Source organism: Phyllostomus discolor, chromosome 5 (genome assembly GCF_004126475.2).
Source record: "Phyllostomus discolor isolate MPI-MPIP mPhyDis1 chromosome 5, mPhyDis1.pri.v3, whole genome shotgun sequence".
Lineage (NCBI taxonomy): Eukaryota > Metazoa > Chordata > Mammalia > Chiroptera > Phyllostomidae > Phyllostomus > Phyllostomus discolor.
This window is the reverse complement of record NC_040907.2, coordinates 75,322-138,935: the sequence shown is the minus strand read 5'-3', so window position 1 is coordinate 138,935 and position 63,614 is coordinate 75,322. Positions and strand designations below refer to the sequence as shown.

At 68.2% G+C, this 63,614-nt stretch overlaps 5 protein-coding genes across 14 annotated transcripts; 2 read left to right on the top strand and 3 right to left on the bottom strand.

Annotated features, from left to right (window-relative positions):
- Nucleotides 1-7,004: 7,004 nt before the first annotated feature.
- On the top strand, nucleotides 7,005-10,830 carry PERM1 (PPARGC1 and ESRR induced regulator, muscle 1). The gene is made up of 3 exons (XM_028512548.2): nucleotides 7,005-9,379; nucleotides 10,072-10,197; nucleotides 10,401-10,830. Exons 1-3 carry the CDS (start codon nucleotides 7,423-7,425, stop codon nucleotides 10,538-10,540), a joined length of 2,223 nt encoding a protein of 740 aa, XP_028368349.2. The 5' UTR covers nucleotides 7,005-7,422; the 3' UTR covers nucleotides 10,541-10,830.
- Nucleotides 10,831-11,688: 858 nt separating this feature from the next.
- On the bottom strand, nucleotides 11,689-18,567 carry PLEKHN1 (pleckstrin homology domain containing N1). The gene is made up of 16 exons (XM_028513922.2): nucleotides 18,347-18,567; nucleotides 18,152-18,248; nucleotides 15,881-16,027; nucleotides 15,719-15,799; nucleotides 15,529-15,601; nucleotides 15,122-15,249; nucleotides 14,915-15,046; nucleotides 14,721-14,801; nucleotides 14,090-14,165; nucleotides 13,838-13,986; nucleotides 13,583-13,732; nucleotides 13,275-13,415; nucleotides 12,963-13,103; nucleotides 12,583-12,792; nucleotides 12,417-12,465; nucleotides 11,689-12,320 (listed from the first exon to the last, which is right to left on the bottom strand). Exons 1-16 carry the CDS (start codon nucleotides 18,427-18,429, stop codon nucleotides 12,205-12,207), a joined length of 1,854 nt encoding a protein of 617 aa, XP_028369723.1. The 5' UTR covers nucleotides 18,430-18,567; the 3' UTR covers nucleotides 11,689-12,204.
- A 683-nt stretch (nucleotides 18,568-19,250) lies between these two features.
- KLHL17 (kelch like family member 17) lies at nucleotides 19,251-24,741 on the bottom strand. Of its 3 annotated transcripts, XM_028513956.2 has the most exons (12): nucleotides 24,495-24,735; nucleotides 23,439-23,698; nucleotides 23,240-23,361; nucleotides 22,911-23,132; nucleotides 22,401-22,517; nucleotides 21,979-22,192; nucleotides 21,565-21,709; nucleotides 21,313-21,480; nucleotides 20,993-21,081; nucleotides 20,820-20,893; nucleotides 20,436-20,617; nucleotides 19,251-20,122 (listed from the first exon to the last, which is right to left on the bottom strand). In XM_028513956.2, the coding sequence occupies exons 1-12, from the start codon at nucleotides 24,599-24,601 to the stop codon at nucleotides 19,894-19,896; spliced, it is 1,929 nt and encodes a 642-aa protein (XP_028369757.1). In that variant the 5' UTR covers nucleotides 24,602-24,735; the 3' UTR covers nucleotides 19,251-19,893. The 3 variants fall into 3 exon arrangements, with proteins under 3 accessions (XP_028369757.1, XP_035881027.1, XP_035881026.1); XM_036025134.1 differs by lacking the exon at nucleotides 21,313-21,480 and having other exon boundaries at nucleotides 24,495-24,741; XM_036025133.1 differs by lacking the exon at nucleotides 20,993-21,081 and having other exon boundaries at nucleotides 24,495-24,739.
- A 1,062-nt stretch (nucleotides 24,742-25,803) lies between these two features.
- NOC2L (NOC2 like nucleolar associated transcriptional repressor) lies at nucleotides 25,804-35,907 on the top strand. Of its 3 annotated transcripts, none has more exons than XM_036025132.1 (19): nucleotides 25,804-25,970; nucleotides 26,092-26,247; nucleotides 27,181-27,359; nucleotides 27,461-27,583; nucleotides 28,139-28,259; nucleotides 28,345-28,435; nucleotides 28,793-28,871; nucleotides 28,980-29,090; nucleotides 29,292-29,405; nucleotides 30,009-30,197; nucleotides 30,400-30,539; nucleotides 31,219-31,330; nucleotides 32,925-33,038; nucleotides 33,386-33,487; nucleotides 34,246-34,389; nucleotides 34,476-34,589; nucleotides 34,920-35,052; nucleotides 35,338-35,433; nucleotides 35,648-35,907. In XM_036025132.1, the coding sequence occupies exons 2-19, from the start codon at nucleotides 26,115-26,117 to the stop codon at nucleotides 35,755-35,757; spliced, it is 2,205 nt and encodes a 734-aa protein (XP_035881025.1). In that variant the 5' UTR covers nucleotides 25,804-25,970; nucleotides 26,092-26,114; the 3' UTR covers nucleotides 35,758-35,907. The 3 variants fall into 3 exon arrangements, with proteins under 3 accessions (XP_035881025.1, XP_035881024.1, XP_028369654.1); XM_036025131.1 differs by having other exon boundaries at nucleotides 35,317-35,433; XM_028513853.2 differs by having other exon boundaries at nucleotides 25,930-25,970; nucleotides 27,185-27,359.
- SAMD11 (sterile alpha motif domain containing 11) lies at nucleotides 35,859-53,932 on the bottom strand. Of its 6 annotated transcripts, none has more exons than XM_036025129.1 (14): nucleotides 53,026-53,932; nucleotides 51,808-51,899; nucleotides 48,443-48,624; nucleotides 47,092-47,142; nucleotides 43,796-43,920; nucleotides 41,578-41,667; nucleotides 41,303-41,440; nucleotides 39,421-39,583; nucleotides 38,229-38,344; nucleotides 37,953-38,031; nucleotides 37,361-37,872; nucleotides 37,042-37,166; nucleotides 36,655-36,765; nucleotides 35,859-36,573 (listed from the first exon to the last, which is right to left on the bottom strand). In XM_036025129.1, exons 1-14 carry the CDS (start codon nucleotides 53,540-53,542, stop codon nucleotides 36,376-36,378), a joined length of 2,499 nt encoding a protein of 832 aa, XP_035881022.1. In that variant the 5' UTR covers nucleotides 53,543-53,932; the 3' UTR covers nucleotides 35,859-36,375. The 6 variants fall into 6 exon arrangements, with proteins under 6 accessions (XP_035881022.1, XP_035881020.1, XP_035881021.1 ...); XM_036025127.1 differs by having other exon boundaries at nucleotides 35,859-36,557; nucleotides 41,578-41,670; nucleotides 43,820-43,920; nucleotides 53,026-53,930; XM_036025128.1 differs by having other exon boundaries at nucleotides 35,859-36,557; nucleotides 43,796-43,887; nucleotides 53,026-53,929.
- Nucleotides 53,933-63,614: the final 9,682 nt, after the last annotated feature.

The window sequence follows — 63,614 nt, the reverse complement described above, 5'->3', positions numbered from 1 at the left end:
TCGCAGGCCGTGGCCGTGACTGTGTGGCCAGGCTGTGGGTGTCCTGGCTGCTGTCATCACCAGTCCCAGTGCACCGTTCTCTCGGGTCCATGACGTGGTGTTGGGGGAAGTGTGGGCTCCCAGGAACCGTCCCACCCAAAGCTAGGCTCACCTGGGCAGGTAAGTGAGGGGGACACACATGCAGGCACACACGGAGCTGGACAGAGAGAGGCCCCACCGAGACCCTCAGACTCCGTGTGCTCGCCCACCCGCCCTGGCCTCCCCCGGCCTGCTCTGTCTGGGAAGCCTGCAGACCCGTCTCCTGCGCCCCCCTGCCTCGCAGCCTCCCCGAGGCGTGGAGCAGTCCGGAAGGCGCCCTGTGCCGCCTGCAGCTGCGTTCCACATGTGCCGTCACTCAGCCGCATGGCCCTGGGCGAGTCTCTCGTCTCCAGTGCAGAGTGGGATCCGTCAGAGCACCTGCCTCCGCGCCGGGTGGTTGGGAGCATCAGGTAAGGTGCGTGACCTGCGTTATGACCGTCCTTTCCGGCCAAGATGGAGTAGCTGGGACCAGATTTTCTTTCCTGCCTTCATCAGCTGAAACGCTGGACATGTGAAAGACGGTTGTCCCTGAGAAGGACCAATGGGGTGAGCCCCATTGCCCCGGCTGACTACCCGAAGAGCGTTTCCGGGCCAGGTGCCAGGTGGAACCCGGCAGCCCGCCGGACTCGAGGGGAGGGAGGCGTCAGTTGGGGGGACCCGTACAACCAGAGCTCAGAGGATGAAAAGGGGTTCCGTGGAAAGGAACCTCGCAGGGTCATCTGGTCATAAATCGCTAAATGGGCAGGTCCTGGAGGGGAGTCACACCCCAGCTTATAACTTTCAGTGAAAAGTTTCTCTTTGCCTAACAAGTTCGTAAACAAGGCCTAAAAGCTTCCAAGTAATTCAGCTGCACCCAGAGCAAAACTCAAGAGTATTCACAAGAGCACAAAGATACCCAGCCCCCGACACGTTGAATTCACAAGGTCTGGCACCCGTAAAAATTACAGGCTCACAAAAGAGCAGAGATGTGACTCATAAGGAGGGGAAAAATGAAGCAATGGACAGCGGCCCGGAAATGTCACAGAAGAGAGAATTAGTGCACGAGGACACTGCGACAGCTCCCACAGCAGCACTGACTGTGCTCGGGGAGCCGGAGGAGAGTCTGAATCTTGCCAGAGACGCGGGAGGCGTGGAAACCCACGGAGGGGAGCAGCACAGTGCCTGAGGGACAACTGCCCTGGACGGGACAGCCGGCAGGTCAGACGTTGCAGAGGGAGGGAGCAGCGAACTGCAGACGTGAAAGCTATTCGCAATAAAACGGGTTGAAAAGCAAACAAACAGAGAAAAAGACAGGGAGAGCGTCAGCGAGCTGGGGGACAGCGTCGAGGGGCCTGATCCACATGGAATCAGGGTCCCAGAAGGAGGGGAGAAATAACAACGTTTGAAGAAATAACGACTGGAATATTTCCAATCTTTCCTTTGTAGATTTCGTTTATTTACTTTTGTTTTTTTATTTCATTTTTGATGTTTTCTTGTTTGTGCTATTACAGATGTCTCATTCCCCCCTCCCCCCTCCCCCCTCCCCGCCCAGGGCACCCCCCACTTCCACAGTCAGTCCCCACACCGTCGTCCGTGTCCACGGGCCTCATGTGAGCTCTTTGGCTGGTCCCTTCACCTTCTTTCAACCAGTCCCCTCTCCCCCTCCGGACAGCTAGCTGCCAGTCTGTCCCACGATGCCACGCCTCTGGTGCCCTTTTGCTCATTAGTTTATTTTGTTCACTGGATTCCTCGTATAAGTGAGACAATATAATATATTTGTCTTTCGCCAACTGGCCTCTTTCACTTAGTGCAGTAGTTTCCAGCTCCACCCACGCTGTCGCAAAGGGGAGGAGCTCCTTCTTTCTCTCTGCTGCATAGAATCCCACTGTGTAACTGGACCACAGTTTTCTGATCCACTCGTTTACTGATGGGCACCTAGGTTGCCTCCAGCACTTGGCTACTGTAAATTGTGCTGCTATGAACATCGGGGTGCAAAGGTTCTTTTGGGTTGGTGTTTCAGGGTTCTTAGGATAGAGTCCCAGCAGTGGAATTGGTGGCTCAAAAGGCAGATCCATTTTTAGTTTTCTGAGGAAGTTCCATACTGCTTTCCACAGTGGCTGCACCAGTCTGCAGTGCCACCAACAGTGCACTAGGTCATTGTCATTTTAATTTGCATCTCTCTGATGGCTAGCAATGCTGAGCATCCTTTCACGTGTCTCTGGACCATCTGTATGTCCTCCTTGGAGAAGTGTCTGTTCAGGTCCTTTGCCCACTTTAAATTGGATTGTTTGTATTCCCAGTGTTGAGTTGTATGAGTTTTTTATTTATTTTTAGGGAGGGGAAGAGAGGGAGAAAGAGAGGGAGGGCGACATCAGTATGTGGTTGCCCCTCACATGCCCCTCCCCACTAGGGATCTGGCCCACAACCCAGGCACGTACCCTGACTGGGAACTGAACCAGCCACCTTTCAGTTTGCAGGGCACCACTTAATCCACTGAACCACGTCAGCCCGGGGAATAGTCTGGCAGTTTCTTAGAAAGTTAAAGGTATTCCCGCCCTGTGGCCCAGCCATCCCACCCCAAGAGAAATGAAAACGCACGTCCACACCGAGACCAGGAGACAAATGCTCGCAGCAGCTTCATATAGAATGGATAGACCAACCGACTGTGCATCCAACAGCAGAACACTCCACATTTAAAAGCAAAAAAAAAAAAAAAAAGAACTATTGATATGCACAGTGGTGTGGGTGCTGAGTGGCAGACACCAGACACACTGTCCTGTCATCCTCATCTGTTTGTATAAATTCCAAGCAACGCCACCTAACTGCCACCCAGTGACGAAGCCAGTTACCGTCCCCTGGGAGCAGGGAGGGGGCATTTCCCCGGGCGGGGGAACCTTCAGGGACGACAGGCATGTTCGCTCTCTGGACCGTGGTGATGGCTTCCTGCGTGTGTACCTGTCGAGACTTAGCGAATTTTACACTTGAAGTACGTGCAGTTTGTTGAGTGTACGTAATACCTCATTAGAACGATTTGTAAAAAAGTGAAAAGCCAGTAATCCGTGGAAAACGTTTAAGACTGCCTGGCATGTAACAGCTGCTCGTTGAAAGCTGGCACTTTCTGATAGCTCCCTGTCTCAAGGCCCAGGGTTCAAGGAGCCGCAAGACTTCAGGAAAGGCGTCCTGGCACCCCCAGAAGTGTCCAGAGGGACCTGGCTCTGTTGGCTTCCAGTGGGGTCCTGGTGCCCTCTGGTGGCTACTAGGGGTACAGCAGGTCGTGAGGCCGTCCACCCACTCTGCGCTACTGTCTGGGCACCCCCTGCGTGGGGGGTGCGCCCTCCCGCGGGAGTGTTCTCGCCCCTAGTCGCACCCCCACCCAGGAGCTGGTTTCCGCAGACTCTGCGCCTCCACCCGCCGAGGGTCTGGGCTAGGGTCCCGTGGGCCTGCGGTGGAGCCCTGCCTGGTTTCCTTGCTGGGCCCCAGGCGTCCCGGGCCGCCCTGACGGTCGTGATTGGGGTGGGTATTAACTCCTGCCACAGCTGGTCTTCCCAAGGCCGTCCAGGTCCTTACAGGGCCCCACCGTCTTCCACCCCACCCCCGCAGCCTCAGAGCCAGCCTCCCCCTGCCCTCCCCGTGTGCTCGAGAAAGGCCGATCTGGGGCTGCCCTTCGAGACCCTGGGGCTGCCCTTCGAGACCCCGGGGCGGGCGCGGGGTGCCAGGGAAGGGCACACGTGGTAACCGAAAAGGAAACTGTTGACAGCGTGGACTATGATGCAATTTAAATTTTATCGATTCAAGCTTCTGTTCACACAAAGGCACCGTGAAGAGAGTGAAAAGGGGAGACAGAGGGAGAACATACTCAAGGTCCAAACATTCAGTAAGATTCACATCCAGAGAGTGTGGAAACTCCCCCAAATCAGTAAGAAAAAGGCCTAAAAACTGGCCAAAGCCCTGAGAAGTTGCGAATGGCCAGTAGTCTCTCTGTTGCCAGGGACGAGGCCGTGGACACCCAGTGTCCGGCCGTGGAGGGGACACACGCCCACTGCAGCCTACGACCCAACCGCTCTCCAAAACTGCAGGCGTGTTTGCCAGAAGAATGTTCCAGAAGGCTCTCAGCATCGCTGTTCATTAGAGCTGCAAGTGGAAAACGACCCGAGTCCCAGCTCCTGGGGACCCTGCAGGTGGGCACACGCAGGGACGCGGAGGGCCCAGCCCCCCAGCGCAGCTGCAGCCTGGTGCAGGAAGGGGTGACCGAGAGGTGACGCGACCTGCACAGGCTGGGCCGCCCCGCTCCTGGCACCCGGCTCCGGCTCCGGAGGCCCTTGTTCTAATGAGGCGGGTCCCGAGGGCTCCTGCGAAGGGTCTGGTTGCCAGAAACGCCAAACCACGGTTGGACACTCAGGGATTTTAGCTCCACACCCCACTCTCACGAGGAGGGACGGCTGAGGCCAGGGCGAAGGACGGGTCACTCCGCGGAGTGCAGAAGCGCCACAGAACCCCGGGGCCTGGGGGCCTGGGGGCTTCCGGGAGAGTGGGCAGGGCAGCCGGGGCGGGGGCCCAGAGGCCGCAGATGCTCTGCCACATCCACCTGCCTTGCTGACCACGTCTCTCCTATCCAGGGGCTCCTCCGTGTCCTTTGTCACGTCCTTTTGTCACCAGCTGGTAAAAGTAAAGCCTTTCCCTCGGTTCTGTGAGCTGCTCCAGCAGATGAATCCAAGGGGCAGCGACCAGGGAATTGTCCAACCTGACAATTCGTGTCAGGCTGGACAGATGTCGTGGGACCAGGCGTCAGAGGGGCGGCGGTCTCATGGGTCCGAGCCCTCACCCTGGGATCTGAGGCTCCGCCCGGGTGGATGACGTGAGCATCGGCTGAAGTGGGTGTCGCAGAACCGCCTGGTGTGCGAGCCCCTGCGTCTGGGCCCCAGAGGAGTGTTCGGTGTGGCCAGGAGAGCCCTCGCAGGAGACACCAGAGTGAGGACGGAGAAAGGCTCCCAGGGCGAACGTCGCCCCAGCGCAGGCCTCCCCCTTCCCGAGTGGTGTCCGGCGGGAGCCACTCGGCACGCTCCCCTGCCACTGGTCTCCTTGGGCCCTTCCTGCACTCTAGTCACACAGAATGGCTCATCGAGGCTCAGCTGCCCGTGCCGGGCTCTTTCCTGCGACACCTCCCCTGTCACCCTCACAGCCGGGCCCTGCTGTCCCCGCCACTGAGGCTTGTCCCTCGGACTCTCATGACTTTCGTCCCAGGCTCTCTGCCTCCTCCTTGCGATGTGGTGCCGTTGGGAACCCCTCTGTCTCCCCATGTGTCCAGCCCACTACTCTTCCCTTGTGTCCCCTGCCGGAGGCCAGAGGAGTGTGTGTCCCAGGGACCTGCCCAGGGAGAGGCAGTGTCGCCCCCCGGGGTCAGGCTGGGATGGCCTGGGGCACCGCCGAGAGCAGGGGCGCGGGGACCCGACTCCCTCTCGCTGGCTGTGGGGCTGGCACAGGCCACTCACCCTCTGTGCTTCCCACAGCCCAGCTGGGACAGAGGGTCCTCCTGGCACCCCCCAGGGTGGATGGTTCTGGGAAGGGGCTCAGGGGGTCCCGGAGGGGCTGCCACTCTCCAGCCCCTGTCAGAGGCACGTCACTGCCGCCCTCTCTCTGGTGACTGGCGCACCCGGGGGTTGGCAGCCCCCTTGGGTCCTGTCCCCAGGAGCCGTGTGGGGAGATGCCAGTGGGGAGCGCATCACTCTCCTCCTCGGCCCCTTCCAACCCTTTCCAGAGGCCCGGGGGCCATGCCCACGCGGGGCGCCCTCCACAGAGAGCCTTTAATGCCCCATGGGCCCCCGAGCCCCAGCAGGGTAGACAGTGCTGCCAGGGAGGGGCCGGTGTACCCCTTGAGTCCAGACGAGGGAGGCACAAGCCCTGCCCTCGAGTCTGCAAGCAGCACACCTGCAAAGGACCTCGAGGAACATTCTGGAATCCATCCGTTCCTGGCTTGTCATTCTAACTCCCTCCATTCCCCACAGGCGTTGGGGTCAAGCCCGGAGACCCAGAGGGCCCAAGCTAGCCATGGGGGGGGGGGGGGCTGCTGGCAGTGAGGCAGCGGGAGGGGTTCTGAGGCCTCACAGCCACGGGGCCCCTTTAAGAGGAAGCAGCGGGTGGCAGCCAGGCGCAGGGCGGCGGCAGGTGCTGAGTGCCGGTCAGCGTTCTCTGGCCGGCGTCCCACCTGCCCAGGAAGGTGTCCCTCACGTAGCTGGAGGCCCCTCAAATGCCATCTATTTGTGGCCTGGACCCTGAGAGCTGGCAGCAGACATGTGACCCCCGGTCGGTATTTTTGGCCGTGGGGGTGGGGCCTACACGGCGAGCCCAGCACCAAGCCGCCCCGGGAAAGGCAGCTCGGACGCCCCGCTCTGCTGCCCGGCTGGCCACGGGGTCCCAGGTACGACTCCAGCGGCCCCTCATTCCGATCCTGAGGGGTCCCAAAGGCAGCCAGACCCCACAGGGACCTTCCCTAGGCCTGGAAAGGAGGGCAAAGTTCAGTGGTCAGGGAGCCACAGTTCCCCAGTGTCCAGGTGTCTGCGTCCCAGGACTGGGCTGGCAAAGGCCAGGGCAGCCCCCACAGGGGCCTGAGAGTTGGAGGCTCTCCAGCTAGGGTCGCCACAGGTCGCCGAGATGGGGCAGACAGAGGAGCTTCTGCCGGCTGGGCAAGTCTGGGTCAGGGGCCCCACTGACCCTCCGGGGGACCTGACCCGGGGAGCCACTGGGGGTCAGGAGCCTCACTTCTGGTCTGTGACCTCCTGCCTAGGTCCTCCTGATGACCGAGTGCACCCTGACCTTGGGGAGCTGGAGGGAGCCCAGCAGCCAGTCTCAGCCAAGGCTCCTGGAAGGTCATCACCAAAGGCTGGTCACCTGCTGGCCACCGTGGCCCTGCCCCCATGGCCAGCTGCCACCTGGGGTATGCTGGGATAGGCCAGGGCTGGCCCTCGTGAGGTGGGCTTTGCCGTGTGAAGTCGGCCTGTTTGAGGGAAGGCTGCAGGGGAGGCTGACCCGGCTGAGCAAACGACGCTTGAAGATGTGAAGGAAAGGGAAGGAAAGCCGCTTCCCGGGCCGAAAACCCGGACACGAGGGTCCCGTCTCTCAGTGCGCCTCGGCGGTCCGGAGCCGTGTTCCGCGGGAGGAGCGTGACAACGGGCCGACGTCGCCACCCGGGGTCAGTTTGGCAGCAGGGACCGTGGGGCTGCGGACACTCGGCCACCGGAGGCAGCGGCCAGCTTGCCCCTGCACCCGGCTGGGCCTCTGTGCAGGACGGAGATGCTGGCGCAGCGCCCAGCCAGGGCGGGGCTGTGAGGACCCTGAGCTCGGCCACGCACCTGCCCCTGCTGACCCGAAATGGACAACTTCCAGTACAGCGTCCAGCTGAGCGACCAGGACTGGGCTGAGTTCTCGGCCGCCGCCGAGGAGTGCGGCCTCCTGCAGGCCGGCCTGGCCTCTGGGGATGAGCTTCTGTCCAGTGACATTGACCAAGGGGACAGCAGTGGCAGCAGTCCCCCTGGGCCCCAGCCCCTCCTTGGGGAGAGTGGCTGGCGTGGCTTCAAGGAGGAGGACCAGGCAGCCCCGCGGCAGCTGGTCAGCAGGTCTTGGCAAGAGCCCGTCCTGGCCCCAGGGGCCGGTCAGCAGATGCCCGGCACGTCAGCGAGGTCAGAAGCCCGGCCGTCCCTCAGCTCTGGCGCTGCCCCTCCTGGCCAGAGCACGTCCCTCCAAGGGCCAGAATCTTCCGGAGACGAGATGCAGAGGCTTCTGCAGGGGCCGGCCCCCCGGGACCCTCCCCCTAAGCCCCCCGGGGAGCCTCCCCCGAGCCCTGAGCCACCCGGCCACGGCTCTGCACCGCAGAGGCCTCCCGGCAGCCCCGGAGCCCCGCCCCGCAGCCCCAGCCGAAAGAAGAGACGTGCTGCGGGTGCCAAGGGGGGTGGGCGCTCAGGGGCCGCGGGCCCCGCATCCCCCCGGCTGGCCTCCCGGCTGCCCACGGAGGCCAGGCCCGAGGAGGACCTCGGCCCAGCCGGGACCACGGGGAAGGGACCCTCGGCTGGGACAGCGGCCCAGATGACGGGCGCCCAGCAGGACAGGCTGGGGCCAGAGACGGCGGCGGGAGCCGCTGAGCCGGTGGCCAGGCCTGGGCCGGGGCTGGACCTGCCCACGCCCCTCCCCACTGCCGAGCGAGCTGCGGACCCCCTCAGGACGGCCCCCGGAGCTGACCCACGCCCTGTGTCCACCCCGGCCCAGGGGCCTTGCCCAGACGTCTCCACAGCCGAGCCCGACACCGCTCTGTCCGGAACGGCCTCCGGGCTCCATCCCGGCGCGACTGCGTCTGTGCCTGCCTGCGAGCCTCGGCTGGACGCGCGCCGGCCCGCGTCGGGCCCAGAGGCCATGCCGGGGGTGGACTCGTGCGCACCCGTCCGAAGGGCGCAGCCTGAAGTGGACGTGGACGTGGACGTGCCTGCGGCCGCCCCCATTCCCCAGGCCGGGCCTGACCTGGAGGGGGCAGGGGCCGCCCCGCCGGCCAAGCTGCCCTTGGGCTCTGCTGAGTCTTCAGGGGGGCACCAAGAGAAGCCCCCGGGGGAGCCCTCGGCAGACGCCCCGGGACTCCCCTCGGAGGAGCCCTCCCCGGGGCCCGCCCAAGCTGCCAAGAAGAAGAAAGTGCGGTTCTCAGTGGCTGTGCCCGGCCCCGAGGAGCCGGGCTCAGGAGAGGACCTGAGACCCCTCTCACCACCCCCAGCCTGGTCCTCAGGCCCCCGGACGGCTGCGGGGGGCCGTGGGGGGCCCGGAGCTTGGGACGCAGTGGCGGTGGGGCCCCGGTCCCCGCAGTCTCGGATCCTGAAGCACCTGCCCCCCGCCGCCCCCTCGGCCTCTGAGGGCCTCGGGTACAGGAGCTGCTTTGCGGTGACCGTCCCAGAAGCCTATGAGTTCTTCTTCTGTGACACTATCGAGGAGGAGGATGAAGATGCTGAGGAGGCAGCAGAGGCCGGCAAGTTCCCCGCCCAAGCCCAGTGGCCGGAAGTGTGTGAGTTCTTCTTCCGGGACAGCCAAGCCCCGGGGTCTAGGCACCGGCGGAGCCAGTCCCTGGCCCCAGCCCCGCAAGCCACGCCCGGACCAGCCCCTCTGCCTGGAGACCCCATGCCCATCTCCATCCCTGAGGTCTATGAACACTTCCTTGGGGAGGACACGTCGGGGGGCGTGCCGGGGCTGGCCGCTCCTCTCCAACTGCAGGACGCAGAGGCCCCCACGTCGGCGCCCCCGGGAGCAGAGCCGGCCGCAGCAGAGCAGCTCGACCTGGTGCTCAGGCCAGCAGGTGCGTGTCGTGGGGGCCCCGTGGCCAGTGTGCATCCTGGGAACATGCTGTCCAGGGGTGTCAGCCAGGACGGCCACTGGGGAGGGGCAGGCCAGGACCCCGGTGGGGAGCTGGGGGCAGACCTCGAGGCCTGCCCCCCGCTGGAAGGAGGAACCCGTTCCTGGCCACCCCAGGGCACAGGCCAGGTGGGGCAGCCCAGGCCGGGTCACGCAGGGACTTGGCTGTGCACCGACCGTCACCCTGAGTGCAGGCCCAGATGACACCCGAGCCCCCAGCTGCTGGCAGGGCGGGCGCCTGACGGGCTTCATCTCACGCCCCCTCTGCGGGCTCCCGTGGGAGCCAGGGAGGGCGCCCCAGGGCCTCGCGCCCACGCTGACCCGACTCGACTGTGCCGCACGCGGCCCTGGGTCTCGGGACAGAGGCATCACGGGGCAGATGTGACTCAGAAAGTGTGTCCCAGGGCAGACGTGTCCCCAGGGCAGACGTGTCCCACACAGACGTGTCCCAGGGAAGACGTGTTCCCACGCAGACGTGTCCCCACGCAGACGTGTCCCCACACAGACGTGTCCCAGGGCAGACATGTTCCCAGACAGACATGTCCCCAGGGCAGGCGTGTCCCAGGGCAGACGTGTCCCCACGCAGACGTGTCCCAGTGGAGCTGCTGGAGCTCAGAACATGCTTTTCTTTCCCAGAAAAGCCCCAGGGACCCCTCACCTCGCTGACCTTCAGCCAGAACGACATGTGCCTGGTGTTCGTGGCCTTTGCCACCTGGGCTGTGAGGACGTCAGACCTGCACACCCCCGACGCCTGGAAAACAGGTTTGGGGTCCCTGGGGTGGGGGGGCCGGTGCCGAGAAGTCAGTGGACCCGCTGGGGTGCCGTCTCCCGTTCTGGGGCCGCAGGGATGAGGGGAGGCACAGGTTTCCCCCTGACCCACTGCCCGCCCCACCCTCCTGCCCTTGGAGGGCCAGGCCCCGCGGGCGCCAGGTGGCGACTCAGGCAGCCTCCTGCTTCCCTTGCAGTCTTGCTGGCCAACATCGGCACCATCTCCGCCATCCGCTACTTCCGCCGGCAGGCGCGGCGCGGGCGCCACGGCCCCAGGCCCAGCCCCAGCCCCAGCCCCAGCCCCAGCCCCAGTCCCAGCCCCAGCCCCAGCTCCTAGGACCCACGCTCGGCAGGACAAGGAAGTGGCCACAGGCGCTCAGGACGAGGCGCTGCCCTCTGACCCTTGCACCCTTCGGCGGCATCTAGGAAGGGGCCCGTGTCTTCAGTCCTGGCTTCCGTGGACTCCACCCCTGGCTCAGGCCAGTGGCCCAAGCCCGGTCTGTGCTCCATGCCTGGGGGGGAGGTTTGGCAGGTGGGGTGGCTGGGGCTGCGCAGGGAGCTGGTTAGGGAGGTGGGCATAGTTGCAGATAAAGACAGGGCATCCGGCAGAAGCGGAATTTGAGACAGGCGGTGCCGGAGACGTGCAGTCGTACTTCGGCACACGGCGGACCCTGAATGCGTCAAATTTTGGGGAGCAAAGCACGTTTTGGCGCTTGGCTCCTGCCCGGGACTCGTCGCATTGCTAGAACCTGTGGGAGTCGAGACGCCCCCCCGCCAGGGGAGACGCTGCATCTCCCGGCATTGCTTGGTCTCGGCGCTCACCCGGGCCCCGGAGCACATTGACCATGAGTACCAAGGTACCACTGTGCTCACACCAGGAAACAGTTTGTGGTTTATCTGAAGTCGAATGTAACTGGGCGTCTGTTTTGCCTGGTGGTCTGTGAGGGAGCAAGTGGCAGGACAGAGCATCGGGATGAGAGGATGCCAGAGCGGCGGTGGTGGCAGGGCCCCACCCGGAGATCTGGGCAGGGGGTGGGGCGAGGGGGCAGGGTGGTCTGGGGACTCTGGGGGCAGGGCCTCCCAGGGACCTCTGCCCTGTTCTCAAGAGGGCTGGGCCGGTGGGGCCCCCGAGGCCTCTTTGGGCCCTGAGCCCAAGGGCCTGTGGCCAAGGGCCCCCAGGGTCCTGCCGGAGACAGTGAGCAGGCACCTACGGGGGCCGTAGGAAGGCAACCCCAGCGCCCCTGCAGGGTGGGGGTCCCTGCTCAGGGGAGCCCTGGACAAGGGGCGCAGCCGCGTTCGGTGGTATCAGGTGGAGGGACGGGACACCTGGGGTTGTGCCGGGGCTGAGGGGAGCCAGAGAGGGGACAGGAAGGTGGGCAGGGGGCGGGGAGGCGCTGGAGGGCACTGGGCCAGGGGCAGCAGGCGCGGGTCCCACGCAGCAGGACCTCCTGGCTGCCGAGGGAAGAACGTGTGCACACGGATGAATAAAGTTTCCTTCTCTTCCTTCTTGTTTCATCTCTCGTTCCTTTCTCCTGGGCATCACCGCCCCACCCACACGTGCTCAGGCAACCGCCCTACCTCGGACCTCGCCACCTCTGACCTCGCGACCTCACGTACTCCGACCCTCGCTAACCCAACTTTCTTGGCCCTCTGACCTCACCCCTGCTCTGTTCTCCCATTCCCAGGTGAAGCCCCCAGCAAGCCCCCTCCCTCACTCTGTCCCTGGGCATGGGCCAGGCTTCGGCCGCTCTGGGTGTCCCGCTCGGGTCTGCGGTCCCGCTGCACCGGTTTGGGCGTCCTCAGGGCGAGGGCGTCCTCTCAGCCCCCCCAGAGCCTAGAAGACTCAGGGGTCCGACACCCTCTCCACCCCCGGGGTCAGACCCTGACTGGGTGTTGGGCAGGGGGTGGTCGGCTGATGGCTCCATAGCAACCAGGCCTTGCTGGAGACCCCCCAGGGCTGGCACGGGCAGGTAGTCCTGAGAAACGGCTGCCCGGGGCCCATCAGATCCACTGCGGGAGCCCCCCCTCGGCCTCGGTGGCTCCATGGGGCCGCTGCTGGTGGGGGGGGGACAGAGCCTTGTCCCAGACGTTGTCATAGCTCCTGGGGGGCTCGCCGTCTGGTGGGAGAGGCAGGGGGCGTGTGTCTTCAGGAAGCGACACCCAGAGGCCCCCCCTGACCCCTGCCCCCAACAGAGGCAGGGTCCCTCACTCACCTGGGGGCCGCGGCAGGGTCTTGGGAGAACCTCCCCTGGGAGGGGCGACCTGCAGGCCGGATACAAGCGTGAGAGCCCAGCCCTGGGGGAGGGGCTCCAAGAACAGCCCGCAAACCCCCACACTCCCTGTCCCCGTCCCCCTGCCCAGGGTGGGGCTGCTACTCACGAGCTGCGGGGAGTCGGGGGGCCGGGGCTCTCGGCCCTTGGGGGAGCCCCGGTGCCGCTGGGAGGCTCGGCCCTGCAGGGCGCCCTTCCTGGAGAGTGGGCGGGGGCCGGAGGCCGCAGCGCTGGGGTCGGGGACCGGCACGGTCACGGGGACGGCGGGGAACCGGCTTGGGGGCTCAGGGCTGCGGGAGCTCCTCACGGCGGCGAGGAACTGCCGGCACAGCGTCCGTGACTCGGGGCCCCGCCCACGGGCCCCTGGGCCTCTTGGGCCCCCGCAGACCGCAGGCTCCCTCTGACCCTTAGGCAGTGGCGGCCCCGTCGCTGGGGGGGGCACCTGACCCCAAACGGCCCGGCCCTTTCCACCTCCAGCAGAGAACTGACCTCGTCCAGGCCCCGGACGTCTCGGACTTTGTGGTGGGAGGTGGCAGGCGGCGTGTAGGGGTCAGCGTACAGCGGGGAGTGTGGCGTCTCCAGTGAGTGGTCTGCGGCCTCTGGGTCGCCCTCCAGGCTCAGCCTGGTCACCTGCAGGCAGGAGGCAGCAGAGATGGGTTTCCCGGAGCTGGACACAGCCCGGTCCTCCTCCTCCAGAGGGTTTTGGGTGGCTCAAGGACCTCCTGAATTAGAGAGACAGGACAGGGGGCAGAGGGCAGAGGGAGAGCCGGGCCCAGAGCTGGGGTCAACGGCTGGGCCCACCTTGGTCAGGTCCAGGTGCAGCGGGGAGGCTAAGCCGGGCCCTTCGCCCCTGGCCTTGCTTCTGGGTAAGCGACTGCTGCCGCCCCGTCTGAGCTCCGCCTTCTGCCCACTGGTGCTGGTGCAGCCAGGGCCGGCCTGGTCCTGTGGGAAACAGGGTCTTCCAGGGGATTCTCGGGGCCCTCTCCCACACCACCCCTGAGCAACTGGCATCCTGTGAGGAATGGGGTGCCACAGGGGCCCAGCCTGCCCACCACAAACTCGCCTCATGCCCCCTACCGCGCCCCCCCCCCACTGGCCCCCGTACTCACAGGTGCAGGCAAGGCGGGGCAGCCGGCTGTGGGCGGTGCTGAGCACTCGGGGAGGGAACGGCTGGTGCGGGTGGAGGGGGCTGCCGGGCACCCTGAGTCCCAGCTGGTCTGTCCATCCGAGGAGAGCGAGCCTCGGCCACTGCCCAGGACCTGGTGATGGGGGGCGGGGGGGTCAGGCCCTCTCCTCGCTGGCCCACGCCCAGCCCCACCCTCCGCCCCCGTTCCCATCGTGCCCAGGGCCCGCGGACCCCTCACCTGGGCGGGCGCCCGCAGCCCCGGGAGGCTCTCGGGGCCGGGCAGGAGGGGCGCCCCCTCCCTGCAGGAGACGGTCTGCAGGCAGAGCAGCCAGTGGCTGTAGTCCTCGTAGCTGGCACACAGCACGCGGATGGTGTTGATGAGGCGGCCTGGCACGCGGCACACAGACACCGTGAGGCGCCCCCAGGCCCCGCTGAGGAGCCGGCCGCCACGGGGCTCACGCCCACCCTCCCAGGCCTGGCCACAGCCCACCTTCGATCAGGAAGGAGCGGATCTGCTTCCCCTTCTCCTCCAGGTTGATGTGGACGGCGCTGAGCGGCAGCTCCCCCTGCAGGGACAGCCGGGGGGGGGGGCGGTGGGGCCTCTGCCTGGGCCGGTCACTCCGATGGCCCCTCAGAGCTGGGGACACTAGGCAGGTGAGGCGGGGCCTGGGCTGACAGCCCTGAGGGAGCCAGGTGCTCCCCACCTGCCCTGGGGGCATCTTTACGCCCCTCCGCCTGCCTTTGGGCGGGGCCTTCCTCAACCAATGGCAGGCGGACACACAGCCGATGCTTATGGGGACAGGTCCCCTCCCCCACTGCCAAGACTGGGGGTGGGGGGACGCTGGGGGGACTGCAGTCGCCTGCGTGTTCCTCAGCACCTGGAAGCCGCCAGCCCCTCTGGGGCAACGTGGGTGCCCGGGCAGGGCCCCTCTTGCCCACATCAGAGCCGAGACCAGACTGACCAGGGCAGCCAGCTGGGTGGGTGGGGCCAGGCTGCTCTGTCCCGACTGGCCCCGAAAGACAGGTTTCTCCTGAGCCACTGCCCCCTTCCACCCCCACGCACAGGGCTCCACCCTGGGGTGGCACCCACCCTGGGGTGGGTCGCCGTGGGGAGGACCCACCTTAAAGCCCAGCCCGTCGGCCTCCTCAGAGAAAATGGCCAGGGACGTGGGGTACAGGACCAGGAGGCGGTCCCACTGCTCCTGTCAGTGGTCAAAGGGCAGCGTGGGGTCTCCGTGGACAAACAGCAAGGGCCTGGTCCCCACTGGCCGCCTCCACCCCTCCCCCGCCCTCTCCCCCCATGCCCCCCACCCACCTGTGATGGCAGGTGCTGCAGCTTGACCCTCGAGGCGCAGATGGCACTGCCCACCGCCGGGCGCCCCCACGCCGTCCGCAGCTGGGTCAGCCTGTGCTGCAGGCTCCAGGGGAGCCCGTCCTCAGGGGCGCCCTGGGAAAGAGGGGTCAGGGCAGGCAAGGCGGGGGGCTTGGGCCTGGAGGGGGGTGCGGGGCTCCCGGCACTGACCTGTGGGGGCGCCGAGTGGCAGCGCTGCGGCCCTCCCAGGAGCGCCGTCTGCTTCTCCAGGTGGAAGAGCCAGAGCCCCAGCTCGGCCGCGCTGGGGCAGACCACCACCAGGGGGGCGGGCAGCGGGCCTGAGGGAGGAGCAGCGGGGGAGGCCGGGCTAGCAGCCCACAGGAGAGGGCCCTCCCTGGGACCCCCCCAGACCCCAGGGCTGCAGCTGGGAGGAGCCCAAGGCGCTGCTGCTCTGGGCCTGCTGCCTCCCACCCCAGCGTGGCACACGGCTGTGTGTCCACTGGAGGGGAGGTCGGCAACCTGAACATGGTCAAGACACCTGGCCACAGGCCGAGGCCCCTGAGCAGCCCTAGCCCTCGGGGCCTCTGGGAGCTGGGACCGACCACGCCCCCTCACACCTGTGATCTGGAAGGCGTGCTCCCTGGACCCCTCCAGCGGGCAGATGCTCAGCTCCACCAGCGGTAGCAGCCCCTGCCAGAGCACAGCGGGAGGGGAGAGCTGGGGGCACCACGGGGGTGGCCACCGGCTCCCAGGCAGCTTTCGCCCCGTCCCGCTAGCCTCCTCCGCCTGCCCACTTCCCTCCCTCACCTGGAAAGTGAGTCCCTCTGAACCATGGGCCTGGAAGTACAGGTGGGAAGGGAAGAGCTCCAGGTAGCAGTCGCTGACATCCTGGGGGGGCAGGGCCACGGGCTGAGTGCCGGGGGCAGGCTGCAGGCTGGGCCCCGAGTGCCCACCTGGCCCGGCCCCCACCTGGCTGTGCTGGAACCTCAGCTGGACCTTGGCGTAGTGCACGACCTTGCCCAGGTTCCTCACGGGCACCTTGCGCCGCCCCTTCTTGAAGACGCTCAGCAGGGGCTGGTCCAGGTGCTCCCGCTGGCTCTCCAGGCCCGGGAGGTCCTGCGGGGAGCGGCGCTCAGGGGAGGGCCCGAGCCCGGGCACACAAGCGCTGGGCCCACCACGAGTCCTGGGGCGTGTGTGGGGTCCCGTGGCGGAGACGGTGACGGCTGGGCTCAGGCCGTGTCCTTACTTTGGTTCCTCAGCCCCCCCAAGACGCGCTGGCCACAGTCTCAGTGTCTGAGGGGGACGATGCTCAACACCCCCCATCCCCCGCCCCGGAGGCTCCGGTTGGCTGGGAGATGTTTGGCACCTCGTTCTAAAGTGGTTCCGAGACGATCCGCAGCCTTGGCCAGCCCCCCCACAGCCCGCTCCGAGCTGCCGGTGTGGCGTCTGCGGGTGTGGGGCCGGGAGAGAGGGTGCGCGCCCCCGACCCCTGATGTCACCTGGTGGAGGCCAGGCCTCGGCCCGGGGGTGCTCTGGGGCCTGCTCCCGCCCCAGCCCTCCCGCTCTTCCCACACGCCAGGTGCATGCCTGGCTTGGGCCGTGGGGTTGGCTGCTCCCTCTGCCTGTGCCATCTTCTCCCCTCCCTCAGGGTGGGCTCGCTCGCTGCCCCCGGGCCCGGCCAGACCGTCTGGTGCCCTCTGGGCCCCAGTCCCTGGGCCCCTGTGCCAACCACGCCTCACTGGTCCTGTCTTTCGCTGGCCGGTCAGGTCAGAGCTCTCTGTCACAGGGGCAGAGACACCCCGAGAACAGGGCTCCTGTGCCTTGCACCCACAGCTGCATCGCCAGGGCCTCCTGGGATGTGCTGGGGGCTCGGGGCCCACCTGCCGGCACCCACAAACACGCAGCCAATTCTGGGGCACAGAGAGGCCTCCCTCCGCATGTGGGGTCGATCGCCCGAGTGGGGTCAGGCAGGGCTGAGTGCTGACCCGGGACGGGGGCGGGGAGGGGGGCTGCACTGTGCAGGGGCCACGCCCCTCCAGGACCCGCAGGGGCTGCCCCACCGGCCGCGGCGCCCCACGGACAAGCCAGGAATGTGCACGGACAGACTCGCAGCTTCCCGGCCTCCTGCCTCTGGGTGGGGCCTGCTGCACCCACACCCAGTTTGGGGAGCGACACCGGGATGGGACCGTGAAAAATAGGCCAAGGAGCAGGCAGGGCTGTGAAGAGGGCCGTGTGGCCTGGGGAGGGGTCAGCTCAGAGCCACCCAGGCAGGACCCGGGGGAGCTGGCTTCTCCCCGGCCCCATCTGCCGTGGTGCAACACGCCCAGTCCCCTCTCCGGCCACCAGTCCTGGCAAAAGAGGACCACCACACCCCGAGGGACTCCACCGGGGTCCTGTGATGTGTCCTGGGCCCAGGCAGCAGGAGCTGAGGTCTGAGATGCGGCCACGTGGAAGGACCCGGAAGGACCCTGTGCCTCCGAGGGACCTGGTTTCTGGAGCCCGTACTCGCCCTCAGGGAGCCCCGGAAGCCCAGGCCAAGGGGACTGGCAGAGCAGGGCGGAGCCCTGGCCCAAACCCCCTCACGACCTCTCAGCCCCAGAGGAGCCCGGTGGGGGAGGGGTGGTCTTCAGCGCGGCAGGGCTTGGTGGCCAGCCTTGCTGTGTGGCCCTGGGGGGGGGACACGGGCGTTGCTCTGGGAGGAGGCATGGTGGATGCTGGAAGACACCTTGGAAGAAGTGGGGGCCAGACTGGGCAAGAGGCCCCCTCCCCGGTCACCCAAGCCCCCTCCCCCAAGTAGAGAGGGCAGGGGGTGGGATTCTCGTCCACACCAGGAACACGACATCCAAGCCCACACGACAACAGCTCAGAGATACGTGGGTCGGGTCCCACCCGGGCGTGGCTGGACACGCTCTCTATCCAGCCCTGGGCCGGGCAGGCGGGACACCAGGGCTCACCAGCCGGCCGGCGGCAGCGCCCCCTGCGAGGCGGCCCGAGGCCCCGCCCCCAGCGCCCTGCCGTGCGCTCACCCACTGACTCAGAGCTCGTCCCGGTTTCGCTCTCCGCTCAGACTTTCGGCTGGAGGAGCTGCTGGGGCGGGGCTGTTCCTACTTCCTCACCCCGTTCTGGATTTGACACCCCCGCCCCCCTCCCCCGCCGACCCGCGGGACCCCCAGCCGAGCAGACACGGGCGCCGCCGCACCGCGGGAGGCCGGCCGGGGCCGGGACACGCCCGCCGCTCACCGTCCCAGGGATGTAGAAGAACTTGTCGGCCGTGGCGTCCCCCTCGGCACGGGCCTCGGCGCCAAACAGGCCAGCCAGCTTCCTCGTGCCATCCTCTCTGGGGACAAGGGACGGGAGGGGGGCTCACAGCCTGTCCCTCCAGGCAGGCTGAGGGTGACCCCGTGACCCAGTGCCGAGGCCACGCCCGCCTCTCACCTACTGCCCTTCAGCGAGGGCTTTCTGGAGAAGGAGGCCCGGAGCCTTCTGGGGGCCTGAGGGACGCAGTGGCTGTTCCCCATGGGCAGCGGTGGCAGCTGGGCGACTGGCCCCAGCAAGCTGGTCGACGCGTCTGGGTCCCGAGTCCTGAGCCGCCTGCCCCCACCCCCGGGAGGCGGGCCGTCAACGTTCAGCCCAGTTCCCAGGGCTGGGCGAGGGCGGAGCCTCTCCCAGAGGGACTGGCCCTACCTGGGCCGGGCCTCTCAGCCCTCTGAGCTGTGTCTTCCCTGCCGGCGGGCCAGCCCGGGGAGGTGTGGGGTGAGGCCCCCAGGCTCAGCCAAGGGCCTGTGGTCTGAATGGGCCGGGCCCCTGAGCACGTGGCCTGCCGGAACCTAGGCTGGGACATCTGGGCTGGAGTTTGGAAGGCCTGGGGGCCCCTCTCAGGGCACCCCCCCCACACCCCCCATGAGCACACACCCGTTCCCACCTCCCCGCCGACTTGAGTCGCCAGGGACTGTGAGGGGTGTGCACGCCCGCCTGAAGCAGGAGCTTGCAGCTCGGGGGAGGCGGGCAGGGTGTGCCTGGACCCTCCCCCACCTTTTCCCCTTCCCTGGCCCATCCCTCTCTCCCTGCCAAGGGGCCAAGGTCAGGGCCCATGGGCTCAGCCAGAGTCCACAGAGGTGACCGTCACGGCGAGCCCGGGGTGAGGTGGGCCACGGGGGCCCCCGAAGCACCAGACTGGCAGGGGCACCGCTCGGGCCCCCGTGCCCCCGTGCAGGACATCACAGTCCTGCCGCAGCGGGACGTGGTGGTGCCACCTCCAGGCCCCAGAGGCCAGCCCGGCAGCACCTCTGCCCAGCTGCGTCTTTACCCCCAGGCAGGACCCCGAAAGGCAGAGATGCACGCTCAGACTCAGGCCTGGAGCCCAAGAAACAAGTTTATTGTCCGAGTCGGCTCGTATTGCTGGCAGCGGCCCGTGGTCGCCAGGGGAGACACCCCTGCCCCCAGGCAGGAAGCCCCTCTGTGCCCGTCTGGGGGCGTGCCTTGCCCCGTGAGGCAAGGGTGGTGTGCGAAGCAAAGGCTGGGGGGTCTGCCCGGCTCGGAGGCCGCCCCCCTCCCCTCGCCCAGCTGCTCTGCATCTACCATCCACCTCTTGGTCCCTCTAGGTCTGCAGAGTCTGGGCTGGCCTTGACCCACGGGTGAGGAATGTCCACCCCCACACTCCCTGGTGCCCCCAGCAGGGCGGGAGGGCACCCGGGTCGGCAGCTTGGTCCCGGGACACAGGACCCCTCCCAGAGTAAACGTAGGAGCAGCAGCTGCAGCACTGCTCGCCGATCAATAAATACTGAATAAATAGACAGACGAGTGGAGACACTGCACACATGAGGACGACGCCGAGGACCGGACACAGGAACAGGGACGGCGGGGCTGGCTGTCCCTGGAGCAGGTGAGGGGACCCAACCCCGACACACGGCCGGGGCGGGGTGGGGGAGGCTCTGGTGCCCCCTGTGGGGCTTAAGGCATGTGGGAGGCCACAGCCCCCCGGGTCAGAGGCTGGTGGAGGACACAGACAGCGTGGGCGACGACGGCGGCGGGAAGTTGAGCAGCTCGAGCACCGCCACGCCCACGCTGCTGCGCCGGGTGAACATGCAGGATGCCGCCACCCACTTGTTGGTCCTCGGGTTGTACTTCTCGATGGAGTTGAGGCTGGAGCTGCCATCGTTGCCCCCCACGGCGTACAGCCAGCCATCCATGGCCACCAGGTCGTGGGTGCTCCTGGGGGCAGGGCAGGGCAGGTGGGTGAGGGGGTGGGGAGGAGCCACTGGGCCCCACCCCTCTCCCTGGGGGAGGAGCCACGGGCCCCCACCCCTCTCCCTGGGGGAGGAACCACTGGGCCACACCCCTCTCCCTGGGGGAGGAGCCACTGGGCCACACCCCTCTCCCGGGGGGTGGAGCCCCGGCCCCTGCCTGGGAGGGAGAGTGGATATACTAGTGATACACGTTGCTCAGGCTCAGTCTCTGAAGGGGACGACCCGCTGCGGCGGTGACAGGGTGACGCACCCCGCCCATGGGCGGTGGCACCGCGCACCTTCGGATGTTCATGGGCGCCACACTCTCCCAGGCCCCGGCCTTGGGGCTGTATCTCTCCACAGAGTTGAGGCAGCTGGTGCCATCGTTGCCGCCGGCCACATAGAGGGCGCCCTCCAGCACCGCCACGCCGGCCGAGCTGCGCCGGCTCAGCATGGAGGCCACCGGCGCCCACGTGTTCACCTGTGGTCGAGAGGTCCCGCTGGGGGCAGACCCGCCACCAGCCTCCCTCCACCTCCCCAGCGCAGGCCCCACTCCAGGGCAGTGTCTGTGGGACGCCGGGGGGCAGGGCAGATGGACCTAAAGGGCTGATGCCCTGGGGGGCGCGGGGGCTAAAGAGACGGCCCTCGGGGAGGGGAGCACCTGGGAAGGGGGCGCTGCGCACCTGGGGCTCGTACTTCTCCACGGTGGCCAGGTGGGACGAGCTGTCGTAACCGCCCACTGCGTACAGGTTGCCATCTGCGGGGAGTCAACATGCCCGTGGCGTGCCTGCTGGGGGGTCTCCGGGGCGCGGGCGGGCAGAGGCGGGTACTGCGGCCGGCAAGCCCCGGCACCCACCGAGCATGGCCACACGGACGTAGCGCCTGCGGGTGCTCATGGCGGCGACGGACGTCCACGTTCCGGTCAGGGGGTCGTAGCGCTCGGCACTGCGGACAACAGGGCCGCCGCTGACCCGGGGGGGGGGGGTCACGGGGATGGGCCTGGGTCCCCCTGCAGCAGGACGCTGGCCTGGTGCGTGCACACGGGCCCCTGGCGAGGAGCCCGGGTCAGGCAGGGTCCCCCTCCGCTCTCCTCAGGGTGGCCTCTGCAGGCCTGCTGCCGCCCCCCCGCTGTGGAGCTGGCCCCGCAAGGCCGCCCTCCCGGACCCGGGCTGCTACCTGTTGAGGCAGGAGGCCCCGTCGTAGCCGCCGGCCGCGTACAGGAGTCCGTGCAGCGCCGCCACGCCCAGGCAGCTGCGCCTCGTGCCCATGGACACCTCGGGCTGCCAGGTGTTGGTCACAGGGTCGTAGGACTCCACCGTGGCCAGGTCGGAAGTCCCATCGTAACTAGAAGAGGGGCCCACCGCCGTCGGGGCTGGCCCAGTGGGCTCTCCCACTCAGCCCCTGACCGAGAGCAGCCGCCACACTCACCCGCCCACCGCGTACAGTCGGTTCCCAACCGCTGCCACGCCCACTCGGGCTCGGCGTGTGGACATGGAGGCCACCACGTGCCAGCGGTCAGTGCGTGTGTCGTAGGCTTCACAGTCCCCGTGGATGGCGAACAGGCTCCCACCGCCTGGGGAGGGGAGGGGCTGGGGCAGCCTGAGGGGCCCAGGGAGGCAGCGGGCTGCAGGCTTGGGCACAGCTCAAGGTGGAGGGACAGGGGCTCCAAGGGAGGCAATCTGTGAGTGGGTCACACCACACGGGTTCCTCCACAGGTGGAGGGAGGGGTGGGCGCAGGATGTGACCAACACAGGGTGGGGGCGGCTGGTGCTGGGCTTGTGAACCCAAGATGCAGGACAGAGATGTAAAGGGGGAGGGAGGGGACGGGACAGGGGGCCGTACCCACAGCGAAGAGCACCGGGCCGGCCCCCTCACAGCGTCGAGGCCGAGTGCGGCTGGTGCCTAGGACGCCCCTCTGCTCTGGCAGCAGGTGGAACTTGAGGGCCTCGATGAGCAGGTCCTTACAGTCCGGGTGGTGCCTCACCAGGCTCTCTGCGTCCACGTGGCCCAGCAGGAAGTCCCGGCTCAGCAGCGGCAGACGCACGCACTTCATCAGCTGGGGTGCGGGGCGCCACGGTCAGGACGCGGGCAGGACCCGTGAGCACACTCTGTCCCCGCAGCGAGTGCCCCTCGGACACCTGTCTGCCCGTACGCCGGGCACTTCCCGAGACAGGTGCCTGCGTCGCCCGGGTGTCCCTGGACACGGACACATGCCGGCACCACACCCCCTCACGGACACCGCGGGCCCCGGGGGCCGGCCTCACCCGCGGGACATGCTGCCTCCGAGCGTCCACGTCATGCTTGACCCAGCTCAGCACGGCGCGGTAGACGTCCTCCTCGGAAGGCACATTCAGGCTGTCGCTGGAGACCAGTTCCAGCACCTGGGGGTGGGGACCCTCAGGCCTGAGCTCTGGGGAGGGCCTTGGGGCCCACGGAGCCCTGGTGGTGCCTGGGAAGGTGCCAACGGGGGGCCCAGTGTTCCCATGAGGAGGGTCAGGAGCCGCAGATCCGGTTCCCGGGGGCCCTGGCATTCCTGGGGACGTGGGGCCAGGGACCGGGGTTGCGGGTGGGGATGTGGTCAGAGACCGCAGGAGAAGACTTGGGTGGGGCCTGAAGACGGGGACAAGGAAGTGGTGGGGGGCGGGCGGGGGGCTGGAACACAGGCCAGAGACTGGGAACGGGGAGCAGGCGCCCAGGTCCTAAGGGCCCGGGCGACGGGGCCAGGGGCCAGGGGCTGGGCCACGGGCCAGGCTGCGCCCCAGCTGGCACGTTACCTGCTTCAGCGGCAACAGCATGAACTCCTCGGTCTTGGCCACGTCCACGAAGTGCTGCAGCACGTACCTGTGCGCCGCCTTGAGCAGGTCGCTGCACGAGTGCGTGTCGGCGAAGCCCCGGATGCCCAGGCAGTTGGAGGGGTCGAGCTGACTCAGCAGGAACTTGCAGCAGGCGTCCCGGACGCCATTCAGCTGCAGAAGGCTGGCGGCTGGGAGCAGAGTCTGTGGGTGAGGGCCGGGGGGCCCCGGGGAGAGCGAGAGACAGGTGAGAGGAGAGGTGAGGCCAGAGAACAGGTGGGGGATGGGCGGAAGGGGCAAGGCAGCCTCACCTGCACGTTGCCTTCTCCCACCACGATCTCGGCCGTGTAGGCAAACTGCACCAGCTGGTCCAAGGCCTGAGGGTCAATGTCGTGCAGCGTCACGTGGGTCTGGCGGCTCTCACTCATCTCGTCTGTGGGGACAGCGGGTCAGGCAGGCCAGCCCCGTCCGCAGAGCCCCCGAGTGCCCAGCAGGTGGGGTGGTACTTGCTTGTGAACATGGCATGGAAGTAGGGGCTGCAGGAGGCCAGCACCACCTTGTGCGCCCGGATCTCCTTGGCGGCCACGTGCAGGACAATGTCACACAGGAGGCCCCTCTGCCGCATGCGGCTCATGGCCACGAAGGCGTCGTGGTAGTGCCGCTTGGAGTTGTGGGACACGGTGTGGCCCTCTCGGCTCAGCAGCTGCATGGCGCCCTCCATGGGGGCCGTGGGCCGGGCCGGCCGGGTCCTCGCGCGCTCGGCCTCAGGGCTGCGATGGGCGGTGCCAGGTCAGGGTGCCAGGTCAGGGTGCCAGGTCAGGGAGCCAGATCAGGCCAGGGCGCCCAGGGGGCCACTGGTCCCCTCAGGGCCCACACCTGGCGTCCATCAGGGACCTCGACTGCGGCCTCAGCTCCCCCCACTCTGCTCTCACTTCCGAGGAGCCTCCCCACCTTCCCCCACGAGGTCGGAGTGTGGAACCTGTACAGCTTTCTCTGTCCCCTCCCACAAGCACCATACTTCTTGCTGCCCAGGTGCCTGGGTCAGAACCGGGCTTTCCTCTGCCCATCGCTGGCCACCCTTCCCGGCCCCGCTCGGAGCCGGGTGTCCACAGACCCGGCTGGCACGAAGTGAAACTGGTCAGTGGAAGCAGGCGGCTCTGGAGCGGACCCTGCACCCCCCAACCCCAGCAGGCGTGACCTCTTTTGACCCTCCGGAGCAGCCCCGCCTGCCCACCGCCCCCCTCCCCGGCCACCCCGCACCCCAGCCATTCTGCAGACAAGCCGCCTGAGTCTCCGAGCAGCGCAACCAGGCAGGATTCAAGGGCTGCGGGAGAGGACAGAGCTTCTGGGCGCAGCTGCCCCTGAACGCCCGGCCCCGCGTCCGCTGCGTGTGCGGAGCAGGTTGGACCCATCCCAGGCAAGCGGAGCCTGCGGGGCGCCAAGGCTGCCCCCTCCCGGCAGCCTGCCAGGGTCAGCGCGCGCCTCTCCCTTTCTCCTTCCAGGACCCGTTTAGCCCCTGGCCCGGCCCCGGTCCCGGTCCCAGTCCCAGAACCCCGGCCCACTCACGCCGGCGGCTGCGGCGGAGGCGGCGGCGGCGCCTCGGGCCCGGGCCCCGGGCTGCCGTGCTCAGGGCTTTGTGTCCTGCCGGCCGGGCGCTCGCTGCGCGGCTGCATGGGCTCGGCCACCGTGCCCGCCGCCGATCCGCGGAGGACGCCCAGATTCACGGATGCACAGACCGCTGGAGGGCTGCTCGGCGGCGGCGGCCGGTTCAGCGTCTCTGGCTCCCGCCGCTTGTCCGCAGCCGCTGTTTCTCGGCGCCGCCCGCCCCGCCTCCCGCGCGCCCCCCATCGGCTTCGGACGCACAGCGTCGGACGCGAATCCTCTCAACATCCTGGCGCCACGCCTGCCTCCTCCTCCAGGAAGCCCCCCGGGCCCCACCTGCCGCTCCTGTCCAAGAAGCTTCGCGGGCCTACCGCCCCCTCTAACTCATTCAAGAAGCCCCCCTCCCTATCCCCTTTTACGAATACCAGGCCTTGAGCTGAGCGCTACCTTAGGCGGGAGTGGGCGGGAAGGAGGGCACAGGCTGGCTTCTGCTCCTTGCTCCGTAAGGCAACCTTCTAGCCTCTGGGCCTTTGCGCCCGCGGGGTCTTCCCACAGACAGCACGGGAACAGTGGCCGTCCCTGCACGAGTGGACTTGGGCGAAGGCGTTCACGGGCGAATTCCCACCGGAGGGAGAGTAGCTGGAGTGAAGTATTGGGCATAGTACTTTCAGGTGGATCTGGCCGAGTGGCTTCCATAAAGATGCCTCCCCCCACCATCTTCCTCGCCAGGGACCGTGGGACAGCCCGGGGAAATGGAAATGTTCTCAGGGCTCGGATCCTCCTTTGGTCTGGCGGCGCCGGCTCGGCCAGTGGCGTGTCGCTTATCTTTTGGCGAACCTGCCCATCTATAGCATCACCATTTCTGTTTTGCTTGTTTTTCCTATCAGAGTGTTGGGTTTTTGTCGTTTATTTGTAAGAGCCGACCGTATAGGGTACACTGTTGATGCATTTTGTCCGTTGTCGATGCAAGGACACCCTCACGGGCACGCGTTTAGGGACCCCTAGGGAGGCTGGAGCCAGGCTGGGGGAGGGCGCCCGGGCCCCCAGTGGGCCCCAGGCCCCGTCTTCCCCCAAGGCCGGTAGTGTTATCACTGCCTCTGACGGAGAAGGACACTGATCGTGAGCAGCACGTCCAGCCGGCGCTCCAGCGGATGCGTGCGGGAGCCGTGACCGAACCGGGCCTGCGCCGGGCGCCCGCATCCCGCCCACTAACCAGCAGCCCGGGCTCGCCCGCAGCCCAGTAGCTGTGAACACGCCCTCCCGCGCGCGGGCCGCGGGACCAAGGCCGGAGAACCGGAGAGCCAGCGCGGCGGGGCGGGGCCGGGGGCGGGGCCGACCGCGGGCGGAGCGCCGGGCGCAAGGCATCGTGGGACCGGAAGTGGGGCTCACGCGGCGGCGTGGCGGCCTGGCAGCTATGGCAGCGGCGCGGGGCCGCAAGCGGTGCGTCGAGGGGCTGGGGACCGGTGCCCGTATCCGCGGGGGTCCCTCCGTGCGCCACGGCAGCGGGGCCGGGGCACCCCGGGTTGGCGGGGAGTCGTGACCCCGGTGTCGTGGCCCGCAGGCGCCTGGCGGAGCTGACGGTGGATGAGTTCCTGGCCTCGGGCTTTGATTCCGAGTCTGAGTCGGAGCCCGAAGGAGCCGCGGAAGCTGAGGCGCGGGTGGCGCGCGGAGCCTCCGGGATCCCGGGTGGGCCGGCGGGGAGCGCACGGAGCCTCGGGTGAGTCGGGAGGCGTAGGGGCCGTGGGCAGGAGGGGAAACAGCGGAGCCGGGGCGCCCGTGGCCGTGTTAAGGGGAGGGGAGAAGCTCCTTTAAGGAGCTGCACGTGGGGCAAAGCCCTGAGAGGGGCCAGGCCTGGCGCGGCAGTGAGTGGGGCTCTGGCTGGCAGGAGGCAGGAGGGGCGGCGGCGGCGGCGGCGGGGCGGGGGACGACGACGACCTGGAGAGGTGGTGCTGGGGCCCTGGCCGCGCGGCTCGGTCGGTTGAGTTTGTGGGTAGGGAGCGCAGCGGCCGCAGGTTTGAACTCCGGTCGGGGCGCGGGTCCAGGCAGTGGGTTCAGTCCCCCGTCGGGTGCGTGCGGGAGACAACCGACCGATGTGTCTCTCTGGCATCGGTGGCTCTCCGCCCCCTGCTCTCTCCGAAAAAACAACAAAGAAATGCCCTTGGGGAGGATTCAGAGGGAAGGATGTGCTAGTGGAATGGGAAGCCACTGCCGGGGTTTGAGCAGCGAAGCGAGAACTGGTGACGGGTAACGGGAGGGTTGCCGGGGGAGCTGTGTTAGGAACAGGCTGCGGGTGACAAGCACGGGGGGGGGGGGGGGGGTAGTGACAGCCGAGAGGCGGTGCTAGTTTGAGAGGAGGCCACGCTTACCCCCCCGCCTGGGGTCTGGGGAGGCGGCGCTCCCCACCACGGAGAGTCTGCGCCCCCCCCGGGTGCAGTGTTGCCTCGGTGGGCCGTGGTGAGCGGCGGGCGCAGAGAGCGGAGGCTGGTGGCGAGGGGGTCTGCCGAGAACCTGCCCCGCCCTCGCTGGCAGCAGCGGCTGTGGAGGGAACAGGTGAAGCCCCCGTCTTCCCAGAGGAGGCCATCAAGCCCTGCCCGCCCCGGCATGCATGGCTCTGCCTGCCTGTCCGACCTGATAGCTGACCCCCACCTTCTCAGCCGGCGCAAAGGCCGCGCGTCTGAGCACAAGGACCAGCTTTCTCGGCTGAAGGACAAAGACCCCGAGTTCTACAAGTTCCTGCAGGAGAACGACCAGAGCCTGCTCAACTTCAGCGACTCGGACAGCTCCGAGGGGGAGGAGCCGCAGCTCCACCGCCCACCAGATGCCCTGGAGGTGCGGCCGGCCTGGGTGGAGCCAGCGGGGCAGGGGGCCAGGGCTCGCTAGCTCCTGGGCTCTGCCTCCTGCTCAGGCCTGGCCCTCTGTGTCTGCTGCAGGAAGCGAGCGAGGAGGAAGGGGAGGAGGACGAGGACGGGGTCTCCGGAGGACCGAGGGGGAAGAAGAGGCACTCTCTCCCTGTGACCCTCGCCATGGTGGAGAGATGGAAGCAGGCCGCAAAAGTGAGACTCGGCCCGGGATGAGCCCCAGGGCACGCTCCCCCGTCACCCCTCTCGCTGGCCGGGGCCGTGCCGACTGCAGGACCCTCCTCGGAGCAGCGGCACTGGAGTCCTGTCGGCACGAAGAGCCTCGCTCGGCTCTCCCTCGCGCCGGGGGGCCCTGGGCTTCTGCGTCCGCTCCTTCCCTCGGAGCCAGCAGGGCTCTCTTGGTCCTTCGCCCCCGGCCCCCTTTCCGGCTTCTTGCTCCTCGAAGTCTTGTGGGGAGGGTGTGACCTCTGTGCCTTCTCCCGGGCGTCTTGCCATGGTGTCTGTCCGGGGGAAGGCGGGACAGAGAGCACCCTGGACCCTCAGCTTTTCTCCCATGGCCTTTGAGCGGGCTCCATGCCCACTCAGGAGGACCCTGTCTTTTTATTCCCGGCACCTGGCAAGGGGTGCCCTCCTCTCTCTCCTAGGGCCGGCTCTGGGGGCCCTGGTCTACCCCCCCCCCCCCCCCCCCCGCCGCCCCATCTAGCACAGTGGGCGGCCCCCACAGCACTCTGGGTTCTGTCGCCCCTGCAGCAGCGCCTCACTCCCAAGCTGTTCCATGAGGTCGTGCAGGCGTTCCGGGCAGCTGTGGCCACCACCCAGGGCGACCAGGACGGGGCTGAGGCCAGCAAATTCCAGGTCACAGACAGTGCTGGTGAGCTGGGGCCAGGGGAGCAGGGGCACAGTCTCCCGGTCCCACGTCCTGGCCTGAGAGCGGCACCTGCGGCCCCTCGTTGCAGTGTTCAACATGCTGGTCACCTTCTGCGTCAGAGACCTCTTGGGCTGTCTCCAGAAGCTTCTCTTTGGAAAAGCTCCCAAGGACAGCAGCAGGTGAGAGGGGCTGGGGCTGGGGCTGGGAGGGGGCTGGGGGCACCGCAGTGGGGCAGGCAGAGGCCCTTAAGGCTTGTGTGGGCCGAGGGAAGCCTGGCTGCAGGGGCGGTTAGCGGCGTCCGGGGGAGACGTCGGGCCCCCCGGGGCTGCCGCAGCCGTGCGTGCTCTCCGGCCCGCTGTGGTGCCTGCTCCGCCTCAGGCGTCGGGCTGGGCCACTCCTGAGAGGGTCTTCCCACAGGGCCACGCTCCCGTGTGCCATGTGCGTGGATGGAGCGTGCCTCGGGGCACACGCGTGTGTAAGCTGGGGGTGTCTGAACTTCGGGTCTCATGAGGGTGGGGCGTGTGTGGTCCCTGCAGGTTGCCGCAGCCGTCCAGTAGCCCGCTGTGGGGGAAGCTCCGGCTGGATGTCAAGGCTTACCTGAGCTCAGTCACACAGGTGTGGTTCCGGTGGGAGAGGGCCTGCCGGGTCGCCGGGGCCTGGCCACGTGCAGTTTCTCGGGGTGAGTAGGTTCAGCCACGCTGACTGGCTCTCTGGCTTCCGCAGCTGGTGGCCTGCGTGGCGGAGGCGACGGTGGCGGCGGCCCTTCTGCAGCACGTTGGCAGCTCCGTGCCCTACTTCCTGACCTTCCCCAAGCAGTGCCGCATGCTGCTCAAGGTGGGCAGGGCACCCGGAGGGGTGGTTGGGTTCTCAGGCTCACCCTCAGATGCCCCATCCTGCTGGTGTCTTTCCCAGGCAGCGTGGCCCAGTCCCGTGAGAATAGGCTCTAAGCTGGGGCTGCTTCCCAGCAGTTCCCACAGGAGCCTCTGGCTGGACCGGGGGAGGCCACGGCTGGCCTTGACCTCTCGCTCTCTGCAGCGGATGGTGGTCCTGTGGAGCACAGGTGAAGAGACCCTTCGAGTGCTGGCCTTCCTGGTCCTCGTCCGAGTCTGCCGGCACAAGAAAGACACCTTCCTGAGCCCCGTCCTGAAGGTAGTGTGGGCCGGCAGCTGCCACCTGTGCTGCCCAGCACATGTCCACCGGGGGCGGGGTGGACGCCTCAGCCTGAGGGCCGGCAGGCTGCCTTGGCGGCCAGCACACCCTCCGCGCCCCACCAGGATGGGACTGCAGGCAGACCCAGGCCCTTGTCACGGGTCCCTCCCTGAGGAGTGGGGCACGGCGCACTCCTCATGGACTGCAGCACACAGCTGTCCCCGCAGGGGGTGAGGACCGGGACCCTGGTGCCCGGCTCCAAACTGTGGGTGGCCTGAGCTGGGTGGGACCTTCTGGCTTCCAGGCCTGCGGCAGAGCCTCCGCCTTCCCAGTCCCTCCGCGGTCCCTGCTGGTTCCCGAAGGTGTTCGTGCCGGAGCTTGCCCTCCCCCTCAGCTCCAGGCCCTCCCTCTGGCCACGGGCTCGGCCCGAGAGGTTGGTGGGCGCACCACCACGGGGAGGCCGAGCCGCAGCTGGCCCGGGCCAGGGTGTGCAGCGGGTGTGGCCAGGCTGTGGTTCCGAGAGGCCTGAGCGGCTCCCGGGGAAGGGCCCGTGCCTGGCAGCGGGGCCTCGGGGCTTAGGCAGCAGCAACTGTGTCCCGGCAGCAAATGTACATCACCTACGTGAGGAACTGCAAGTTCACCTCGCCCAGCACCCTGCCCCTCATCAGCTTCATGCAGCGGACGCTGACCGAGCTGCTGGCCCTGGACCCCGGTGTCGCCTACCAGCACGCCTTCCTCTACATCCGCCAGCTCGCCATCCACCTGCGCAACGCCATGACCACTCGCAAGAAGGTGTGTGGCGGGGCGGGGGGCCGAGCAGCCCAGGAGCCCGAACCAAGGGCCTGGGGCCTCCTGGAAGAGACAGCCCAGCACCTCGGTGGGGTCGGAGTCCTCGCTGGGGGCCCAGGAGGGGCCCGGTGCTGCTGCCCGCCAGCACCTGTGCGTCGGGGGAGGGCCCCTGGGGAGCGGGGCTGACCCGGGCGACCCTGTGCAGGAGACGTACCAGTCCGTGTACAACTGGCAGTTCGTGCACTGCCTGCAGCTGTGGTGCCGCGTCCTCAGCACCATCTGCCCCAGCGACGCCCTCCAGCCCCTGGTCTACCCCCTCGCCCAGGTTGTCCTCGGCTGCATCAAGTGAGTGGGGGCGGAGCTGACAGGGCGGGGCTCCACGGTCGGCCGGGGGCGGTTGCAGCGCTGTTCTGGAGGGCCTGGGGCGTGGGCTCCTTCTCCGGGTGGCAGGGCCTCCAGCCGGAGGCCGAGGTTGTGCCTTGGTGACGCGGTGATGTCTGAGGTTGCAGTGGCCTCGTGCCCCCTGGGGTGGTGGGTGGAGGGGCGAGTGTGGTGCGGAGGGCATTTGGCTTTCCTCACGGGGTCCTGGGGCAGAGCAGGTCCCGTCTGGGGCGGGGCCGGCTGTGGCTGCCTCAGCCTCAGCGGGGAGTGGAGGAGCCGCCTGCAGCCGGCAGCTGTTGGCCAGCAGGGGGCAGCCCTGTCCCCTGGAGGGTGGGCCCCGAGAGCAGGGGCCCCCCACACAGACAGCATAAATGAACCCAGGTTAAAGCTGCTGGGTCTCCCCCGAGCCCCGCAGCTGAGCAAGGAGGCGGGTCCTGAAGGCCTGGTGTCCTGCCCTGTTCTCGGGAACCTGGTGGGGCAGGCACGGCCTCGGGCCCCAAGACAGGAGGGGGGGGTGTGGCTGCGGAGGCCAGGGCTCCACGGAGAGGGGAGGGCAACAGCAGGAGGGTGAAGCAGGTGCGCGGGGTCCCTGAGGCTGGGCCTGCTCTCCCTCCGCCGTCTCACCCCACCCTCCCGCCCCCAGGCTGGTCCCCACTGCGCGCTTCTACCCGCTGCGCATGCACTGCGTGCGCGCCCTGACGCTGCTCGCCGAGGGCACCGGCACCTTCATCCCCGTGCTGCCCTTCATCCTCGAGGTGAGCGGTGGGCCTGGGGGGCGGGGCTCCACCCACACCACGTGGGGGTGTGAGGCTGCCCCGGCCGGTGGCTCGCCTTGGTTGGTGGGAGCGGCGGTGAGGGCCAGGAAGCCGTCCCGTAACGTACGTCACCTACGTGAGGAGGCGGGCCTGGGGCGCAGGTCTGGGGCGTCTGCGCAGGGCGAGGGCGAGCGGGAGGTGGGGCCAGAGTTCCAGGGCTGAGTCCGAGGCTGCGTCCGCCCTCGGCACGTCCCCGTGCGCGCGCACCCGTGTGCGTCTGTGTGTTCTCACGCTCACACAGCTCGGGTGGGGGGAGAAGGGCTATGGTCCGAAATGCAGAGACCCACTGACAGGCCCGACCCAGGAAACTCAGGGGAACCCCCCCCCCCCCCGCGCCGCAGCAGAGGCACCTTTGTGCTGCCCACCAGGCAGCTCAGAGCTGTGCCGCAGGCAGCGGGGCCGCGTGGTGGCCCCGGAGCACCGGTGGCCCCAGTGGCAGGCAGGGAGCCCCAGGGACCTTCTTGCCCAGCGCCCTGAGGCAGGGTGGCACAGGCTTGTGCTTGCAGAGGGACGCCTGCCAAGCTCTACTGACCAGGCCTGAGTCCCGCCTGTGGCGGGCTCTGGACCTCTGTCTGCTGCCCCCTCTCTCTGTCCACGGTCTCGCCTGGCCTCTTCTCCTGCGTCTCGTGGGCACTGAGCCCAGCCTCAGCTCGGGGCAGCTGACCCCCGCACGCCCTCTCACCCGGGGGTGCAGCCCTCTCCCCTCCGGAGCCAGCAGGCCGCGGAGGCGGCAGTCGAGCTTCCCGCCTCCAGGGAGCTGCGGCCCACCCTCCCCTGGGTGGTGGGGAAGGGGGTTGAGAGCCGCTCTGTGTGCGAGGTCAGGCACCCGCGGGCTGAGCCCCCGGGGCCCCGTCTGTCGACACCACTGTCTCGGCAGCTTCTCGCCTGGAGCGGACCTGACCTCAGCTCCGAGCCTCCCATCCGGAGCGCCTCCCGTCCCCCTCGGGGGCTCACCGTGGACCTCCCCCTCTGGGGGTCACGGGGGAAGTGCGTGGCTCAGAGGCCAGGCACCCACTCAGTTCCATGGGCTGCCTGTCGCCTCCAGACCGGGAGGAGGCCTCCTCCCGGAGGCCACGGGCAGTACCCACAGCACGGACCGCGGTCTCCGTAGCAGATGTGGGAGGCAGGGGCAGTGTTGCTCCAGGGGCTGCAGCCCCAGGCCTCGGGGCTGTGGGCGTGGGTGAGGGTGGTGCGTGACAGTGGTCCCACCCGGGAGGGACTCTTCGTCTCCAGGCACACACGTCCTGGGGGCTCTGGCCCGGTGTTCAGGAGGGTTGCTGGCAGTGTGGGTACCGGCGTTCCTGGTCCTGCCCATTGGCCGGGGCCCCACTCCAGGAGGGAGGGGCTCCCCTGGGGCACCAGGGCTCTGGACAAGCAGACTCCCAGGGCGGGCTGTCTGGGGGGCTGCAGGTCTGGCGCTGCATTGCCCCCGTCCCTGCTCTCACGCTGGGGCTTCAGGGACTGGGGCAGAGGTGGGGCAGCGCAGCGGGCGTGGGGGCTGCCGCCGGGGCTGACACAGGCACGGCGGGTGCAGGTTTTCCAGCAGGTCGACTTCAACAGGAAGCCAGGGCGCATGAGCTCCAAGCCCATCAACTTTGCTGTGATCCTGAAGCTGTCCAAGGTCAACCTGCAGGAGAAGGCTTACCGGGTGAGGCTGGCATCCTGGCTTCCAGGCGGGGGCCTAGGGGAGGCGCTGGGTGAGCAGGACGTCTGAGGGCACTGAGGTCGGCGTGCAGGGTGGCCGTGGAGGCGAGGTGCTTGTGGGCCAGGGGAGCTCGCCACCCTGTGGAGCTTCCCCACACACCCTTGTGGGCGCCCGGAGTCGGGGAGCCAACACCCGTGGGCCCCAGCCCCGGCGACCTGAGAGTATGGCTTCCAGGGAGGTGGTGGGGTCCCGGCCTCGGGTCCCCGCCCTGGCAGGGAGTTGACGCGCTGCCCTGAAATGGAAGCCTCTGAATGCCCGTGCCCGCTGCCTTGTCCCCCGCCCGTGCGCAGGACGGCCTGGTGGAGCAGCTCTACGACCTCACCCTCGAGCACCTGCACAGCCAGGCCCACAGCATCGCCTTCCCCGAGCTGGCGCTGCCCGCCGTCCTGCAGGTGCGTGCTGCTGCCCACTCCCGGCCCCTGCCCGCAGCCCTCCGCGGCCGGTGGCGAGGCAGACCGGGCTGTGCGAATGGCCTCGGCCCCCGCTTGCCCAGGGGCCCTGGGAAGGCAGCCTGTCTCAGCCCGAGAGCCAGTGGTGGTGCCTGGCCCACGCTGCCCTCCCCCGGGCCGTGCTGTGGGGACCCACGCACGGGGGCTCCCGGAGGACCCCGGCCCTGGATCAGCTGATGTCCCGACTGAGTGCTTCCCCAGGTGGTCCTGGGGGCGGTGCACAGGTCGGGCCGTCTCAGCCGCTTCAGCTTTCCTTTGGACGACCCTGGGGGACATCCTTCCCCTCCGAAGCCCCTGCTGGGTCCGCCCTTCGGGGTCCACTGGCTCTCACCTGGGTGTTCCCCATCTCGGGGAGGCCTGGGCCTCGTGGGAGGGGCACTGCCTGTCTCTGCGCGGCCTTTTGTGGGGAGGGCTGCTCACACCCAGCTGCCCGTGGCTCAGAGGCCCGTCCAGACCCTGGCGCATGTGTGCAGACCTGTTGCCGGGCTCCAGGTCCCAGGGATCAGCAAGCTATTTTGGTGAAGAGCCAGGTTGTATTTTAGGCTTTGCAGTCCTGTGGTTTCCACGCGTCAAACTCAGGGCACATGCCCTGAGGCTCCACATGCACACACACCCCCGCCCAGTCAGCACACGTGGGGTGCGCCCTGGCGCTGGCGCAGAGGCCCTGTGTGGAGCCGGCTGAGCCCCCCTTCCTCCTGCAGCTGAAGTCCTTCCTCCGGGAGTGCAAGGTGGCCAACTACTGCCGGCAGGTGCGCCAGCTGCTCGAGAAGGTGCAGGAGAACTCCGAGTACATCTGCAGCCTCCGCCAGCGGGCCTCCTTCGGCGTGGCCGACCGGCAGGCCGTGGTCAGTGGCAAGGGCACTGGCCAGTGTGGGGCCGGGGTTCGGGGCTCGCCCGGGCGGGATGTGACCCAGCCCTCCCCCCCGAACAGGATGCCTGGGAGCAGCAGGCCCGCAAGGAGGGCACCCCGCTCGCCAAGTACTACAGCCAGTGGCGGAAGCTGAGGGACCGCGAGATCCAGCTGGAGATCAGTGGCAAAGAGCGGGTGCGGGCTGGCGGGGTGTTGGGGCCCGGGCGCACCTGGCGCGTTCTTCCGGGAGGGGGACCTGGCCCCTCGGCTGCAGCTTGGAGATGGGCTGGGAGGGGCTGCTGGGGGTATGTGCGAGGGCGGTTGGGGCTGCGGCTGCTCTCAAGGATGTGGCTGTGACTTGGATGGCACTCGAAGGCCTGCCCTTGGCTGGGGTTTTGTGTGGGGTGAGGGGAAGGGACTAAGACAGGGAGTTTGGTGGAAACTGTCGCTGGGGAGGGGACCTCAGCTGCACACTGGGGCTCCCCGCACCACCTCACCTGCTGCTCCTGTTCTGGGGCCTTCCAGCTGGAAGACCTGAACTTCCCCGAGATAAAGCGGCGGAAGCTGGGGGACAGGAAGGAGGAGGACAGGGTTGAATTCAAGGACCTCTTTGACCTGGACAGTGACGAGGATGAAGCTGCAGACTTCTCAGAGCGAGGTGGGGGCCGAGAGGCTGGGCAGGCTGGCCTGGAAGGGGTCCCTTGCACCTCCAGGAGCCGAAGGAGGGGCACCCACTCCCACCTCAGCTCCCGTTGGCCACTTTGCTTGCTTTGATGTGGGACCTCCTGCAACGGGAAGCGTGTCCCCGGGCCTTCCCCCACCCTTCCCAGGGCAGATCTGAGTCCTCTCCACGCGAGGCCGGGGGCAGGGCTGGGATCCCAGCTGTTTCCCCCATGCATGTGCTGGTGGCCCCGTCCCACAGGCCCTTCCCCTTGGTCCCCAGGTGCATCCGGCTCCCCTGGAGCTCAGCAGGAGGTAGAGGAGGATGAAGACAACAGCAGCAGCACCAGCAGCCGAGAAGAGGCCAGCAGCTCAGAGGGTGAGGGGTCCTGGGGTGGGGGTGCTGTGTTTGTGGGGCCCAGGGCGCCTCCCTGGGGGAGGCCAGGCCAGCTGCTCCGTCCTGCTGGCTCTGGAAACCAGCAGCAGCGGCACCGATAAATTAATTAGTGTTGATTAATTAGTGATGAGTAACCCCCAAGGCCAGCTTCTTCCTGATAAAGCAGAATTTATGGAGCCTGCATGTCTCCCTGCAGATGGAGGCCCAGATGAAGAGGCGGGGCTGGCCCCCCGGGAGCTGTGGCGGCTGCTGGCCCAGGGGCCGGAGGACGAGCTGCAGGACCTACAGCTCTCAGAGGAGGACTGAGGGCCACTGCCCGGGGCTGCCGGCCTGCCCTCCCCATCTCTGCCATGGGCCTGCAGCTGCCCAGAGGCCTTGGGTCGGTGCCTGTACAGGGGAAGGACAGCAGATCCTGGATGGAGCTTTATTTTTACAACGTAAAAGACCAGACAGTATTGAGCGCTGTGCTGATCCCTGAAGTGGCGTCCTTGGGGACTGACACCTGCACTGTGGAGCCCGCCCACTGCGGCCCCCGGGGCGGCACGTCCCTCTGGCCTGCGGTCAGGGTGCTGGAAACCCTCCCCACGGCCCCAGGTCCAGAGGGAGCCGGGCCGGGGCCAGCACAGCCGCCCGTCTTTGGTTTCTCTGCGGCGCCCGGGCTTGGATCCTGCACCAGGCCCTGCCGTCACCCCCCGAGTCTTTGGAAACACGTTCCTTTCCTCTTGAGTCATGTGTTTCCCTTTCAAAGTTTCTGTGTTTTTGCTTCCAAAACCAAAGGAAAATAAGCTGTGGGGGAGGAGCCTCTGCTTGGCAGCAGCTGGCACTGATAGGCAGGGGGCCTGCGCAGCCCACCCCCCGACTCAGCACAGAGGCTGGGAGGGGTCCATGGGCCCTGGGAGCAGAGCCATTGCCCCGTTCTCTGGCTCAGGTGAGGCTTGGCCAGCAGGGGGGTGCCCTGCCCCGTAGGGCGAGGGTGCCACTGCTGGGGACGGGGGCTGCTCCCCTGAGGTGGGCTCCCGCTCCAGGGCCCGAAGGGCTGGTGGCTGCAGCGGCAAAGCCACAGGGAAGCTGGCCATGTAGAAGACTCTGCCCAGGCGCTTGGCCACCTGCAGAGAGACGGGCCTGGGTGGGGGTCTGCAGCCCGGAAGCACCGAGGCCTGCCTGTCCCTTGTGGAGGCTGCCCCCCTTCCCTGTGGCACTCACCTGCGCTCGGATTTTGAGGGCGGGCCCCAGCTTCAGCCCCATGGTGGTGAGGAGGTGCTCCTCCGTCAGCAGGGGCAGGGTCTCCCCGTCGATGCCCTGCTCTCTGAAGACCTGGCGTGGGGTGGGCGCCTGTCAGGGCCTGAGTGCCGGGCTGCGCCGCCCGCCCTGTGGGGTCGGCCCCTGGCCCAGCCGCAGCCGGTGTGGGCTGGCTGCCCAGAGGCCAGAGGCGCAAGGGGTTGCCCGTGCAGCTTGAGGGGGGTGCGTGCCCGGTGGGAGACCCAGCACTGACGTGGGGGTGGGGCCATGCAGCAATGCCCCCCACCCTCTGAGGAGAGGGCATTGTGGTGAGGGGCACTTGGGGCCTCGTTGAGCCGGTGTCCCCCTCACCGGTGCGTACTCCCCGCAGCCGGACAGGCTGCCCACGAAGCTGCAGACGTCGTCCACGGTCCACTTGCTGACGTCCTCGGGGGCCACGGCCTCCTCCCCCTCCGAGAAGAGTCCCCCCGGGGTGCCTGGTTGGGAGCGGGTGTTACCGTCACCGGGACTCGGGGCCTCTTCCGAGGCTCCTGCCCGGCTGCTGACCTTGGTCCTTGACAGCTGTCGGCCCATGACTAAGGGGGTTTCCCTCCCCTGGGCAGCCTGAGCGGGAGTGGGGGCGTGGGTCTCCCACCCCCACGGAGGGATCCGAAGCATGGGGGGTGCCCACCTGTGTGGAAGTAGGGGCCGACGTAGGGCAAGCCCAGGGGCAGTGGAGGGGGCAGCATGGACCCTGAGAGAAGCCCCTTCCCCTCTGAGCTGGCCCCTCCAGTCAGGGCTGGGCCGGGGGCGGGGCCCTGGCCCCCAACAGCGGCCGTCTCGAGATCCTCTCCGTCGGAGTCTTTGGGGGGCTCATCTTCAGAGCCATCTTGCGCCCAGAGGCCAGTCCCAGCAGGCTCCTTGGGCTCACTGGGCGGGGCTGAGGCAGGGCTGGAGCCCCCCTTTCGAGGGGCTCGGCGGGAGGGCTCCCGGGGCGGGGTGGGGGGCCCGGGGCCCGGCGGTCCCTGTGGCGGCAGACCCAGCGCCGGCGCGGAGCTGTGTCTCAGCACCAGCAGGGCCCCGCGCCGCTGCGGCTCCTCGGCGCCGCTGGGCGGGCGCAGCGTGGCCTCCGGCGCCAGCAGCTGCGGCCGGGGTGCGCTCTCCAGTTCCTTGTGACGCAGCAGCTCCGCCGACAGCTCCAGCCTGGACCGGCACGCAGGGGACACAGGGTCAGCCGGCTCCGCGGTGCCGCCGCCTCCCCCTCCGGTCACCGTATCACCTACCGGGCCAGGTTCTGCTTCCGCAGGAGCTCCTGCTGCCGGGCGAGCATCTCCGCCTGGGCAGGGGGCAGGAAGCCGAAACCTGGGGGGGAGGGGACAGACCACAAAGCCAGGTGGCCCAGTGGTCCAACACCACCCAAGCGCCCCCTCCCCTTGGCAGGAGCGGGTCCTACGGGAACGCTCGTGGGCGCCAGCCAGACACAGGCAAACCCGAGGTGACCCCCCCGCACGCATGCGATTCCCAGGACACAAAGAGCTCGATCACCGCCCACTCCTCACCTGGGGTCTGGCACAGAGCCGAGGGCACCCCCAAAAAGGGAGGCCTGAGGTGGGGGCCCAGGGCGATGTGCGGGGCATTCTGGGACGACAGCAAGGGGGCCGGCTGTGACAGCTCCCTGTGGACAGCAGGGGGGTGAGCGCCGCGCGCCCCCTCCATTCCCGGAACCGCCCGCCCCGCCCCCCGGCCCCCACTCCGGCCGCCACAGCTAATTGCCGGCCCCGCGGGCGGTCGAAGCGCCGCTCGTTCAGCTTCGGGTCGAGCACCGCCCCCGCCCGCCTCCCCCCCCTCCGGCCCCCGCTGGCGGCGCCAATTAATCTCGGCGGCGGCGCGGAGGCGCTGACCCGGCGGGCGGCGGCGACTGCAGCGGTAATTACTGCGGGGCGCGCCGGGACCCCCGCCTCCCCGTCTACCCCGGACCCGGCGCGGCCGGGGGCGGGGCGCAATTAGCTGCGATCCGGGAAGCGGCTGCAGACAGCGCTCTGAGGCGGGGGTCGCGGCGTTGCTGGGGGACGGGGGACGTGCTGTGGCGGCCGGCAGCTCAGGCGGAGAGCCGTTGCAGCTCTTCCAGCCCCTAACTCGCTCACTCCTCGGCCTCGGCGGATCTACCAGTTCCCCCGCCCCTTCGTGGGGTCTCCTGGCCGCGACAGGCCGGTCCGTGCCGCCTGAAGGCTCTCGAGTCTGAATGGGAGCTGCTGGGGGCAGGGGCCTCTGACCTTCGGTTTCCAGGCCTCTGGCCGCTGCCCTCTTCTGCGCCCTCTCTACCCCCCTCTCCATGGACTCCCCTAGTCTGCACCAACCACCCTCACCTACCTGTGGGAGAAGCAAAGCCCTCGGCTGTCTCGGGCACCTGGATTCAGCGGGCCCCACGGCTACTCCGTGAAAAGGGAATCTTGCCCCTAACACTCCAGCCAGAGGGCAAGTCACCTCCAGGCATTCCACCCCAGGACTCTTTCCCTGGGCCTCTGCCCAGCTCAGTGGGAGAGTCAGGTCTCTTCTGCACTGCAGGCCACGGCCCAAGGCCGGCCCAGGTGGCACCCACAGGGCTGTGGCTGGGGTGGGAGCCGGGAGTGTGAGGTCAGCACGGCTGACCAGTGTGGGCTTGACCTGCAGAGGCCAGGCAGTGAGTGTCCACACCCCAGAAGCCAGCACAGTGACTATGGGCGCCTCTCCGAGAGGCGGGCACCCCAATACCTCTCTGAGAAAGATGGGGTGCCAGCTGGAGTGGGGCCCTCTCGGTGCTGCGCGAGGCCCTGCTTCCGACGTTGACCTGGCGTGGATGAGGGCAGGTGGGCTTCCAGGCCACTGGGGCTCCTCGCAGCTGCCGCAGCCACCTCCTGCCGGACCCTCAGGAGATCTGGAGTGGGGGAGAAGACAGCAGCAGTGACCCAAGGCCAGGCTCCCCGTGGGCTCTGACTCGCCCCACCCTGAGGCTGAGAACGCAGGGCACTGGCCGAGGGCACCGAGAAGCCCAGGACCGGCGGGAGGCCGCCCTCACACTGACGCTGCTGGTGGTTCCCTGGGACAGAGACACACAAGGCCAGAGGACACATCATGGGAGGGTGACAAGCCAGAGGACGCCCGGGTGGGGGCGGGAGGCACCCATCTGTCTTGGGAGAGGGGGCCGGGGGAGCATTGGAAAGGGATATCCGGATGCTAGTGAGCAAAATGCGATGGCAAGGAGGGGAAACCCAGCAGGCAGGGGAAGCTGGTGGTGCATGAAGGTTGATACGACAGCTCCGAAGGCGTGGGGACTAAGGCTGCGGGAGCCCCGAGCGGAGGGGGCTGGGCAGAGCGACCAGAGTCCGGGTTGGAGGCTGCCCAGGCGGCTGGCTCCGAGGCGGCAGGCGGTGCGCACTCCATCCGTGCTCTGATGCGCTCTGCTGCCCATCCGGCTCCCTCCAGCCTGCTTAGGGCCGGGCCTCCGAGTCCCCCCGCGGCCCCCCATTTGTGCAGGCCCCCGCCGCCGCCTGTTTATAAATTAATTACCCGAAAAGCGGAGGTGGGTCCTGCCCGGGCCGGGTGCCAGCCCGCAGAGCCCAGCCGGCGCGGCCGCCTGCATCGATCCCAGCGGGGCCCCCGCGCCCCCGCGCGCGCCGGCGGCCTAGGTTATTTACAGTCGGCTCCGCAGCGGGGGTGGCGGCGCGGGCCGTGATTGACAGCCCAGCTCCCGGCGCTGCTCCCCGGCGGCCCGCGCCCCCTCCCCCGCGCAGGCCGGCGGAGCCGGCCCCAGGCAGGGCAGGGAAAGCAATTAAAAAGGAAGATTTTTAAATTATTAACATTTGGTGAATAATTCAGGCTCTCGGTGCCTGACTGCCCTGGGGGACAGGGCCTTGTGTGAGGAGGGGGGGGAATCCTGCCCCCGCTCCCAGCGCCCCCGCACCCACCTCCATCCAGAAAAGCCAAGCTCCCTCAGACTAGGGGCTGGGGTTTGCCAGGTCGGGGTGCAGAGGGCAGGGCTCGGGAGTGTGGCCCTGCGATGGTGGGCAGGACTTCCAAGCTTCCCGGACGGGCGGGATGGGCGGATGGCCAGAGCTGTACACAGGGTGGGGAGCAGGGTGGGCCAGGGACCCAGCCTCCAGCTGCACTTCCCACTACCAGTGGGGTCCGGGTGGCCAAATCCCGGCTGCTGCTCACCCTGCCTTCCGGCCGGCTGCTCTGGGGCTGACTGCCCCATCCTCTGGGGCCTCCCTCAGGTGCCCTGGAGGTGCCTGACCCTGTCATACCCTGGAGCTGGCGTGGGAGGTGCTGCAGGGCCCCGTCCCAGGTGCAGGGCATCAGCCCCACTCGCTCGGGCTCACTGGGACTGTGTCCTCACCTGTGAAATGACACTCCCTGCGCCTGGCGACTGGGGGGTGGCCCTGCTGCGTGGGGAACCCTAGGGGTGGAGCCACAGGGGGCCTGTGGGTGGCGGGCCTGCTTAGGGCAGGAGGAGAGAGTCGAGTCGCTGCCCGCCTGTGGCGGCCGAGGCGGGCCTGCGCCCGAGCCCAGCCCTGCCGTCGGCAGCACCGGCCCCAGGGTTTCTTTTCGGGGGAACCCAGCATCCGCGGGCGGGCCCTCGGTGGGGGGCACATACCATGGCCGGGGAGGCCCAGGTGGTAGAGCCGCTGCGGGTCCTCGAAGGTGCCGGCCTCGCTCAGCGCAGACACCAGCCGGCGGTAGTGGTCCTCCGGGGCCATGCTGGGCCCCAGCTCCGGCAGCAACAGAGTCTCTGCTTTGGGGGGGCACACGGGGAGGGGTCTTTCTCAGACACCTTCCTCAGGCCCTGCCTCTCCTCTCGCAACTGGCTGATGGGCGGACCCCACCCTGCAGAGGGTCTGAGTCATACCCTCCCCCTCCCCCAGCTCCCACCTTGGGGGGACTTGCTTCGAGCCTTCTTCTCCAAGGGGCAGTCGGTGCTGATGTGGGAGGAGCGGCCCAGCCTCTTGCCTAACACGTCACCTGGGGGACGGTAGAGTCACCTCAAAGGCCACCTCGAGGCCCCCAAGGTCTGGTGCACCTGCTGTGTGCAGTACCCCTAGGCCCCCCACCCAGGCCACACCTCTCGCTGCCCCCAGAAGGCCTAAGCCAGCACTCCGGCTTTGCCTGCCACACACCTGCCCACCTGCCCGGCAGGCTCTGAGCTGCTGAGGACACCCTGGGTAGCCTCGCCCGATGTGCTTAGCATCCCTGCCCCCCACACATGTGGCCAGCCCCGCCCCACCACTCCATGAAGTCCTGTCTCAGACCCCACACCCAGACCACACTCATCCGCATCCCTGAGCCAGCCTGCTGCAACTCAGCAGCAGGCGCCCGGCGCCCGATGGCAGGCCAGTCGGTGCCCAAGGTCTGGGGCCTCTGCTGGACAGCTTGGCAGTGGCCCTGCTCTCCTGGGCCCAGCGGTGCTGGGGTGCAGGAGCTGCCCCCTCTGTGACCCAGGGCCACCATGACACCTCAGTGAGGGGGCACTGCCATTAGCTCTGGAGCCTAATTCCTTTTCCTTGTTCCCTTAATCTGTCATTTTTATCAGCCCGGGAAGTGCAGCGCGATCAATCTCCACTTTACAGCTGACAGAATGGTGCTAATAACTTATTGATCTTGGCCACCTTGCTGCCACCGGCCTGAGGCTGGGCCCAGGCCTGCCCCACCCCTACCTCAGGGCCTGGCAGGATGGGGGCACAACCAGCACAAGGCCCCGAGGAAGCCCAGGTGGACACTGACAGCCCGGTGGCCTCAGGGTCCCATGCGGGACAGCCTGAGGACACGCTGTGCCAGGCCTGGGGTGGGTCTGGGCTGGGTGCACACCCGCTCCGCACACGCCCTGTAAGGGTTAGCAAATAAACCACGGCTCTCGCCTTCTGGGGACCCGTGGCCCATTTTCCACTGTGGGGACCCCCTTCCCCTTTCTGTTGGGGGTGGGAGGGGCCCCTAGGGAAACCCAAGCAGTGGCTGTAGCCGGGCCCTGCCAGGGGCCCTGTGGTGACCAGTCCTAGACGAGAGCCACCCCACACGGGGACGCACCGGGCAGCCGGGAGCAGACACATCACAGGGCGCCGCCCAGGCCCACCTGGGTCCTCCATCCTCCCGACCGTCCCGCTCCTGCTCAGGGGCCGGGGCCGTGGGGCGGGACTAGCTCGCGGCCCCTGGGGAGGCCCAGGTGAGCCCAGGCGGATGGCCCCACCCCAGGGCCACGGGAGCAACGGGGAGGCCGGGGGCACTGCTGCCCCGAGGAGAGGTCGAGACCCTGATGAAACCCGGACCCAGGGTGCGGGTGACACTTCAAGTGTGACTTCGGCACAAAGTGGGCGCAGGGACGTCGGACAGGGCCCCCGTGTGGAGGGCCAGGCACAGCCCTCGGCGGCGTGGGGGGGGGCCTGCTGCCTCCAAATATCTCAATCATCGTGGGGCTCCCGGGGCCGCACTGGATCGATGGGGCAATTAGATTTTATCAGCCGCCGGCTCAGCTGCCTCCAACTGGGCTCCAGAAGCAGCCCCACCCCCACCCACAGGGCCTTCCCAGGCGCAGGCAGGCCTGGGGGGCACCGATGGGGAGGTCTGGGGGGCGCAGGGTGCCACCCACCGTCCCCTGCCCAGGGCTCCTGGGATGGCAGGGCCTCCACCACGTCCTCTGGAGAGGACCCAGGTCCCCGAGTCGCCCCTGGGGGCGGGAGGGCCCCTGTGCTCTGCCGGGTGGGTGGGCGCTCTGTGTCGTGCTCGGGCGTGCGTCCCTGGGCCTCCGAGAGGCCTGCGTGCCCATGGCCGTCCCCCGGCTGCCCCCGTGAGCAGGGGCGACAGCAGCCCGGCCCCGAAAGCCCACCCGGCAGCAGCCACCGTGGAGCCGCCGCCTCCGCCCCCGTCTGCCCGGCCGGCTGGCCGGGATTAACACAATTACCGTCACAGGGAGCCCCGGGGGACAGCCGGCCTCGCCACCTCCCGCCTCCTCCGCCGGCCTCCCTGGCCGCCTGCCAAGGATGCTGGGGGCGGCGTCCAGCGCCGCTGAGCAGACGCTGGGGGGGCGCGACGTGGGCCGTGCTCAGGCCCGGCTGCTGCAGCCCCGTCCTGGCCCCGTCCTGGCCCCCGGGCTCCTCACCTGTGCTGCCCAGGCCAATCTCCACGCCGCCTCCCTGGAACTCACAGCGGCTCTGGTGCTCGGGCATCACGAGGTGGCTGCTGCGGTGCAGGCTGGAGATGAGGGTGGGGAGGTCGCTGTCTTGGCTGCAGCGATCAAGAGAGGGAAGGCGAGAGCCCGTGAGGCCAGGCGCCCAGCCTTGGGCACGAGGAGCGCCTGGCAGAGCCTGAGTGCGGGTGAGTGCGGCACCAGGGCACGGCATCTGAGTGCAGCCTGGGACGCCACGCGGGAGTGTCCCTAGGGCGGGTCCCACCCAGGGCAGCAGGCACCTGCCGAGTGTCCGCCAGGCAGGGGACTTGCCCCTGGACCCCAGGGCCGCCCCTGGACGGTCTGCACGGCAGAGGATCCGTGCAGCCTCGCTGTGCCCTCTCGGGGGCAGCTGGGCACCCACCAGGCGGTGCGCCAGCCCCAGGGAGCCCGGCACCGACACACCCGCTGCAGCGGCGAGACCGTCCCCCGTGCCGTTCCACCTGGAACTTCCCACCAGCCACGGGCCCCACCGTCTTCCCGTGAGGAGGCCAAGGGTCAGAGCCAGGTCCAGGAGCCACGGACATGCACGTTCACTGCACACGGGCGCACACACTCCCGGGGGCCGAAGCCCTGTGGACGGGCAGACACGCCGCGGGCTGGGCTGGGCGGGAAGCAGGGGGAGCTGGAGGAGAAATGCACTGAACCCTTTTGTCCCCTCGTTTCTGCTCCCGCTGTATCAGCTCCACCCTGCGTCACAGAACCCCGGAGAGAAGAGGAAGTGAGGGACCCCAGGATGACACCCCACTCATTCGTCGGCAGAGAAGGGCCCTGGACCCTGGCAGAGGAAGCCCTGAGCAGCAGGGAGTTAGGACAGGACCGAGGAGACACAGCAGGGGACCAGCCCCCCAGCTCCCTCGCTCCCTGGCCCACCTGTGACAGCAGCCTCCGGGCTGGGCCACCGCAGCGGGGCCTCCACGGAGTGACCTGGGGACCAACCTTAAACCCCATTAAATAGCCCCCGCCCCCCAGGCCTGGGCGGCTAGAGCAGGCTAATCCAGGGCTGGCCCCTAAGCAGATCAGTCTCAGCAACAGAGACTCCAGGGTTGGGGCCGCCCCCCACCCCCAGGAAAGGAGATGCCCCATCTCCAGGGGGAGGGGGGCGGGGCGGGGGGGAGGGGGACTGCAGGGGACTACCCGGCAGCCCATCCACCTCACCTCTCATCCTCATCGACTCTGGTGGGGGGCTCAGATTGCCGTCCCAGCACCGGGGCGGGGGGGGGGGGGGGGGGCCTAGAGGCAGGGCCAAGGCTGTCTGGAGGGTGCCCTTGAAGGGACCCCTCTCTGGGTCCCGAGGGCTCCTGCAGGAGGTGACTGAGCAGGTGAGGCCAGGACCCCGGTTGGTCCTGCTCCCCCTCCCCTCCCCTCTGGAAGCCACCGGCTCTCCCACGCTCTGGCCGGGGGCACGGCAGCCCCGGGGAGGGGAGGCCTAATGGGAACCAGGAGGCCCGGCTCTCTGCCCCGGGGTGTGCCCCACAGGCCCCAAGACGGCCCCTCCCTGTCCTGGAAAACCTGCTGCGGTCACTCGCCGAGCGAACGGCACCACGTAAATGCCACAGAGAAGCCGCGCACACGCTCGGAACCCTGCGCCTGGCGCCCGGGCCGGGGGTCCTCTCTCGAGCCGTGAACACACGCGAGAGGGGAGGGCTGCGGGGGAGGGCGTGCTCGGAGGCTGGAGGCAGAGGGACCCCTTGGACCCCAGCCCTTCTGGGGGGGCCCTGGGCTCTGACAGGTTCCCTCGGCGACCACCACACTGCCCGGCCCTCTCCCGCCTCCCGGCCAGGTCAGGGTCTCCCACAGGGCCGGGGATGCGTGGACTGGTCCCCTGTGGAGTCAGACGGACAGAGGGACAGGGGTGCACAGACAGACGTCAAACGGACAGACAGATGAAGACAGATGACGGAGTCAGACGGACAGACAAACAGATGGAGAAGGACAAAGCGACCGTGGTGTGATCAGACAGATGGACAGAGCCTGGAGGACAGACAGGAGCCTGGAGACAGGAGGACAGAGCAGCGTGGGCAGTGTGAGGCAGCCGGTGCTGCACGGGCACGGGGTGGGGGCAGACGGGAAGGTCCTCTGAGCCACGTCCCCACGACCCCTGTGCTGAGACCCCAAAAATCATCCCGGCTGCTTCTAGGGCCTGTGCCCCGACCGACCCCCCACCCTCTCCCACATCCTGAGGGGCTGCAGGCAGAGTCCGACCTGGGAGGGGCGCCCCCGGGCTCCCTGCGGGCTTCGCAGTCGAAGCTGGCCTGGAGAGTCCCAAGAACAAGCCTCGTGAAGTGTCACCAGGGTCCACGGAGGCTCGAACTGTGACCAGCCGAGCGGGCCACTCCCCGTGGGGCAGAAGTGAGTTTGAAGACGTTTTCGTCGTGGCCCGGCTCTAGGACCGACCGTCCCAGAGAGAAGCACTAGCGCGCCCGGCACAGAGCCGGCTGGGAGTGGGGGCACCTCCCACCGGGGCTCCCTGGCCCTTCCTGCGGCTTCCCCAGAAGCCTGGGGCAAGACTTGACCCCGCTGGCCTGGAGCCGCAGCCCGGGCTCTGCCCACAGACTGACCACCCCTTGCCCCTCTGGAGCCAGAAACCTGGGTCGCCCTCGTGTCCCTGACCTCCTCTCTCGTTCCCTCGCTCGTCCCTCCCTCCACAGTCTTAAATCACTGTGGGCTCAGCAAACCCCCACCTGCTGGGCGGGGCTTCCAGGGGACCTTTCCAGAACATGCCCCTGGTCACTCTGCTGCTCAAGAGCTTTGGGTGCCTCCCCACTGCCCGAGGGACAAGGCCCGAGGGACCCTGCATCCAGAGCTTTTCAGCATCCACCCGCGCCAGACTTGCAGGCCTCCCCTCCCACCTGTCCCTCCCCCACTTCTCAGTGTTTACAGGCACCTGTCCCTGGCGAACTCCTATGCATCCTTCAAGACCCCACTCGCACATCACCACCCTCACGGCCTCGGGGGCCTCTGGGAGGGTGGGAGGGGGAGGTCGTGGCCTCTTCTCTGGGCGGATGGGCTCACGTGGTCAGTCCCATGTGGGAGGGGAGCGCACCCTGGCTCCAGGGTCGGGTTGCCCAGCATCCCCGGCTCCGTGCTGATGCCAAAGTTCAGGCACGTGTGGACAGACAGACAGACAGAAGGACCACAGACAAATGGGGGGGAGGAAGGGCAGGAGGCCGGGGGATTCGGAAGCAGACTCGTACGTGTGGGGGAAGCCGGGTCCCGCGCTCACCCACCTGCAGGACGTCTCTCGGAAGGAGATGTTCACGTCCCAGTGGGTGTGGACTCTGCGAGGGGAGGGGCAGAGAGTCAGCTTGGCCTCGGCACCGGCACCTGGACGGCGAGCGGGGCGTCTGTGCGGCGCGCCCCCCATCTGCCCCGGAGCTCCAGCCCCAGAGGGACGGGCCGGCTCAGCCCTGTCTCCAGCGCCATCTGGTGCGAGTTTGACTGCCGCCGGCGGCGACCAGGACAGGCCCCCAGGGCGGCAGCCGGCCCCTGACCTCAGCACAGGAAGGCAGCGGAAGCTGGGAGCTGAGGCCACCGTGCCTCCCCCCGGGGCCAGAGGGGCCCTCGTGTGGTGCAGCGGCAGGGGCTGCTGCTCCTTCCACAGGCCCCTTGGGCGACCGAACCGAATTCCTGGCGGTTAGAGCTGCCCCAGCTGGGCTGGGACCAGGCCAAGAAGTGACCCCACGGCCAGGACCCATGGCGGGGATGTTAGCCCAGGCGTGGGGCCCGGGGCCCCAGCTGTGGCCAGCTGGCACTCCAAGAGTGACCGCTGCACAGCCCAAGTGGGCAAGGCGGCGGGACAGGAGGTTGGGCGAGGAAAGGGCTCCGCCTGGTGCCCTCGAGCCTGCCCCGGCGGGGTCCCCGTGAGGGACCTGCCTCGGGGGGACCGCCCCACCTGCCTCGGCTGCTTCTCCCTGGCAGGAGCGGCTCTGGGCCAGGCAGAGGGAGCCGGGGCTCCTGGGGTCGGAGAGCCTGGAAGGGTGGTGAAGGCCTGGGAATTCTGGGAGTGCGTCCCCCATGCTGGACAGACAGACGCACGGACACACGGACACCGAGGTGAGTAGCCAGAGGAAGCTCTCTGACATGGGGGCAAGGGGAGAGGTGGGAGGTCGGGAAGGGGGGCCCCAGCCTAGAGCCCCCAGCAGAGCTGCCACCTGCCAGGTCTCGAGTCGGCCCAGCTCCCCAGGCCTCACCTTCGCCCCACCCGCGCCTGAGTCTCCCTGGTGGATGCTCCCCCAGCCTAGGGCCGAGCCCCCTTCCTCCCTCCCACACACCCAGGAGCTCTGCCCCTCCCCAGGACCCCTCGCTCTGGTCATGGCAAGAACCACCGCGGGGGTCCCTGCTCCCCAGTCCTGGCTCCCCGTCCCCAAGTGGGGGCAAGGGGGGTCTCTCTGTGCAACGGAGGGGCTGGCATGTCCCCCGGCTCCCGGCTTTGTGTCAGCTGAGGCACAACAAGCCAAACTCGGGCAAGAGACTCCCCTCCAGGCCTGCGCTGGCCTCCCGCTGCCCGGAGACCCACCCGGGGTCCCGCCCACGCCCGTGCCCGTGCGCCCACCGTGCCCAGGGCCTCAGCAGAGGTACCTTCTCTTCATGATACGGACGCGGGGGTCGTCCTCCTGCTTCAAGCCTGGCCGCTGCCCACAGGCTGGCCCACTCCCGTCGCTGTCGCCATCACTGGCTGAGAAGCTGGGGGTCAGCTCTTTCTTCAGGGCCCGGGCGGGGGGCAGGGCGACTGTCCTCTTGTCTGCCAGCCGCCCCCGGTTCTGGGCAGAGTGGGAAGAGAGGAAGTTAGGGCCTTGGCCCCGGTGTGGCTCGCACCCCAGGCCAGACCCGGTGACAGCAGCCTCACTGAGACCAAGGGGACACCGTTACCAGCCCATGTTCCCCACCGCCCTTGCCAGGCGTGGAGGGGCCTCCTGCCTCCGGGGTTGGCAGGAGCTACACCTGACCAAAGGCCAAGGGCAGGGAGACCAGGCCTTGTCCAGACTGCACCCTCCAGCCCAGCAGTCCAGGGCCGTCAGCCCGAGTGTGGGGCCGCCACCTGGAGACAGACCCTGCTTCCCCAGCTCCTGCGAGCCCACAGGGCCTGCCTGTCTACCTGGCAGCCTGACTCAGACTCCGTGAACCCCCAGCTGAGACCCAGGTCCCGGGGGGTCTGCAGCCTGGGGCCCAGGGCTTACCGGTCCCCTGGCCAGGAACCCTGGGCAGCCCAGAGCCTCAAGCCCGGGAGCCGAGAGAGACCCAGCCTCCCCGTGGGCCCACCTCCCCCACCCTTGCGCGCGTGGTGCCGAGGCCAGAGTCATAGGCGCCGAGCTGCTGGCACCGGAGCCGGAGAGCAGGCTCACAGGGCCCTCCACACGGCCCTGCTCAGAGCTCGCCACACTCGAGGGCCGTTCCCTGCACACCACGGTGCTGCCCGAGCGTCCAGGTCCCGAGCCCTGGGGGAAGCAGAGAGGCCAGTGATCGCTCTCTGGTGGGTAGGGAGCTTTTTCTTACTTAATAGCAGGTTACCGGCTCAGGGAGGTGGCAGGGGCCTTGGATGATCTGATTTTCATCTTTTCAGCCCCGAGGCCTCCGTGGACCCTCTCTGTTCTGTCGCCAGGACCACGAGTCCCCGCCACACCCCCGAGCTTGAGGAGCACAGTGTCAAGGAGGGGCCCCGCCCCACCCTGGACCTAGAGGCCAGCTCTGCAGCCCCCACAGTCCTGCCCTGCAGAGCGAGGGCTTGTGTCAGAGCCAGGCCACCGTCACCTCTCGACACGCAGCCACCCTGGTGTCCTCCATTCCTGCCCTTGGGACTCTCCCCTGGACACCCTCCAGGCTCCTCCCTGCTGCAGCCAGCGAGACCACAGCTGGGCCTGCAGGGGTGCAGCCTGCAGGCGGCCTGCAAGACGAAGGCCTGCCAGCCTCGGCCCAGGGCCGTGCCCCCGCAGCAGAGCCTGGACGGGGGCGGCGGGGGTGAGTACCTCATCTGGAATAGCCCCCAACTCTCTGGAGTGCACTCCGCCGGGAAGTCCCCCCCAGCTCTGCCCTTCTCTAGCCTGCTGTGGGCTGAGCACCAGAACAGCCTCTCCTGCCGTTCTGCTCCGATTGAACCCACTGAGGAAAGGAACACACGGCTCCCTGAGTCTCGCCTGTGGGACAGGGAGGGGCAGCGGGAAGCCGGGCGAGTGATGCTGGCCTGGGGGGCACTCAGAAGGGAGGCCAGGGTGGGCAGTCATGACCCGGGCCAAGGACAGGGGACATCCGTGCCTCCTGTGCACACCTCAGACCTCACTCCCGCTCGGCCGCACAGGCTGGAAACCTGGGGGCCGGGCGTCCGCCGGTGGACAAGCTCCGCAGGCAGTGAGTGGAGCTGCCTGCCTGGCTGCATGACTCTCCTGCCGCGAGCACACCCCCCTCGGCCCCTGGGCAGCCTGTCTGTGCAGCGTACCCTCACCCAAGGGCCTGGCCGTGGGGCTGGGGGAAGGCGGGCTCTGTGTGGAACCAGCAGGGCTGGAAAATCAAGGGGCTCCATGGAGCTCCCTCCTGAGGACGGGGTGCGGGGCCAGGCCTGGGGAGGACCAGACGCAGCGGAGGCAGGCCCAGGCCTGGGCCGCCGCTCGTGTAAGTCAGGGATCAGGGAGCCCCAGGCAGGCAGGCGGCCCTGGACTGTGAACCCAACCTTGACCCGAAAACAAACTCCAGGCCAGCCTGGAGGGCACCCGGAGGACTCATGCTTGGCACCAGCTGCTTGAGAAGGTGAGGAGGTGGGTCTTGAGCTCTGTCTCTGGCCACAGGCGGGCCGGTGGCCGCGGGCAGGGGAGGCTGCCCGTGCAGTCACTGGGTCTGGAGCTGCCCGGTGCGCGCAGGCCGGTGGCGAGGCGTTCACATCAGACACTGCATGCAGCGGGCACACAGCCGAGTCCCCCTCCCCTGCCTGATGGCTGCATCTGACCTCGAGTCTACCTTCCCAGGTGTGTCTGTGGCTTCCCAGTTGGCCTAGGTTACCTGCTGCCAGGGCCCAAGAGGAACCCAGGGCATCCCCTCCCCTGCCCTACTCCCGCTCCAGAGAAAACAGGCCAAAGGTGAAAGACCAGGGGCCCTGCGTCCTCCCAGGCACCCCTGGGGCCCACCCCTTCCTGCCAGAGGGGGCTGCCAGTGGAGCCCTCAGAGCAGCACTGCCCACCAGCTCACGGCCTGGCTCCAAGTGGCCCCCCAGGGGCTCAGACTGGTTCCTCTCAAGATGCAATTTCCCGTTCAGATCGATGGTCCACCACCGCCAGGAGGCCGTGCGCTCGCTGCGGCGGGCACAGGGCCTGTTGCTCCTGCTCTCCTGGGCCACGAGGGGCCCCGTGGGTGTCCACACAGGGCTCGGGCCACAGCAGCCTCCGACCTCCTGTCCTCTGAATGCCAAGGACCCGCCCAGCATGGAAGCTGCCCCAGACGGTCCCAGTCCTGATCACCCAGGGTCTTGCCCGGCAGCGCCCAGCCGTGCGGACCCCAAAGAGGCACGTCACTCACGTCCAAGCTTATAAGCCCCCAGAACACACAAGGGGCCAACCACCACTGCCCACCCAGAATGAGCACTGCCCCAGGACTGGCCCTCTTCCAAGCTGGGCCCGATGACACGGTGCCCCCCCCCCCCCCAGCTGGTGATGGGCAGAGCCCCCAGGTCGGTGGAAAACACTCTCCAGGGAGGAACCTTCACACCCTGGGTTGTTCCCGGGGCCTCGGGAGAAGCAGCTCCAAGGCTCCCAAGGAGGAGGAGCTTCAGGATAGGCCGGATCCGAAGGGGTGGGGGCTCCAGGTGCCCCAGGATTCCTGCCCACAGCAAAATCGCCCCTGTTTGTCCCTGGGGCCCCCTCCTGCACACTGGCAGAGTTGACGTTAGGGTTCTGGGCCCTACAGAACACGCACACGCTCCACAGGGGAGAGGGAAACCCCAAGTTTCCCCCACATCTCACCACCGGGGAGGATATTCGGCAGCCCGGACAGTCGCAGATCGGAGGGTGCACCTGCAGAATCCCCTTGGACATAAGCGTCTTCAGACTTTTCCCTGCGAGGAGAGCCGAGGCAGGACCGGTGAGCGGACAGGAGGCACTCGGGCACACTTCCGGGCCGCAGTCGGCGGCGGGGCCGGACCCTCCCCTCACGAGCACGAACGCCCACCTCAGTCCAACTTGCGAACCCGCCGCCCATCCCACCATCGCGGACCCCGTAAGGATTTGCTGAGCCCAGAAACTGAGGATCCCCGCGAGCGCCCTTCCCAGACCCAGGGCGGCCTCCTCCACCCCTTCCCCCCGCCCCCATTTTCTCGCGCTCCACCCTCTCCAAACCCGTCTGCGAGCACCCCCAAAACAAGGGCTGAGGCAGGTCGAGCCCCGGGGCAAGTGAGCGGCGCAGCCAGGGCCTGGGGCTGCGCCTGGCCCCGGAGCGGGAAGAGGGCAGCCACTAAAAAGCCGCGAACCCCAAAGTCGAACGCTGCCGGGTTCCTGACTTTCTAACGTCTCCCACTCCCTCTCACCGCGTTTCTCTGCTTGCCCGCTCAGGCGCCCGCCCGTCGCGCCCTTGGAGTCAGACTCCTGCAGGAGCCCAACAGGCTGCTCCCAGCTCCGCCGCCGCCGCTGCTCTGCGCGCGCCCCCGCCCTGACGCGCGGCCCCGCGGCCCCCACCTGCCTGCGCCACCCCTACGCCTCGCCCGGCTCTCCAGCAGCGCGCACCCGCGCCCTGGGCGCACGTGTGCCGCGCTCCCCTCCCGCCAGACCCCTGGGCTCCGCGTCCGGGTGTCGGGGTGAGGGGAATGTCCTGCCCAGCCCGCCTCCCCCCTGCTCTCCCGAGTTCCCGTAAACTTCCCCTGCGCCGCGAGGCCCAGGAATCCCGCAAAGACCTTCGGAGCAGAAGGAGCGGCTAGCTAGTACGCCGCAGGCAGCCCGGGGGCACCGCGGCGGGGGCTGAGCGAACCGCGGAAGCTGAGGGCGCTGTGCCTGGGTCCACCTAGGAGACCGTACTGCGATGGGGGGGGGGGGGGGGGACTGTTCCTGCTGCAGCCCCAGAGTCACAGCGCCCTCTCTGGGTGGTGATGGAGTTTCCCAGATGGCGGAAGGAGTGGGGTCCGGACCCACGGGTCCTCGGGGAGCGGAGGGGAGGAACCGAAGCAGCCCGCGCCCCCACCGCGGGCGCACCTTTGTGGCGAATGCTGCGCTTCCAGTCCTTGGCCGTTTCGCGGCCGCTGACAAACTGGAACTCGTTGGGTGTAAGCCACTCGCCGCGGTGGCGGATGGACGGACCCTTGCTGCCCTGGCAGAGTTTGCGCACGTACAGCAGCGCGCGGTTGGCGCCGCACTCCACCTCGATACACGGCTCGCCGTTGTCCAGCAGCGGCTGGAAATCCGGTGCCGCAGCCGCCGTGGCGGAGAAGCGCTCGAGGGCCAGAGGGTCCCGGGGCAGGTGGAGGTGTGGGGCGGCCTCATGCAGGCTCAGGTAGGCGCGCGAGGTGCGGAGCGGCGGAGCCAAGAGAGCCTCGTAGCCAGCGGTCGCGGCCGGTAGCGAGGCTGCCGGAGGCAGCGCGGCCACGGCAGGCAGTGGAGCCAGGTAGCCTGGCAGCGGCGGCAGTGGCAGCGCCGCCAGGGTCGGATGGAAAGTGGCCAGAGCCAAGGCTAGGTCTTCGCGGCCCGGGAGCTCCTTCTTGACCGCCGGCATGGCGGGCCAGTGGTCCTGCAACCCGGCTTCCCGTCGCCAGCTCAACTTGTTCCCGGGCTGGAGTTGGGTCTCGGGGCGGGGGACCCGGGAGGCGCCTGGCGGCGAGCCCGCCCTAGCCGCTACTGCGCCTTGACGCCGCGCCTCCCGCCGGGCCCCCTCGAACGGCTGCCCGGCCGGCTGGCAGGGCCTCCGCTGCCCGAGACATGGTGCTACCAGAGCTGCTTCGGATCCCGGATCGACGTGCCGAGCGCCGTAGCTCCAGGACCCTAGGGCTCCGCGGGGCGCTCGGCCACCTGCGCCCGCGCCCCCTGGGGCGACCCCGCCCCCGCTCACCGGTCCGCCTGCCGGGCGGAGCTGAGCAGTAAGTCTTGCTGTCTGCGGACCCGCGCCCCGCCCAGCCCGGGGGTCCCAGGACCCCGCCCCGCCCCGCCGCCCTTGCCGCGCACCCGCGTACTGTAGCGCGCGCCCGCCGGGCGAGGACTTGGGAGACCCGCCGCCGCCGCCGCCGCCGCCACCGCCGCCACCACAACTTGGCCCATTTAAAAGGCCCCGGCGCGGCGGGCGGGCGGGCGCGGGCTCCAATAGGGGGTGCGTGACGGCCGACCAGGCTCACACAGGCGGCGGGGCTGCGGGACACGGCTGCACCCCCTGCCCTCTTCCTCCGTGGTCGGGGACGGGAGGGAGGGTAACTGAGGGTGGGGGCAGGGTGGGGGTGGGAGGGCTAGCGAGACACTGCGTGCACGCAAGCGCCATAGCTGAGGCAGGTAGTGTCAGGGCAGCGCTGTCCGGAGTCTGGGACTCCACGTGGGGCAGCAGTGGCCCGGTCCCGAGGGGGCTCCTGGCAGAGGAGAGGATCTGGGATTGAGCTTGGCTGCTTCCCGGGCAGATGTGTGGGTGTGAGCCTGCAGCTCTGGGTGGGAGTGTTTTTTCAGCACCCGTGGGTGCTGGGCGTCTGTGGCAGGGAGGGCCTGGGTGGGCTTCTCTGCCCCTACAAGGTTTGAGGCCGTGGCTTTGTGGTGTGTGGGGCTGGCAAACATGCCCAGGAGGGTCTGTGTCCTGTGAATAACGGCAACAATTCTGTCGGTTAGTGCCGCCTCCCCACGAGCTCGACACGCCTCAGTTCACCTGGTCCTCTCAGAGTCGTTTCCTTACTGTCTCCGTTTTACAGGCGAGGAAGGTGAGGCAAGGAGAAGTCAAGTCGGGCTCCTGCTGTCACACCCAGGCTGTCTGACTTCAGGGCAAACGGCAGCTGAGCCCAGGTGCGGGCGGAGCGGGAGCGGGACCCCGTCCCGGTGAGGGGTGGGGGGGCGTGGGGATGGACGGGCGGTGCGCGTGGGACTGCGTGGGGCACGTCTCCGCTCCCTCTGAGGAGCCCGTCTGGGGAGGAAGGGCCTGCGACGCCCACGTCCACCCCAGTGCCTTGGGAGGGCAGGATGAGGCCCCCGGCCCTCCGGCCACACCTCCGTGCGCACCTGCAGGCCGGCCTCGGTCGGGAGAAGCAGACAGAGACGCTGCAGAACCTGCCCGGAGCTGGTCTTTCTGTGGCGTGTCACTCCGGACAAGCTGGAGGGTAACCTCAGGTCCCAGCCCTGCAGCAGCCAGGCCCCGACCGCTGCCCCTCTGGGCTGCGCCTGCGTGGGCCTCTCCCTGACCACACGCTGCAGGGCCAGCCGGTCACACTGGGAGTGAGGGGACACGCCACCGCCCTCCGCCTCCTACTGGGCGCCAGCCGGGCTGGGCAGGCGGCTGACCCTTGGGGGGACCCATTCTGCCCCCTCGCTGACACGCCTGCCCCCCGACCCTCAGCCGAAGCACCGAGACCAGCCTGCGGACCCAGGTCTGGGCGCCCACCAGGACCTACCCTGCCGGTGCGCCCCAGCCTCTGGCCCTGCTGCTGCTGCTTCCTCACGTTCCTCCATCTGCTGGGGGATGTGGGGACACGCGAGCGGCCCCTCGGCCCCGCCTGCAGCCTGAACCCTTCCGTGAGCCTCACCCAAGATGTGATAATGGGGGCACCCCCCCCAGAGACCCTGTGGCTTGAGTCGCGCTCTCAGGGGTGAGGCCTCCATGTCTAATGGATGCAGGAGGCTGTCGCTGCCCAACAGCTGGGGTCCCAGAGGAGCCACCCTGCCAATGTGGGGGCTTCCGGGGGCCGGCTGGAGGCCCAGTGGGAGGGCGGCTGAGGCGCAGCTCCCTCTGCCCAGCTCTCCACTGTGCACTGCACCTGCTCCGTGCTTTGGGGAGGGAGGGCTGGTGAGGCACTTCGGGACCTGAGCAGGTCCCAGCCAGGCCAGGACTCTCCTCCCACCTGAGCCTGGGGAGGGGCCTCCCTTCCCACTCCCCACATGGTCCTCAGCACAGGCCCACAGTCAGTAAGGGGGCCCATGGGGTCCCCAACTCTGGCTTCAGGGGAGGGCTTCAGCTGGTAAGGGGTGGGGCCCGCCGACCTCAGCCGGCCTGCCCTCCATGTGGCATTGGGTGCCACCTCTCCGGAGGACCGGGGTCCCTCGCTGGATACTGTGGCTGTGTGCAAAACTCCCTGCCGGGCCCCTCCCTCCAAGGGCCACTCCCCAACTCCCCCGAGAGGGGGGAACCCCTTTCCAGGGCCTCAGCTGATCAGGGCAGTTCACCCCCACGTTTCCTTCTCTTCCTGGGAAAGAGACCCCTCAGCTTCCTGGGTCTGAGCCACTTCCTCACCGGGACCCGGCATCCCACTCAGCCCTGGTCGTCAGCCCCCCTCCCTGCAGGACCTGCTCACTTCCTCCCGCCAGTCCGCCTGCGTGCTGGCGCGGCGCCTGGGCCCCGCAGGTAGCTCTGCACTTCTCGGACTGGAGCCGGAGGCTTGAGAGACAGTTTTGGCGCTGGAATCACGCCCTGCGGGGCAGCCCGGAAGCAGGAGGAGGGAAAGCAGGTGGGGTGCCCAGCCACAGTTCCACCCCCAGCCTGCGGAGGCCCCGCCCCGGGCCTCGCAGCGCCGTCGCTGCTCGCGGTCCCCCGAACGGGGCCCCGCCGCCGCCGCCGCCGGGCTGAGGCCGGAGCGCCCCCGCCGCCAGGAGGGGGAGGGCGTCATAAATAACCCGCGGGCGGCGCGGCCGCCGCGCAGACAACGGTGACCCGAGACGTCCCCGGGGAGCGCGGGGGCGGCCCGCCGACCCTGCTGCCCCCAACCCAGGCTCAGCCAGGCTTGACCGCAGGCTCTGGCGCTGCTGACCCATCTCCTGTCCGCAGTTGGTGCTTCTGCCAGCACCTTCTCCCCACCCTGGAGCTCCTGCCAGCGCCCCTCTCCAGCCGGCACCCCTGGAGTACGCTTTCCATCTATTCCTCCACCAATCAATCATTTATTGAGCGCCAGATGCGGGGGGACCCTAGCAAGAGAGGCCCAGAGGGGAGGTGGAGGAACTCAGGGTGTCCCTGAGACCCTGGGGCAGTGGGGCCTGTCTCCTCACCCGCCCCCATGCTTATCCAGGGGGACACAGGGGTGAGGCTGCAGGCCTAGACTGGCCCAGACTCGGGGAGGCCTGCAGGCACAGGCCGCACTGGCCGCACAGGTGTGGGCGAAGCTGACGCCGAGCTGGAGGAAGGAAGCACACTCATTGCACACACGCTTGTTCCCACACAGCATCCCAGCCGCCAGCAGACCCGTGGTTTCAGGGAGCACACACCGCAGCGGGCTCACACCCGGACTCGAGCACAGGTGTGCACAGCGCTGGCCAGGTGTGAGCAGATGCTGGTGTCCCCCTGCCGCGCAGTGGGTGCCCCAACTCACTCGACGCCCCACCTGCTCCTCTGTGACTAGGCCCCAGTGCAGCAGCCAGGAACCTCCCCTGGGGCAGCGGCGGCCGGCTGGGGGGCACAGCCAGAGGAAGGCGGGGTGTCCTCCTGGGGCCCGGGTGCAGGAGACGCTCCCTTGAACGGGCGTGAAGCTGGCTCCACCGTTCCCCTCCCTGCAGACACTGCCCACCTGCAGCCTGCACCTGGCCTGCGGTGCGGAGCCGGGAGGGAGGGCCCCCGAACGCGGCGGCAGCCGTGTGGGGCGGATGTGGGCGCTGAGGCCCCGTGCTGTCCTCGCCCCTCGTGGCACAAGCCGTCACGGCGCCAGGGCCGCCTCTCTCAGGTGCCAAGCCAGAGCAGAGCGGCGAAGCTGGGGCCGAGCACACCCCCGGGCCCCAGGAGCGAGCCACGGGGCCGAGGGTGCGGGAAGAGCAGGCCTGGACCCGAGGGTGGAGGGTCTGCTCATGTGTGTTCAGGCCAGGCCCAGCAGAGGCCCACCCCGTGCACATCTGAGCTTCCTCCTCCTGCGCCCACAGGCCAGCTCGCCGAGACCCAGGCCTCGGGTGAGGCCTCGGGCACCCCTGCTCCTCACGGCGGGGTCTGTGCCCTGGAGCTTCAGCCCCGGCTGTGCTGGCCAAGCGTCCACTCTTTGTGTGTTTGCCTGTCATGCCTGTGAGGCTGGGAGCCACCCACACCGATCCCCTCGTCCTCCCACGAAGGGCCTCTTATGCTCCAAGGACAGGTCATTTTGTTCTCCAGAGCCAGACGTGGCCAAGCCCAGGCACAGGGGATTCACATGCAGAGCCTCAAAATAAAAACAGCCAGCGTTCCCCGGACACAGCTTCCTGGGTGACGAGCATCAGCCTGGGCCCGGGCCCAGCCCCCACCTGCAGCCCGCCCGCCCGGTGTGCTTGGGCCCTGGCCCCAGGGTGGCCGGGGCGCACGCTGCATGTGACACAGCAGCGATGTCCACAGGGCACACGGCACAGCGGGAAACTGCACCCCTCACACGTGCCACTAGCCGCCTGTGGCTGCCCCCAGGCCACCTCCTGGTCCAGGAGCGGGGCCAGGGGTGTGCAGGAGCTCCCCCAAAGCCCGGCTGCCCTGGGCCCCTTTCTCCTTTCCTTTACTGAATGAGGTCTTCAGTCCCGAGGGACCCCTAGATTCCGCTGCGCGGGTGGCTGTCTGTTGCAGGGTCTCGGGCCGCACCTGCCTGCACCCGGAGGAGAGCTGGGGGTTCTGCGTTGGTCGGACAACCGTCCCACCATCAAGGTCACCCAGAGGGCCCACAGTCACGTTGCCACCGCTGACTTGTCACGGGTTTTCAGGACTTACGAGCTGAGGCAGACATGAGCGTTCCCCTGGCTCCCACCACAGTCCCGGCCCAGGGCAGCTTTGGGAGGTCGCGGGCCTGGCCTGACCTCACCTCACCGGAGGCCGAGTGCTGGACTCCCCGTGCTAATGGACCTCCTCCTGAGGACCAGCTGAGTCGGCAACTTCCTCGTGGGCCACGCTGGAGCCGTCGTGGGTGCTGTGTCTGTGCGGGCGGCCTTGTGACTGGCCAGTGAGCCACCCACGGGCTGTGTTCTCTTCTTCGCCCTTTGCCTTGTCACCGTGGGTGGCCCTGCACACTGCACCAGGACAGCAGGAAGCCTGGTGCACGGCCGCCTGGAGTTTGCGTGGTGCCGCGGGTGTGGCCCTGGAAGCGGCTGAGGCCGGGTGTTGGCTGAGACCCCGAGGGGGGCCCACGTGCCCAGGCCAGGCCTGGACCTGCCGTGGGTGGAGAGAGGGCAGCAGCTTCAGGGCTGCATCCGAGGCCGCCACCCGGCACTTTCTCCAGGGCATCTGACACAGTCCCGCCCGCAGACCGGGGAGCTGCGCAGGCTGCGTGGAGCCCCTGAGAAGTGGGAGGAGGGGCAGTTGGCGAACTGGGGCTGGTCTGGCAGTGTATTCGCCTCTGTAGAGAGGGGCGTGGGATCCCCAAACTCGGGGTCCTCATAGCCTGCCCACAGGGGGTTTTCACATGCATGTGCAAGCGGATGTCAGGTGCTGCAGACTCCTTCAGGAGGACAGGCCGGCCGGCCTCCTGGGGTTCTCCCCAAGTCTGCGAGCGAGCCCCCGAGGGCACGTGCGGGCTCCTGAGCCCGGGGGCCTCCACGACGGGACGAGCAAAGCCGGCTGCGCTTGGGTGGGCCACGCCTCCCTCCAGCCGGGAGCACGGCCCTCAGCAAACCTGTGGGCTTCTGCCTGGTGCCGGTGGTCTGTTTCCTGTGCCGGCCCTTTGCCGGCTCCACACGTTGGGGTTTTTCTCGGTGCGGCCAGCTGGGGCCTCGCGTGCCCTGAGACCCTGCCCCGCGACCAGCCTCCTGTCCCCGCACGTCTCACTCCCTCTTCCAGGTGCTCCTCTGCCTCCCGGCCCGCCGCACCGAGGGTGGGTGGGTGGACGATCGGGTGGGTGCGCTCCACACTTCTCCACCGCGGGCACTTGTGCGCTTTCTTCACAGGCCGCGGCTCTGAATCTCCAGCCGCAGCCGACACCGGCGCCCACAGCCCGCCCTGCGCGTCCGCCTCACGGTCCCCAGAGCCCCTTGCCCACCACCAGGGCTCGCCGCCCCTCATGCTCCGTCCCCCAGGGGACCGGCGCCCCTGCACTGCTGCCCACGAACCAGGGAGCGGCCTCCTCTGTGCGCCCTCCGGGCCCCCTCACCCTGGATGCCCCCCAGCTCCGCCCGAGTCTCCCGGCACGTCTGGCCACCCTGCTCTCCGGGGCCGCCTCCTCGAACAGGCCGGCTCCACCCTCCAGGCCTCGCCTCTGCCCAGAGCACCCTGCCCCGGGCATCACTGTTCCGCACCCACCCAGGGCCCCGTTACGACGAGTGCAGCACCTTGTGCCTTCTGGGCCTCCTCCCCATGAAGTTTTCTTAAACCCTGTTTTATAATGGTGATAGTATGAAGAGGAATATAATCCGTGATAGACTCCACATTTGATATTTGTTGTTATTACATTTTTTCTTCTTAAAACACATTTGTGGTCCCTAAAAACACCAGGGTCCAGGTGCCATGCCTGCTGCGTCTGGTGGCAGTGTTGTCCGTGCTGTCACCTGCTTACCTCCAAGACTCACAGTGGCATCGCCTCCTCCTGGGAGCCTCCCAGGATTGCCCTCCCCTTCTGTTAGGGCACATACCCTGGTCCCATCAGTTTCCCAAGGCGCTGCCAAGGCCCTGGGCGGCCAGGCAGCTCAGAGACACTCAGGGTGTTGATTTGAGGGGGGACCTCTGTGACAGAGGCTGGGCCCCAGGGTCAGCAATGGGACGGTGGTGTTGACAGAAATGGAGCCTCTGAAGGGAAGGTGTGATCTCCAGGGAGGGGCGTGTAAGGCCGGCAGACATCACCCCCGTCTGGGTGGGCGGCGGGAGCCCAGGCTCTGGGTGGCTCAGGCTGCCAAGACCCGCCCTTTCCTGCCCCTTGGAACTCGGGTGACAACGTGCCCAAACCGCAAACAGAGCTGGGCCAAGCCCCCACATCTCAGGAGCATCCCCTCTCCCAGCCTTTCAGCCCCCTGGGGGCCCAGGCAGGCCCAGCTGCTCCCCAAACCCCTAACTCCACAGTCCACTCCAGCCATGGCCCGGATCCCACAGGTCCGCCACGGAGGGAGGGGCAGGCGTGCACACCCACCTGGGCACACGCGGGCCTCTGTCTTGCCCCTTGAGGGCTTAGCCCGGGGCCCCAGCAGCTGCTCCCGCCAGCGTGGGCCTGCCCGTGACAGCAGGGGGGCCCGGGCCGGCCCCTCAGGCCCCTCGGGGCAGCCCTGGAGCAGAGGCCTGGGCTCCCGCCCCCATGCTGCCTGCAGCGTGAGGCCGAGACCGATAAAACACCCGCCTCACAGGAGACAGCTTTATCTTGTTGATCGGAAGTCTGCCAGCCCAATTTATGATGGAACATAAGCTCTCCAAATCTGAATTTATGCGCTGTAGTATAACGAGAGGTCAATGAGATTAAAAGTGGACTCGAGAGGACCATGGGCAGCTCGCTCCTCCGTGCTGCCGCCGAGAACTGCCCAGGCCGAGTCCCCGGACCCCGGGAGACAGGGAGAGGCCGCCCGCGGGTCAGGGAAAGGGCGCACACCCGAGGGGAGGGCAGCAGGACAGGAGGGGCAGGGGTGGGGCTGGGCCCAGGTCCAAGCCCCTGGACAGGCCTCCCCTGGCTCACAGGGCAGTTCCCTCCCGCCCCCGAGCCCTGGCCCAGCCCCTGGCTCCGAGGACCGGGAGGAGGCAACCCCGAGGCAGGGGGAAGGACAGAATCCCGACCCTGGACCGTGCTGCGGGGCCCACACCGCAGTCGCACACGACCTCAAGGCTCAGCCCTGCCTCCCTCGCCCTGTCGCGGCCGACCCTGCTGCCCCCCTCGCCCCAGAGTCCTGGCCGAGGTGAGCCGGGGGGCGGGCTCTGTGGGTGGGGGGGCCCCGGGCACCCAGCCAGCGCAACGCGGGCTTTCCGAACCCAGGCGAGACCCCGACTTCAGAATTTATACAAATAAGTCAAATGAAAAGTGCTGGCAGCCCTGATCTGATTACTGAGTCGTTCACTCGCTGGTCGTTAATAATTTGTGCAATAAAGGATTGCGGCTGCCGGAGTGAGGAGGCGGCTGTGGCCCAGCCTCCCCTCGGCGCCAGGCCGTGGAGCTAGGGACATAAATTATTAGTTTCTTATCGCTCAGCCCGCCATCGCTCATGCTGTCGGGGCTCCTGCCTCGGCCGGCTGTCAGCGGCAGCGTGCTGTGGGGACTCCGCGCCGGGGGAGCCCCGTGTCCCTCTCCCAGCCCCGGGCCCAGGGGAGAGGCTGTGGTGGGTCGAGGGGGGGGCGCTTCGTGGCTTTAGCTCTTGTGCCCTCAGGCCGTCCTCCCTCTGCCAGTGAAGCTGAACCAGGGAGGCTGGTGAACCTCGCAGGCCTGACCTGGGGCCCTTGGTCAGCAAGGGTGGCCATCCTTGTCACCAGACCACCTGGTTCCAGCCCCTGACCAGGGGAAGGACCCTTCCATGTCTGGGTCTGTGCCTCCCCGGCTGGGATGCACCTGCACCTGAGCACAACTGCCAGCTGACTGGCGTTCACGCCCAGCACGCCCTGCCTTCCTGTGTCTGGCACGGGGCCCCCTGGTCTGGCAGGCAGGCCTCGACGCCTGTGGGGTGCCGACGAGGCACCCACAGAGGGTGCGTCAGTTGGGGTGGTAGCCCTGGGGTGTGCATCTGCCCCCGGGGAGGCCGAGGTTTGCAGAGGTGGGGGCTGAACGCAGGCCGCAGACCCCAGCGAGGGACTGAGGCCACAGCAGAAGTGAGCGTCCTCAGGTCAGCCCTGCCCACTGCCCTGTCCTCTCGGGTCCCGCTCCACGCTGAAGCTGGAGACCGAGGTGAGGTTGGGAAGGTGGGGTGGGGGCCCCAGGCGGCTGCCGTTTTGTCTGGACCTGAGGTGTGGGAGGCGTGGTTCCTGCCGGCCACTGTTGCTGGACCTGAGCTGCACGGAGTCTGCAGGACAGCCTCCCCTCTCTGAGGGAGCTCTGTCCACACCCCAGCTTCCTGCCCGCTCCCCCCGACCGGCATCTTCACAGCAGCTTCCTTGGGGCCCCGGAGTGTCCCCACTTTGCTCTGCATGCCGAGGTACAGCTGTGACAAACGGACACGTTCCAAGTCCTTCGTGAGTCGGCACTGATTGATTGATTGACCGATTGATCGATTGATCGCCTTGCCTTCTTATCCCGGGCATCATTTTTCTTCTCCTGGGTGTGCTGGCTGACTCCTGGCCGGGTGACGGACCGGGATCTCGAGCTTGGTCGGGTGGTGGGTCTTCCCGCAAACGTCCTTGCTCTTCGCTCTGGAACCAGGAGGCCCCTTGGAAGCAGCCTGGCCCCTTCAGGTCCGGCTTTCCACGCCCTGGTGGGAAGCAGCGCAGGGAGACTCCGTCCCGCTGGACGGTGGCAGGACGGCTGGGACCTCAGCCCCAGCGAGGCGAGGCCTCCCGGCCTGGCTGGAGGAAGGGCGCCCTCCACAGCCGTGTGAGCCCGGGACACGACTCCCCTCGGAGTGCCTGGTGGCTCTTTCCTCACGTGTGCACACGCACATGCACACACATATGTGTGCACCCCCCCACACTGATCCTCGCTCTGCAGACGCCGGGGCTCTCTCCCCTCCAGCTCCACCCTGGGAACTTGAGCCACCTTGGCTCCTGGGACCCCCAGCTCCTTGTCTCCCCCCGGCGTCCCTGCACCTGCGGGGTCCTCTCCCTGGCACGCCCTGGCACTGGAGGCAGT

Excerpts from the sequence above, each read along its gene's own strand:
- PERM1 (XM_028512548.2), top strand. The coding sequence starts at position 7,423 with ATGGACAACTTCCAGTACAGCGTCCAGCTGAGCGACCAGGACTGGGCT. Across the intron at positions 9,380-10,071 it reads CCTGGTGCTCAGGCCAGCAG|AAAAGCCCCAGGGACCCCTC; the intron begins GTGCGTGTCGTG and ends TTTCTTTCCCAG. Across the intron at positions 10,198-10,400 it reads CCCCGACGCCTGGAAAACAG|TCTTGCTGGCCAACATCGGC; the intron begins GTTTGGGGTCCC and ends CTTCCCTTGCAG.
- PLEKHN1 (XM_028513922.2), bottom strand. The coding sequence starts at position 18,429 with ATGGGGAACAGCCACTGCGTCCCTCAGGCCCCCAGAAGGCTCCGGGCC. Across the intron at positions 13,416-13,582 it reads GCCCCGCCTTGCCTGCACCT|GACCAGGCCGGCCCTGGCTG; the intron begins GTGAGTACGGGG and ends TGTTTCCCACAG. Across the intron at positions 12,793-12,962 it reads ACGTCCGGGGCCTGGACGAG|TTCCTCGCCGCCGTGAGGAG; the intron begins GTCAGTTCTCTG and ends CTGTGCCGGCAG.
- KLHL17 (XM_028513956.2), bottom strand. The coding sequence starts at position 24,601 with ATGCAGCCGCGCAGCGAGCGCCCGGCCGGCAGGACACAAAGCCCTGAG. Across the intron at positions 22,193-22,400 it reads GGAGGCAGCATGTCCCGCGG|CTGATGAAGTGCGTGCGTCT; the intron begins GTGAGGCCGGCC and ends CCCGCACCCCAG. Across the intron at positions 21,481-21,564 it reads CGACTGTACGCGGTGGGCGG|TTACGATGGGACTTCCGACC; the intron begins GTGAGTGTGGCG and ends CCCCTCTTCTAG.
- NOC2L (XM_028513853.2), top strand. The coding sequence starts at position 25,945 with ATGGCAGCGGCGCGGGGCCGCAAGCG. Across the intron at positions 29,406-30,008 it reads TCCTGAGCCCCGTCCTGAAG|CAAATGTACATCACCTACGT; the intron begins GTAGTGTGGGCC and ends GTGTCCCGGCAG. Across the intron at positions 33,488-34,245 it reads CGCTGCCCGCCGTCCTGCAG|CTGAAGTCCTTCCTCCGGGA; the intron begins GTGCGTGCTGCT and ends TTCCTCCTGCAG.
- SAMD11 (XM_036025125.1), bottom strand. The coding sequence starts at position 53,542 with ATGCCGGCGGTCAAGAAGGAGCTCCCGGGCCGCGAAGACCTAGCCTTG. Across the intron at positions 51,900-53,025 it reads GCGCAGCATTCGCCACAAAG|GGAAAAGTCTGAAGACGCTT; the intron begins GTGCGCCCGCGG and ends CTCTCCTCGCAG. Across the intron at positions 41,441-41,577 it reads TCGAAGCAAGTCCCCCCAAG|CAGAGACTCTGTTGCTGCCG; the intron begins GTGGGAGCTGGG and ends GCCCCCCCAAAG.